General features: G+C 39.8%; 1 pseudogene; it reads right to left on the bottom strand.

Moving 5' to 3' along the window:
- Window positions 1-24,981: 24,981 nt before the first annotated feature.
- LOC105075401 (small ribosomal subunit protein uS2-like) lies at window positions 24,982-25,862 on the bottom strand (annotated as a pseudogene).
- Between the last annotated feature and the right edge of the window lie 46,227 nt (window positions 25,863-72,089).

Genomic DNA, 72,089 nt, shown 5'->3' with positions numbered 1-72,089 from the left:
AAATGCAAGTCGAGGATTCCCCAACTATTAAACACAATTTTCATAAAGCCAAACAGAATGGAAATTGGTAGGTCTCAGCTTTGAAAGCCATTGGATTTCGATCACCTGAATTGAATATTGTGTCTGGATTATTTTTTTCTTTTCTCTGGAACTCATTCTCAGAGCTTGACTTCACTGCACTTGAGGAAAGCGTATTATGTCCTCCTCAGGTACAATCTGCCACTTTTCGTGCTCACTCGGCGTGTCGTGTTGGGCTGTGCTGGGCACTGTGGAATGCTCAGGTGCACCTTTGTGTTCTGAACGCTAAATGCTGACAGCACCCTCCTCCTAGTTGTGGCATTTCTTATAATTTGGGGCCAAGGGATTTTCTTAATTTTCCTTTACCTAAAAAATGTATTTATTACATACTCACTGTTACAGAATTCTGTATTTTTCTCTTATTAATTTGAAGGTGTGTTTTCACTGTCTTCTGAACTCTAGTTTTTGATGAGAAAATAGGGTAATTCAAATCCTTATACCTCTGAATGCTGTGTTTTGTTTTTTTCTTGTTGCCTTTAAGATTTTCTCTTTCTCTCTCTCTCTTTTTTTTTTCTTACTTCAGCATGTTAACTGATGTTCTTAAGGGTCTGTGTGTGTGTGTGTGTGTGTGTGTGTGTGTTTGTGTGTTTGTGTGTTTGTGTGTGTGTTGTGTTTTAAACCTGCTTGGAATTCAGTGAGTTTTTTAATTTGTAAATTTGTGATGTCATGTTTTGGTAAATCCACAGATGTAGGCTGGAGTCTCTCCAGCCAAAAACAAAAAAAAATCATTGGTACAAAATGTCAAACCTGATAACACCAAACACACACACTGAGAGAACATGTAAAGATTTATTACTCACACAATGAAGATTTATGGGGAAAGCACTTCCCAAGTGGATCCAAAATAGATTGAAAGAGCAGGGAAATGAGATTGGCTTAGGGTTTTTAGGGTGGTTGGGTATTAAGACCAGGATGAGTGTTCCTGCATATAAGTCAGAGCTGCATGGTGTTAACTTCCTACTGGTTCAAACGGAGGATACACCTGGGCTTTCTTATCTACTTGCCCAGATGTGAGGCAGAAAGAAAAGAGGAGAGGTGGTGCTTAAAAGCCATCAGCAATCAAACATCAAAAATGGAGTCAGACTCTTTATTAAATATGACCAAAACTGGAAAACATTTCAGAAATTAGATCTTCGTTTGTTTTCCCACTCCGGTCTCTCCCCCACCCTCTCCTTCTTTCTCTCTCTCTTCTCTAATTTGAGTTTGATATCAACAAATTAATTTTTACCATTTTCTATTTAATTATTTCTTCCTATTGGCTTTCATTTAAAATGATGCTTTTGAGAGATAGTCATGTGGCAAGTCATTCATCCATTCCTTTTTATTTTATGGATATGCGACAGTATGTCTACTCAACTACCATTTGAATGGAAATTTGAGTTATTTCCAGATTTGGGTTCTTTTTGATAAACTTTGCATGCAAACCTTCGTGTAGACATACGTTTTCATTTATTTTGGATAAATATAGGGGAGTAGGATTCCTGAGTCTACTATCACAGGTACATACTGAACTTTGTAAGAAATTATCAACTTGCATTCCCACTAGCAGCATAAGAGAATGCCAGTTACTCTAGACCATTGCCAACACTTGGTAATGGGAATCTTTTTAAGTGCAGCATTTCTAGTGACCGTATAGTAGCAGTTATTCATCATGGTCATCATTTGAATTTCCTTAATATTTAATGATATTGTTAATCACTTCTTACTTATTTACTATTCATATATCCTCTTTGGTAAAATTGCTATTAAAATCTTTTGCCTGATTTTTAAAATTCCTCTTTTCATCTTTGATTATTTTATTTTGATTTAGATGTTCTTTGTATATTCTGGATAAAAATATGTGTTACTAATATTTTCTCCTAATTTATGTAACTAGTAGTGGCTTGGAAGGCAAAGGAAATCCAGGTCACAAAATTTTCTCCTCTATTTTCTTCTAGATGGTTTTAGGTATAAGTTTACGTTTAGATCTCAGTGACCTAGATTAGGCAACAATTTCTTAGATAAGACACAAAAACACGAACCTTAAAAGAAAGAACAAAATACAATAGACTTCTCTTTATAAATAATATAAGGCAAAGACAGTGGAGAAATATCTTTAAAGTACTGAAAGAAAAAAACTTGTCATCCCGGAATTCTGTGCCCAATAAGATATTCTGCAACGATGAAGGTGAAATAAAGATTTTTTTCAGGCATAAAGAAGCTGAAAGAATTTATGAGCAGCAGACCTACACTACAAGGAATATTAAAGGAAGTCCTTCTGACAGAAGGGAAAAATTACTTGAGATGGAAATTTGACCTACCTAAAATAATGAGTATCATTGGAAATGATCAAACATGTGGATAAATATTAAACAGTTTTCTTGTTTTATAAATATCTCTTTGTAAGATAATTGACTATTCAAGCAAATCAAATGTGTTACGTAGTTTATAACACGTAGAAGTAAACTGTATGATGACATTGGCAGAAAGGCCAGGAGAGGGAAAACGGAAGTGTTCTGTGATAAGGTTCCTACACAATGTATGAAGAGCTACAATGTTACTTGCAGACAGATTGTGCTGTTAAAGACGCATACTGTAAACCCAAGAGCAACCACTAAAACCACAAAATAAATATGTACAGCTAATAAGCCAATTAAAGAAATGAAATAAAATCAAAATCTATTATGTCTGAACATTGGCACACACAAACAAAACTCAGAATTGGAGTTTTTATGTGTTTAGAAATTTTCCAAATATAGAATTTCACTGGATGTAGAGCACTTGTGTTAAAATATCAAAATGAAATATCTTCTCACTCATGTGTAGGAACTGCTGATTGACTTCAGGAATTGTGGAAATACACAAGTGCAATTTCTGCAGAAACCAACCCCTAATTGGAATGAAAAATGATACTGTGATTAATTACGCATAGCAAATGATGACTTTTTCATTTAGATTCATGAATCTTTGTGAGCCTTCTTTTTCAGATACTATAGGCATTAAACCAAGAATCAAAAGAAACTAAACTTAGAACTAGACTTTTGAATTTCTAAATCACCAAGAGTGAAACAAATATTATTCAGAAATAATGATACATATCCAAATACATTATCATTATTAAAATTTTATTATCAATGAGAATATTTACTGTGTGAAAAGATTTTATGTATATTTAATGTGTAAAATAACTTTTAAAATGTAAACATTGGTTATTTCATCTTTATCTCATTGTTTTAATTTTATAATTTTTATACCATCTATAATATATATTTAATATCTATTTATAAAGTTCACAATTGCAACTTATTCTGTTATATATTATTTATTATAATAATTATGTTTACATAGTGATATATATATAGTATAAAAATACACATGAAACATAACCTGTACCTATTACTAACTGTAGGAATTATGATTATGTAATGTTAATTATTTGGAGAGTAAACCAAATGCGTATAGTGAGGTTTTAATGAATGAGAGGCTCAGTTCTAAAAGCTTGCACCCTTCTGTTCCGAATGACAATGCAACTGGATGGCCAAGCATGAAATTTCAGAGAGAACTGCATGCATTGAGATCCAGTTTTAGCACTTTCTAGCTATGAGAAAAATGCCTTTTCATGTCTTTAATTCAGAAAGTATGTTTAATCCATGACTTCTAGCCTCATTTTACCTTTTTTTTTATAAAAAGGAGCATGTGTTAATACCTACCTCAATAAGTTGTTGAAAGGATTAAATAATTTTTGTAAAACAATTAAACATTTATAATTAACATGTAAATTAACTTGAATAGTGATGAGACATACTAGTGCTTACAACTGCTAGCATTAATTATTGCTAATATTTATACACCATTTTTAATAATAAGCTCTAGGCACTATTTTAACATGTCATACACATGTTAACTCACATGATCCTCATTTTAAAAAAACAAAGTGGATATGCATGACATTAGCCCCACTTTAGAAATGAACAAACTGGCCTACAGGGAGTTAAACTGTATTATTACAGAATGCTTGTGTTAAAGCAGCCTTCTATTTGGAGAATAAGTAATTTTGGTCATGGTAGATAAATAAGGTATTAGGTTGGTTAAGATAGGCTTGAAAAAATAGTTTTGCATAGATTGTCATAAGTTAGATTAGAATACAACATTTTTTTTTGCCCTTAATATCATATTTGACAATCAAAGTCACATTTGCTTCATAACAAGTGAGCAAGTTAACTCTAATCTTTTAGATCTATTTTTAAAATGGTTTATGTAGTATAGGAATTATTTGGTCTTCAATATTAAAAAATAAATCCAAAATAAATTAAGGCCAGCTGGTGTGTGTGTGTGTGTGTGTGTGTGTGTGTTAACACACAACTAATTAGGATATGCTCTGAGACACTTTTCTTTGATCTCAAATGGTGATGGAAAAAATACCATCACTCTACATAGAAGCACCATACAGATGAAGACATTCAAGGCACCTTTGGGTATACTATGTGATTGATTATTTTGATTTCTATTAGCTGTTAATAATTAGTGTTTCTCTAGCTAGTGGTTAACTGAAGGCACAGATCCAATGGATCAATGTCTCTGACCTTTATTTTTAGAAATAAAGCAGCAGAAGCCTATGTTCTCTTTTCAATTTGCATTTACTGGGCAGCTACTTTTGTGCCTAGCACTGTTACAAATATTGGGCAGCTAGCAATGGGAAAAATGAAAAGTCTTGTCTCGAGCCACTCACAGTAATGTAAGAGAGCATTGCAGGACGATAATGACAATACACAGTATTGTAGGTGCTATCATGTCTAGAGCTATGGTAATACTGTTACTATATTCAAGAAGGTCTTCATAAAGGAGACTGTATTTCAATTGCATCCTCAAGATGAATTTTTTTCCCTCACGCGAACTTGGCATTCAACGTAGTAGGTGTTAAAAGACACTGGATTGTGAAAGAGAAGAACATACATGGAAAAGTTAGTTCAGAGTAACTGGAGCTAGCTGTAGAAGGTGAAGATGGACAGGCTGGGGTTTATTCATGAATGATGTAGCTTTTATCCTGTAGAATACAGGAGTCCATTTAAGGTAGTCTCCATAATCAGATGTGTTCTCTTTGTCTAAAAGTAAGATAACTTGAAGCCTAGAAAACAGAAATGTTTTCTGCCCTTGGGGTGCTTACAAGGGTACTGAACTGGTGCCCAGGTGCTGTTGTCCGTTGTCCTGACAACAGATGTTGAGGACCACTGAGATATTTTGGAGGTAGACTCAAGAGTATTTAGCAAAGAATTAAATGTTGCAAGTAAAGGAAAAGAAGGAATGGAAAATTTCTGGATGGGAGGTAAATTGGATAGTGACATGACCGAGTCTGACAGGAAAAGAATCAGGGGTGGGGAGGAAGGTGCTAGTTCAGCCTTTGACATGGGTGCGAAATTCTTTACTATGGCTGAACACACATTGAAGCTAATTAAAATAATACTTCTCGTCAATAAGGTGTCAGTTTGACATTTGTGCAGTTCATCTGTCCTGTGCAGCACATGCAAAGCCACAAAGCAGCCTCGCTCAGGGCAGGGGCAGTGAGTTTGGGCACCGAAGTGAACATGGTGGGACCATCCCAGAAATCAGCAAGAAGATGCGGTAGCTCCCGGCTCTCCCCTAGGTACCCTACAGAGACTCACAGGCTGCTTCCTGTCAAGCCGAGTAACTCAAATACAAAAATACACTCAGGAATAAAATCACCAACTATTTAAGAAAAATCTGCACCATGACAGACAGAAACCACACTTAACCAATGCAAAACCTTATATGCAGTAGAGAAAATAAAAGGATATATGGGGTTATTTTTCTTTTTCAATAAGTAATTGAAAGGGTTGGTGGGAGAAGGGTGATAAAGATACGGATTAATGCTAGCAAGATTTTGTTTGACAAATACAACTTTAAGTACATGTATTAACACCTTAGTGCAAACACTTGAAAAATGGAAACAGAATGACTAACTTGCAGGTCATTAGTGGGAGAAAAACAACAAAAAAATCCTTGGAAGAAATGCAATAAAAACATATACAAAAATCCAAAGAGTGGGAGGAAGGGGTAATTAGAATTCAGGATAAATATAAATCGCTAAAATGATAGAGAATGCCCCAATATGTGAGTAATCGTTATCAATATGAATGAATAAAATTCATGTATTAAATACAGATTTTTAAAATGCAAATGAAATAAAGCAAGCAGGATCAAGAAGAATTCAAGATGCAAAGATTTTTAAAACCAAAAAACATTTTTTTTTTCATTTTGATGAAAGGAACAATGCACCATGAAAACATTACAGTCAATAAAATTTATGTATCCAGCAAAATAGCTTGAAATATATAAAAGAAAAATGGTTAGCCATGGAGGACAAATTGACAAAGCTACAAACCTAGTGAAAGAGTTTATTACACCTCTCCCAAAACTGACAGAACAGATAAGTAGACCACAATAAGTGTAAGGACATTGAATAATAAAATGTTTGAACAAACAGAATTTAAATTCAATAGAAACGGCACATTGTTTTGTGAATTTCAATGATAAAATAAATTTATTTGGGCAAATAAATATGTATTACTTTGAATTTCACAAAACAGTACTTTTTAAAAAAAAACACATAGGAAATTTTCAAATATTGATTATGAATTAGGACCCAAAGGAAATCTCAACGAATTACAAAAAGTTGATGTAATGTAATCTATATCCATTAAACAAAACACAATACAATTAAGAATTAACAGCAAAGTAGATGCAAATCATTACACTCACTGAAAAATAAAACATATGCACATATAAAACCCATACAATTGTAGAGAACTATTGAGTTGAACATAAAAATCGAAGTTACTGTCCACAACTAATATCAAAGACAACACCTAGATATTTTAAAAAATAGTAAACATTGAATAATGTATGACCTGAAAATAAGGTATTAGAAAAATAAGAAATTTTAGAAATAAATACATGAACTGAGCTTTTAATTTAAAAACTAGACTAGCCCAATCCAGTAATTAAAAATAAAAGCAGAAATAATAAAATTAATAAACAGTCAAAAATAATGACATAAAAAGGTAAAACACGAAGTGAACCAAAAAACCCAGTTTTAATTATTTATATTAATATTTATAATATTAATAAATAATAATATTTGTAAAATTTATATCAATGTGTTTGAACTGGGAAATCAGTGTGGGTTATTTCTTAGTGTCCTGATGTTCAGAGAAGTGACTGTGTTACATAATCCTTGGCAGAAGTTTTATAGTAGATAATCCCAACCATCAGACCCATCTTACCTCCAGAGAAGACCAGAGAAAGTGAGGCGCTCCACTCACCTGCTGAAAATGCCAAATGATCAGATGCAAGGCTAGACTAGAGGGGGAGCATTGGGCAGAGTGATGAGTTGCCTTTCATATAGCCCAGAATAGTCTGTGCCCATTTACAACTTGCGGGGCCCTGGTCAGCTCCCAGGAGCTCTGCCAGGAAGCAGACACTCTGAAACAGTGACCTTGAATCTTGGCTTGCTGATAATGGACCACAGAGAATTGACACAATCCAACTGCTTCCTGAAAGATACATGGTTTCCTTCAGCAGACAGAGAAAGATGAAATAGATTGACTTAAAAAAAAAAAAATCAAAGAGCTTTAGGCTTATTGATTTTTATAAACAGAATCATTTGAGTGCCCTTTGAGTAAAAGATGCTATGAAAATCTGTCTTCTTGGAACAAAAATAAAGATGTATAAATTAAATATGCTTTACTTCTGTAATATATGCTAAAGTAGAAATAGCTTTAACTACTACTGGACCTTTTCCTTTCACTTTTTTTTTAATCAAAAAGAAGCTTGCTAAGCATTTTTAAAAAATTTCTAATGAAGCAGAGAGCAATGCAGTGAAGCCTTCTTAGATCTTTGATTTACACAGAGATCAAGAGTTGGATTAAAGCTGGAACCTTCACCAGGGGTTCCCCCCTCATCCAGCCTCACGTTTAACCAGAAACCTCATATTCATTCTTTAAGTTTTAATGTAAATGGGCATTTTTTGGTAATTTTCTGGGTGGTTAAAATATTCTCCACTTCTGGGTTCATAAACTTTTTGTTCATTTCTGTTTTATATCATTTCCTAGATTCTATTGTCTCTTTATCAACCCACCAATTCCCAACCCCCACCTTGAGGAAGCAAACCAAAAGTCACTGTGTGCTCCCAAAGGTGAAAAATCAAATCTTGTTTTTGTTTCTAGGACCAGGGAGGAAGAGAACAAAGGAAGGAGGGAGGGGTCATGTTACTAAATTTTAGTGAGTGATGATACTATAAAAGGTATGATCTAGATCATTTAACCTTTCATTGCATTTCATTCACACAGCAACTGGGGTACGCTGACATGGATAACATCAGATGGAACGTATATGAAGTCTACAAAATTTAAGGACTTTGGCAAAGGTCACGAAGCTGGTTAATGTTATGCCCTTCATCTAATTCCGAAGTGCATGCTGTCTTTGCTACCACATAATAATGTCAAATTTAAAAGCAAAATAAGTTGCCTGCAATATTGTCATTCCCTACAAGAGATGAAACCCGAAAACGTACAATAAACCTTTCAATTGCCAATGGCCATGAGAAAATCAGAGCAGGTGTTATGGTACCTTTTGATGATGGTGTTTATTTAAGTAGAAGTAAAACATGCCTGATTCTGAAACATGGTTGCGAAAAGATAGGGAAAGATTTCCCGGGGATGAATGAAGTTCTCAAGGAAAACCGCCAGTTCAACGGGTTGTCACTCAGTAGCATTTGGAATATGAATCAACTTAAGGCATTTCTAGATCTGATTTGATATCCAAAGTTATAGCAACCTCATTCTCTAGGGTATTGATGAATTTCCTAACTCCACAGCCTCCAAATAATGATAAAGCTTTATGCACATGTATTTTTTTCCTGGCTGTCATAAGATTTGGACTACTCAATTTTAATTATACATTTGGTTTCTATCTGTTATTAAATGTAGATGTATTTATATAAATAGCTGTACACATACATATTTATATACATATATCATATATACATACATATATATAAAGATTATTTTGTTTCAAATAACATTAAGCCATTGTAACTAGCTTAAGTACGAATGGAAACTTTTGGAATTATACTCCCCTGTCTCATGGAATCAAGAAAAGCAGTGAATCATATAAATGTGATTCAGCTCACAATCTGATCAGCTCATCATGGATGTGATGCCCAGTTCTGGACCAATCAGAGATGCCTGGTGGTGCAAAGTCACATAATGTGGACATGGTTGATGGGGGTGGGAGAGATTTCCCACTGTTTCAGGAGTAGTTACCAGAGAAGGGAAGACTCACAAACCTGGATGATATATCCCCTCCTAAGACTTTGGATGAAAGCATTCTTTATTTTTACATCCCTGATACATTACACATTCAGAAAAGTTAAGCCTGATTAAGCAATCAGTAAGGATTTTGACCAAACTGGAATTTTGATTCTACTTAGCTGGGCCCACCTGGCTTAAGGATGATTGTAATAATAAGGACACAGTGTATGAAGAAAAGAAAATGATGTGTTCAGAATGACTAAGCCCATAATCTGTAGTAACAACTGCCCATTTTGCATTTCCCAAAGACGACTACATCAATTTATATCCCATCCCACTACTCTTAATGTGAAGTATTGACAGCCTTGCATTAGCTGGTTTAGCCTATGATCCTTTCCACTGAACCTGGGTAGAACTTTGTAACTGCTACAACTGGTGGAATTGCAGGTCGTCAAAGGTAAAACAGTTTCTGCCTAGCCCTCTCTCTCAGGATGCTTGTTCTATGGGAATCCAGTCACCATGCTGTGAGAAAACTCAGACTAGCCCATGTTGAGAAACTACCTGGAGCTAAGATTCCAGCTGACAGCCAGAATCGAATGCCAGACTTAAGAATGAGCAAGCCCGTGGTAGCTCCTAGTCTGCAGACCTTGAGCTGCCCAGCTGAGAGTAGAGATAGGCTTTACTGAGACTGTGCAGATTGCAGATTCATGACCCAATTAAATGTTACTTTTCTAAGTCTCTAAGTTTTGGTTCGGTTTGGTTTGTTATGCAGCACTAGCTAATTGGTATAGATATTGGTACCTGGATATTGTATGCTGCCATAAACAAAACCTAAAACTGTGATAGTAGCTTTGTGACTAAGTGATAGACAGTATTTGGAAGAACCTAGAAGAAACATAATGGCCTTTTTGGAGGCTATTGGTGAGGGCTTAAAAGTAAAGAAAATATTTTTGAAAATTGAAGGAAAGGGGAACCTTTACGTAGTTTCAGGAAGTTTAGCAACACTGTTATATGTTATAATGCAGAAAGTAGAAAATGTACCTGAACTGGATGGTCTTACTAGAGACATTCTCAGGCAAAGGGTTAAAGGTGTTATCTGGCCTCTTTTATCTGCCTATAATAATACGGAAAAGAGACGGGCAAGTTGAAGAAATAACTATTAAATACAAAGGGACCAGGGCTTACTGGGTTTGAAAATACAACTCTTAAAAGGGAAACTTTCTACACTATTGGTGAGAATGTAGTTTGGTGTGGCCATTATAGAAAACAGTATGGCAATTCCTCAAAAACTAAAAATAGACTTACCATATAATCCAGCAATCCCACTCCTGGACATATATCTGGAGGAGCTCTAATTTGAAAAGATACTTGCACCCCAACGTTCATAGCAGCACTATATACAATAGCCAAGACGTGGAAGCAACCTAATGTCCATCAACAGATGACTGAATAAAGAGGTTGTGGTATATTTATACAATGGAATAGTGCTCAGCCATAAAAAAGAATGAAATAATGCCATTTGCAGCAACGTGGACAGACCTGGAGATCTATCATTCTAAGTGAAGTAAGCCAGAAACAGAAAGAAAAATACCGTATGTATTTTCATATCGTGTATCAAATATCATATGTGGAAACCATATATTTTTCTTAGAGTATGGCACTGGCACTCCTCCATCAGGAGAAGAGTTTCACAACTGCCTTAATAGAATGCAGTAAAAGGAACCATATGACTTCACAGGCTAGGTCACAAAGAGCAGCGTGACTTCAAGTCGGTCTCTTTTCTGTTTTCTGCCTCTCTCTCTCTCTTTGTTTCTCTCTGGGCAAGTCAGACACTGTTCTGTGACAAAATCCAAACCAGCCTGTTGAGAGACCCCATGGGGAAGCCATGTGGAGAGGAAACTGAGCTGAAGCCATCGAATATATGAATAAAGGGACTTTCAGATGTTTATAGCCCTCCGCCTTAGGGCCCCTGCAGATCAAGCTTGCAGGAGCCAAATCTTCTCAAGCTCTACTCCGATTGTAGATTTATGGGCAAAATAAACGTTATTGCTTTAAGGGGTATTTGCTATGAGGCACTAAGTAACTGAAACCAAAGCTATGTATGTTGTGGTGTTTACATTCTAAATCTTTGAAATTAATAGGCCCCAATTTTACCAATTATGGCTAAAAACTAGGGTCATATGTTCCTTTATGCCAAAACGTAGTGGATCTAATTCCCCATCTGTTCAAGCATAAGCTCATTCTTCTTCAAACCTGCGTGTTGGTCTTCAGTGTTCTATTGCTTAAAAAGAAGACGTGTGTTCAGGCATGCGCGCGTGCGCACACACACACACACACACACACACACACACACACACACACACACACAAGTTCGCCCCTGTCTGTACAATTCAAAACGCCTTTATCCAAAACACAAGTCCTTCCACTCAGGAAACTTACTCTCCAGAGATGCATGCTTACTTGCATCTTCCTATAGGTACCATCCTCGGGTACCAGCCTCAGCTTCACTACAAAGCAGGCGTTAACTCTTACTCAGAGTAACTAATGAAAAACACTGTTTCATCTGGATTCATCTTCTTCTATGTAATGGAAATCTCCTCTGGGGCCCTGAGTTGGAATTTTTTCATTGGACCGCTCAGCTTTGCTTTAAGTCTTTTCTTTTTTTCAGAAGTGTGAGGTTCTTTATGTGCTTATGTTAAACACTCTTATTGAATTGAAAATTCCTGCTTTACATCAAAGAAATCAAAGATTTTTGTAAGCAACGTGGTTCTCCAAATTTAACAAATCCTTTCTTAAGGGCCAAAGAGCCATGAAATTCTTTCAACAAGAAAATGTTTTATGTTTCTAGATAACCATTCTAGATCAGCATGTAATGAGTATGACATATCTATCGAGGAAATAAACCTTTATGAGTGTTGCCTTACTTTTTTTCACCCTTTTTTTCAAGTCTCTATTCTTCAGTTCTTAATCTTTGTTCAAACTTAGCATTTTTTTTTTCCCAAGCCATGCCCACTATACTTGGTTTTCCTACCACGTGCGTTGCAACGAGCTGGCATCTTGCTCTTCCTGTTAACGGCTGGTTGAAACTGCAACTCTCCTTAAAGCGAGAGCATCCTCTCTCTATGGTCTCTGGCATCGTCGTCATTCTGCTGCAGCCTTGGAATAAAAGGAGTGCTTTACAGTAACATTAGTAGAGAGAGAGGCTGTTATGAAAACAGATTCCCACTGCGTGGAACACTGGTGTCTTTTGCATTCTACCATTAAACAACCAAACAGAAGCCACAGCTCAAGGGCATCGCTGGTTAATTGTTTTATACCCAGGGTCATGGTAGGTTTCATGTGCAAATATCTATGTTATATCAAAGAATTAGTTCTATTTCTCACTCTTTTTCAGTTAAGTTTAGTGTATATCATAGTTCCCATGTGGTTTTTGAAAACGTGATTTTAACAGTTGTATATAGTAGTCAAGTTAGTGGATCAACGGTGACTTACTCAACCATCCCACTGTTACAGACACTGTAGATTGCTTCTCGTCTTTCACTGCAATAAATACTACATGCATGGAAACCTATTTAATGCAATACTTTTTTCCCTCCAAATTGTGGACATTATTTAACCCTGTAAATAACTAAAAATCTATGCTTCCTAACACATACTGTCTGTTTTATTCCTCGATGCTTTCTGTTCTCATTTTCACGGTCACCTTCATTATATAAGAGAAAACATTTTCCTTACTTTTGCTAGTATCAGATACTTACCTTATTCACATTTTACCAGTTTCATAAATTAAAAAAAAAAAAAACTAGTTGCCTTAATGCACATTTCTTTGATTGTTGGCAAAGGTGAACTTTTTTTTCATGTCCTTGCTTATAATATTTACTAGCTTCTGTTTCTCTTATGAATTGTCTGTTTTGGGGGTTTGTTTTTTTTTTTCTCATTTACCTTTGCCAAGTCATAGAACTAGTTCCCTGTAAAGTCTAGATTTGAAGCCAGAATTGTCATGCCCTGGGCAGGACATAGCATCTCTTTTTCATTGACAAACCTCAGAGATATAAAGCATTTTAATAAACCATAAGAACCAAAACCGGAAAGTAGAGGAAATTCAAGAAGTGATTCTTGATAGTAATATCTTTATTTTTGTTGTGGTTGTCACATAAGTAACTGATTATCCAGAGAGTATTAAAGAGCAGTGATGGCAGGAATTGTCCTTATTTGAGTCCTAATATTTATGAAATCACTTTTATTATTTTTCACATTGTTGATTATCATCTTGAATATTGATTCTTGATATATACCACTTGTTAGAAATATGTTTACATTTTAACAAGGTTTTTTGGTTTCTATTATGATGAATTTTATTTTCCTTTTTTTTTCTGATTTGGCCAATTGATTTTGTGTTTTGTTACAATAATAAATGGTATTTAACCAATTTTTGTGTTTAAAGATGAAAACTTACTTGGTCATGGTAGAATTGTTTTAGTGAGCTACTAACTTCCATTAGGAAAGAACTGAGGATTTCCAGTTCTATATTCATTGATCTATGGTCTTCAGTTGTATCATCCTGGTTTCCTTTTTTATATCAGGGACATATTTCCCTTGTAAATCAAATTGTTTTTGCTTTATTTCTTCTGGGTTTTAGATCATTTTCTGTTGTGTAGAAATTTTCTGCTGCTGAATATTTATAAAAATTAGCTTTAATGATCAAAAAGGCCCGAGGCTTCAGCTGGGTCACTTTTTGACAAATTTGTGAGCCACTTTTTATGTTATGTGATTTATTCAGCTTTTCTACTTCATTTTGTAATAACTTTTGTGATTTGAATTGTTAATATTCTATTGAAAATTATCTGCTACAAAAATTTCAAATCAATCAATGTGTTATCTGCTGTATTTTATTATAAATTAAACAACTCTTCGGAAATTCCTGTCACATCTCCTTTTTTTCTTTCTCACTTTAATTTCATATGTTTTTTCTTTTTTATTTGCTTTGTTTTTATTTATTTTCCAAAACACAGAATATAACCTGTTTTGTACTCATTATTTTACCAAAAAATCAGTTATTTTCTTTTCTAAATTTCCAGAACATAACATATTCTTATTTAATTATTATCATTATTATTAAAATTTTACATCTTTAAATCATCTATTTTTGCACAATTTGCTACAGCATAAAACTCTAGATAAGGTGCTTTCATAAATTTCATTCATTGAAGCCATACTTAAATCTAACTCTGTGTGTGCTAAGCAATTACTAGGCATTCATGATATAGTTATGACCATGATCATTTTCTTATTACTTGGAGCTTACGTGGGTAAAAAAGAGATTGGGAAATAAGGATTTATAAAACATCATGGTAAGCATTAAAATAATAACCTCAGGGTCCCATAGAAACACAGAAAAGGAAGCATGTATGAGAAGTACCATAAAATGCTTTACAAAGATTAAATATTGCTTTTATTTTGCTTTTTTGTCCGTGTCATCTTTAAGGCATTACCCAAAATACTTGACTCTTCTCTAGTGTATTCCTTCTGCCACCCCTCTCTCCTCATTTGATAGGATATTACTCTACTGGGATATAGCCAAATAGTGGTTCATTCTTTCTATCTATCTATCTATCTATCTATCTATCTATCTATCTATCTACCTACCTACCTACCTATTATTTATCTGTCTAATCTGTCCATCTGTGCAGTTGCAGGCTTAGAAATCTCCTTTCATGCATAGGCTGGACACCATGAGCTATAAGCCAGACTGAAATGGCAGCATTCCAGTTGGACCCTTATGGTATATATTCTGTTTATTACAGCACGATGTTTCCCATGTTGGCTTCCAAAATGATAGATATTTTATGAAAAAAAAAAAGTTGGGAAATCTCTAAGTCAAAGAATTATATTTTCTCTAAATTTTAGAGACTTTAATATGCTTTGAAATCTCTGAGAAAAAAATACAACATCCAGAACTTGTCATATTAATTTTATCATGAGCTTCTTTGATATGGGACCTTCCCTGTTCTTTGCGACAGACTTCGGGAAGAGCTATTTTATACTACCATGAATATTCTGGGTTTATGATTCTGCCAGCCTCAGAGAAGGAGACATAGAAAAGCCACTGAATTTATCTACATGACTGAGAATCTTAATTGTAGGATAAACAGATCACAATAAAACAAAAGGTACACACACAATGAAATGTATAAAACAGTATGTAAATATATATACTATTTAAAATACAAATACTATAGTGCCTTGTACTATTATAAAACACAATTGTTTTAATGAGACTGAACCCATGTGTGATATATTACATAGAGTGTAACCATCACACAATTTAAGAGAAAAGAAAACTTAGTTTTTTGTGAGACAGTCAGCAAAATGGCATGAACTATGTAAAAACCTGATTGCAAGTCTAACTTTTTATTTTTAAACTCGTGAGACTTATGATTCACATTTGCAGGAAACAAAACCTTATCCAGCTGGGTAAATGGTATAACAAATTGAATCTACTCCTACTTAGATGACACCAAAGAAGGACTCATAGTGAGGAGATTATTTCTATGCTCTTAGGACATAGAAACCACTAGGATTGACTGGAGGTTGGTGATAATTTAAAATAGGACAATGCAATAGGCCATCAACCCAGGGGAATCTTTTTTTTCCAAGGTAGAAACATTATTAAACCCCATATCACTTTTTCTTTAATGTTTTGAAATAATTTCAGACCTAGAGAAGTGTTGCAAAGATAGTTTCTATATACCCTGCACACAGCTTCTCCTAGTGTTAACATCTCACATAACCGTGATTTAATGATCGAAACTAAGAAATTGATGTCAGAACAATATTAATAACTAAACTATAGACTTTATTCAGATTTCCTCAGTTTCTCCACTAATGTCCTTTTTTAAAAAAAATTCTAGGATCCAGTCCTGCTTTGTACATTGCATTTAGTTGTCATGTGCCCTTAATCTAATTGGTAATAATTTGTCAATCATTCCTTGTCTTGGTGACCTTGACAGTTCTGAACTGTGCTGGTCAATTGTTTTAAAAAATGTTCCCTGATTTATATTTGTATATTTTTTCATGATTGGACTGAGGTTATACATTTTTGGAAAGAACATCTGAGGGGTGATGACCCTTTTGTATTGCATCATTATCAGGGGCATGAGATATCAGTGTGATAGGTGATGTTAACCTTGATCACCTGGTTAGAGAGGTTTTTGTAAAGTTAATATATCTCTTTCATTACTTTGTTAGATGTGACTCACGAAATGCAACCCATGTCTAAGGAGAGAGGAATTATGCTTCATGACCTGGAAAAAGTATCAAGGAATTTGTGGGCATGTATTAAAATCACCATAATAGTTAATAAATATTTCAGGACAGAAACTTTGAAGACATGCAAGCATCCTATTTCTGTTTAATATTTCTTCCACAAAACAGTATTTATCAGTGGATTTTGTTTGAGCAGTTTTTACTGTGGCATTCTGGTGGTGATTTTCCATTTCTCTTCTTGTTCTCTGTTTACTAATTGGGATTTTTCTGTAAGAAAAAAATGCCCTTTATACCTCATTTATTTATTTACTCAATTATGCATTTACATATTTATTCTTGGCGTAATAACCCAACTATTATTTTTCCTTTTGTTGCTCAAGTGAGTCCCACACTGGTCACCAGGAGCTCTTTCAGACTGGTTCCTGTGATTTTGACGTGCCCCCATGCTTTTATGTTTCTTCTTTTTCAAGCATTTCTTTAATTCTGGCACCAAAAGGTACTCTAGGCTTATCTTATATTCATCCTGTCCCTGCCCTAGAATGGTCTATTTCTCCACGGAGGCAACAATGGTACTTGGAGATCAAGATATTTTTATTTCTGTATCTATATATTTGTATATTCATTAAAAAAATCTAAGTTTATTCTGATATATTTGACTCCAACGTCATGGTTTCATTTTAGCATTACCTCTTTGCTTATTTGTTACATCTGGCTTTCGCTGTCTAAATACATATGATTTTGTCCAGATGTAGTGTACAAATAAAGCAGTTTCAGAATAACTAACGTGTGCTCCTGTGAGAAACACATTTACCAATCAGAATATAGTGTTTATGTATAGTTCTTTTTGTCTTTAGCCTCATGATGGGAAATCTGGTTGAAGTCATTGCTTTGCAAAGATAATTAGGTCAGATCTTTTATTTCCCACATCCCAGTTTGTGGTTATGTTTTACATTTGTAATACAGTTAGATTCATTTGTCAGTTTGGATTACATTTTGGATTGCTGGGACCTCGTTATTTTCTGCCTGCTTATATTATCAACTGAGAGAGAAGTGTTGAAGTTTCTGATTCTAATCATGGCTCTATCTCTCATTTTAGTTCTACCAATTTTTCCTCACGTATTATGAAGCTCCTTGTTAAGGGCATTGCTTTTGAGATTAATATATCTTTTCAGATAAACTCTCTTATCATTAATTAATGTCCATCTTTGTCTCTGAAAATATCTGTTGTTTTGAAATCTACTTTGTGTGGAATTAATATGGCTACTCCAGTTTATTTTGGTTAGTGTTTACATGATGTATTTTATAATCCTTTTACTTCTCACATCTATTTTTTAATTTAATGTGATTTCTTGTCGATAGCGTTAGTCAGGTCTTGCTTTGTGTTCAATTTGACAGTCTCAATCTTTTAAATACTTTCTTTATGACATTTACTTTCAATGTGCTTATAGATACTATTGGTAGACTATCTACCACCTTGTTAACTGTCTTCTATTTCTTCTGGTTTTCTGTTCTTTTTTTCTAACTTCTGTTGGTGTATTTGAGAATTTTATTTCCTCTATTAACATTATTTACACCATTTAAAACATTTTAGGGGTGTAAAGAATTTACAATATATGTTTTTAATTAATCTGAGTCCACCTTCAAATAGCAGTACACTGCTTCATACCAAGTGTAAGAATTATGTAAGGGTATATATATTCTCAATCTCCCATCCTTTGTGATGATTGTTGCCATATATTTTATTTTTAAACTTGTTGTAAATGGATAACACATTTATATTCAATTTTAGCTTTGGACATCAATTATCTGCTACAGCAAATAAAAAATAAGTAAAAATTATGAAATTTATTTCACCACTATGTATTCCATTTCCACTGATCCTCATTTCTTTTTCTAGATCCAAATTTCTAAACAATATCATGTTCTTTTTGCCTCAAGAATTTCCATTGATATTTCTTGTTGAGTAGGTCTGTTATCAGTGTATTATCTCAGAGTTTGTTTGTGAGTGAACGTATTTATTTCCTTTTCCTTTAAATATTTTTTAGTTATTATATAACAAGACTGACCTTTTCTGGTGTATATTTCAGTGTATAAATTCACAGAACCACTAACATCATAAGGAAACAGGACTGATTTACCCCCAAACAGTCTCTCCTCCCTTTGTGGTGATTCCTTGGGTTTAGATTGTGGGCTGTTTTCCAGAAGTTATTTCTCAATGTCTGCTTCTTTCTTGGCTTTATATCTTCTCTTCACTCTGTGCTCTAGAAGGAGTTAGTCTCATGCAGTTCCACAGACAGGACTCCACTGTTATTTTCTATTCTATACTTATTAGCCTGTTGGAGGGCAACAGGTGTGGGGTGGGGGCGGGTTGTCCTCTGATATTCAGTCTTAGGTAGACATTACATCCCTTCCTAGTCATCTGGTACCCCCTCCAGCTTTGAGGCTGTGCCTAGCACATATTCTGGCCCTTCGCAAAGAGTTAGGTTTTTTTTGTTTGTTTTCATGTTGTTTTTTCCGTCCACTTTACCCAACCGTAATGGATGCCCATCAGTGCCCCTAAGCAACATGTGATCTACTCTCAGGGCAAATATGGCTTTTAATCTTTAGAGGCAATGGGGGAAATGCAAGACCTAGAACTTAAATAACTGAATTTTAAAAACTCACATTACGGTTTATCAGCAAACTGATCACAATGAAAGGAGGATTAGTGAATGAAATATAAATCAGAAGAAAATATTCATGCTGAGGAATGGAAAGGTAAAAGCAAGGAAAATGCAAAAAAAGAAGTAGATTAAAAGGCATATGAAATGTGGTGAAACAATGTAACAGATGTGTAATTCAACTCCCAGGAAGAGAGGAGAAAAAAAAAAATGTGGAAGATCGGTATTTTAACAGATAATGGCTTAGAGTTTTTCAAAAACTGGCAAGAAATATAAAACCACATATTAAAGAAGCTGAATATTAAATAGGAACTTCACTTTGAAAACCATGCATAGACGCGACAATAAAACTACAATCCAAAGACAGGGAGGGATATCTTAAAAGCAACCTGGTGGCAGGGATAGAGAAACATATTAAAGTAGCAACAATCAGACTAGCAGATGATTTCTCAACATGAATAATGGAAGAGGGAAGACAATTATATGTTCAGTGTGCTGGAAAAAAAAACCTGTCAATTTAGAATTCTAAACCCAATAAAATAGCCTTCAGATAAGAGCAAACATAAAGATATCTTCAAACACAAACACACAAAACCTAGAGACTTTAGCAACAGCAAGCCCACACTAAATCTAATGTTAAAGCAGATTTATCAGGAGGAAGGGAAAAATAATCCTAGATAGGCGCTCAAGAGCGCATAAAAGAATAAAAAGCAATATAAATGGTAAAAATGTAGGTAAATGAATGCTAAGTGTATTAAAACAATAATAATGTATTGGGGGATAAAAATACAGAATTCAAACAACTAAAATAAGAGTATATATGGTAGAAGGCGATTAAAAATAGATACTGTGTTATAATGTCTTCACTTCATCTAATAAATGATAAAAGTACTGATTTATATTGGACTTTAATTACTCAAAGATGCATGTTCAATTTTCTAGGATAACAAACTAATAACAAATGGTTGGAGGCAATGATAAGTAGTAGTAATAATAATTCGTAAAAAAAAAATGAAAAAAAAAGGAGAAAGGGGAGATGACTAAGTAGCAAATAAGAAAATGGTAGATTTAAACACAAAAACTGGCACTGGGTGTAAGAAAACTAAATAATTCAATCAAATGACAGATTACTATGGTTTATTTTTAAATTTTATAAGATATATGAGATGAATATACAAAGTTTGAAAATTAAAAGATACAAAAAGATGTACCATGCAAATACTAAAAAGAAAGAAGTAGTAACATTAATATCAAAGTAAACTTTAAGGCATAAAAGCACAGAAAAACAGGAATACATAATCATAATAGAAGTTTCAATTCACCAGGAAATTCTACAAACGTTAAATTTGTATGTATCTAGTCATATACCCTCTCCGTTGATTTCCAAGTGCTGCTGTAACAAAGTGAGTGACTTAGGACAACAGAAGTTTGTTCTCTCACAGTCCTGGAGGCTAGAAGTCTGAAATCAAGGGCTGTGTTGCCTCTGAGACTCTGGGTAGCATCATTCCTTGCCTTTAGGAGCCTAGCATCTAGCGGTGACTGTCAATCTCTGGAATTCCTTGGCTTCCAGCTGCGTCCCTCCAATCTCTGCTACATCATCACACGATGTTGTCTTTGTCTCTTCACAGGGCGTTTTTTTCCCTATGTCTCCACTGTTCTTAAGAGAACAGTCATTTTCAGTTAGAGACTACCCTAACCCAGTGTGACTTCTTCCTAACTTATATCTGCAAAGACCCTGTTTCCAAATAAGTTTACATTCGCAGGTTTCAGGGGTTAGAAATTCAACATATTTTTCTGGGGGACTCCATTCAACCCACAGTAGCCTCAACAACCCACAATAATCTCAAAATATATAGAATGAATATTGAGGGGACTTAAACAAACAAAACACACAAAAAGATGAAACAAACTCAGTGTGAATGATACTAATATACCATTCATCACTGATAAGAATAAGAAGACAAGAAAAAATCAGCAAGAATCTTGATTAAAACCATGCATCCAACAGCAATAAAATATACATTTATTTTTAAAAGCACATGGACCACTAACCAAAATTGACCAATGGCTGGGATAAATAAAAATTCCAAATGTTTGAAATTTTCAAAACTGTGTGGAAAGACAGTCTAGATGCTACCATTCATTGGAATGTCTTTGGAAACAATTATTTAAAAGATGCCGTAGAAAAGAGAATACACATACAAATACAAAAGAGAGAGAGAATATAAAATATAAAATGGAATTTGGAACAAAACCAAAACAATGAACTGAACAATAATAAAATATGATGTATTTAAATTTGTGGTACCTGTCTAGATCTGTGATTCCAGATAAATTTGTAACCTTAAACACGTAGGATATAGGTACGGTCTTTATTTCAAGAAGTTAAAAGCAAGTATCAAATTAAACAGCAAGAAGGTAGGAGGAAGGACACAAAGAAGACTAGAACAAACATACCATAATCAAAAAAAAATTCTTTTTTCAGAGAATAAACAAAGGCACAAAGTTATTTGAAAAGACTAATGTAACTGATAAACTTCTGGAGGCAAGAAACAAGCAAAAAGGGATGAATGGCATAAACTCCACTGTTAAAAATGAAAACCATCCCAAAAGAATCCATAACCACTTTTAAAGGATAAGAAGAGCATGCATGTTTATACTTGTAAAAGGTAATAATATGCACTCATTAATTTTGAAAATGTTGGTTAAGTAAGTTCCTAGAGAACACAATTTAACCAAACCTGATGCCAAAAGGCATAAATAATCTGCCTAGTCTTAGATCTACAAAACATACTAGCACCCTAGGAGGTAAGCTTCCCACCGAACCACAAGAACATCTGCAGGCTGACGGGCTTTGACCAGTGAAAGAAATGACACAGACATTGGTGAACTTGTACAGATAACAGAATAAGAGGGAATCCTCCCCCAATTCATTTTATGAGATCAGCATAACTTGACATCAAAGGCTGACACTGAATTTGCAAAGATGGGCAACCTTTTGCTGGACATAGGTGCAAAATTCCTAAACACTCATTATTCAACCAAGTCCAGAGTTATATAAAAGCAAATGTTACTCTTTTAACTAAGTTGGGTTTTTTTTTCAATTCCAGGAATTAAAATTTGATTAAACATTTGAAAATCAATGACTGTAATTTACCACAGTAATAAAATAAAGATTGGTTAAGGTAGAGAAAATATTTAATCAGTAAATTATAAAACATACACACCCATGAGTATACACACACACACACACATTCCACTCACTAATTCTTTATTTCATATGTGGATTGTCAAAGTCCTAGCAGAAACAAACCTTAGATCCTAAAATTTGTTGGAATGCCTTTGGGAATAATGATTTCAAAGATGCAGTGGAAAAGAGAATTCACTTGCCAGAGCAGAGTAGATGCTAATGGAGAAGGGGATATTTAGCTAAACTTTTGGCTAAACTGCTACTTTGTATAGGATGAAAAAGAAATTTCTGAGTGAATCTATGCCTGTTTCCTCAGATGGAGCCCAGGGAAGTGATCAAAATTCAAGATGGAAATAGCTTCAGGCATGAAAGAGTCTCAGAGTCTTTCTAGCACAGAAGGCTTCCAGGGAAGGAAAACATCCCTCTGCACCAGGAGTAACATGGCCCTGGGAAAGGGGTGGTCTCTCAAGTCCAGGGCGATGTGTCCAGCCCCAGACCAAATGTGAGTCATGCAGTCTGGGCATCCGGAGCGCAGCAAACAATGACCTAAACAAATTGCTTCCCACACCACCCGGAAATCTTGACATACGCAAAACTTTGGAAACCCAGACAGAGCTACGAGCAAGGATGATGGGTCGCCCTGACTGGACCACTATGCTTTCACCTCCAAACTACTGATAGGTCATATCTTATTAGAGAAAAAAAAAATTAAAAAGACAGCTACACATGCTCATGCACCTCAGTTGGTGAACTGCTAAATGAGCATTCTGGGATGGAAGATGCAGCTGTGAAATTTTGGAGCAGCCGGGAATCACCGTGGAACTACAGTCTGCAGCCGTAGTTAGGAACGTAATCTAGGTCAAAGACTAGCCAAGGTGAGGAATATGGATGCAGCTTAGACACAAAGATGGGCTACTCTCTAAGGTGCGGGGACAGGCATCCTGGTGCTAGCAGCACCATGTATGTGGACTGTGAGAACTAGCCCAGTTTCATTCATAGGAAAGAGCTAGAGGCTTTATTTTATTTATTTATTTTTTTTGACTTCTCAAATGCTTTTCTATTAGCCTGACAAATGAGAGTGGCCCAGAGATCTACTGAGACCTAAGTTTGGCCCATACAGAGCACTGCTCCTCTTACCAGGGCTTGGGTCCCCATGTCCCCATCACTAGCCTTCAGAAACATCTGTCCATCAGCCCAGCACCTGCGGGGTGGCCTCCCACCACCCCTGGATCTTGTCAGGTTTCATCTTAAGGGGAGACAATAAGTTGTTAAAAGTTGATCCCAGAAAAATCAGGTTTATCCAGAGAAATAAGTACACTGGCCCAGATTCTCATCTATACTCTGCTTTCAAAGAGGGCAGTGCCAACTGACTTCTTCAAATCTAACCTGCAAAGTGGGCACAGGGTCTCCACTCTACTGATAAGGGGATAGCCTACTGGGACTTTCAAATGTGGTTTAGCTCCGCTTTTTATATTATTAATTACAAAATATGGAAGTCAGTATTTGTCATCCCAAAATAGGAATGGCCCATATGTTGGGATTTAAACATAGAATAAAGTTTGCATGTCTCGCTCCCCCCTTCCCTCCAAATCCATCCCCTCTGCGCTGACAAATTTTTTTGTTTGCTCTGAACTTGGAAATAGAATGTTTGTGGCTCTGAGGCTCCTCTGGTCTCCGTCTTTTATGAGAACAGTGTAACATACACTTCTATTTTGGACAGAGACCTTCTGTTTTGAAAATTTCAAGGAGAGAAAGGCCCGCGGCCCTTCGTCAATACAGCATATGTCAGCATGAAGCAGAATTAATTTTCTGAAAAAGAGAACATGTTCATCTTTAACCTTTTAAGGTGTTGTAGCTGAGGATGGAAAGCGGCTCCGGGAATCTCAGAGAAGCTGGTTCTGAGGATGAGTGAGGAGGGTGTGCGGGGAGAACCCAGGTGGACGTGCCTTTCCAGGGGGTCTGGGTATGAAGTGGGAATTGGCATAGCTTCTAGTGGGTGTTCTGTGGTACCTTCACTAGCGAAGGCAGCCTAGAAAGTGATGGGCTCCCGTGTCCAAGACAGACAGGATGCCACGGCCACAAAGATGGACAGAGGGCTTCCACCACTGAAAATGATGCCACCTCCTTTACTGGCCTGCATTACTTCCAAACAATTTCTCATGAAATGATGATCATGGATCATGTTTTAACTTTTTGGGTTCTGGTTCCTCTGATTATCCTTGGATGGAGGGTGCAGTGGAGAATGCAAGGGCTTCAGAACCAGACTGGGAATTTGGGGGGCATCCTCTACCTTCACTTAGCTTCATTCCCTTCTTCTATGTAACTGGAATGATAATCAGTAATAGTAATTCGTTGTGCAGATTACATACGGGAAACACATAGAATACACTTGGAGAGCAAAAGGTGCAGAATACATGGATTTTATGTTTCTTTTTTTTTTTGGTAAAAACTGCTTATTTTCTGTTGACCTATTTCCTATTTATGGACAAACAGCTAAAGACCACTCAGTGGTTGTTCCTACCCGCTCAGTGGCCTGAGCAGTGGGAGCTGCCGACCAGCCTTCCATTGCGGGCTGAGTGCTCCAGTCTTCAGTAGGGAACTGCTGACAGGCAATCTAGGGCACCTACACGCCTTTGGACCAGTCTGCGACCTCAGGTTGGGTACCCATGAACTCAGGAGCTGGAGCAGTCCATTCACCCTGAAATCCCGCCTTGGTCACAGCCTTTTCAGCTGCAGCCTGCTCTTCCTTTTCAATCTCTTCAGGGGTCAGGCTTGACTTCCTGTGGGTGTTCACAGAAGATGATGACGCGCATGCGTAGAGCCTGCCGGGGGAAGCATCCATGCATCAGACCCACTGAGTGAGCTCCCTTGTTGTGGTACAGGATGGCAATGTCCACATAGTGCAGAGGGGAGTCTGTGTTACACAGAGCGAAGGTAGGCAGGTTAACGTAAGATGCCTCTGTGAGAGGCTGATGGTCAGCCCTGGGATCAGTAACCACCAGGCTCCTGGAAGGCTGCCTGGATCTGGTTAGTGAAGATTCCAGGAGTGAAGTGACGAGCCGTGGGAGTGGCTCCAGTGGCCACAGCAAACTTCAGCACAGTTCACCGGCCAGTATTCCTGGAGGATATGACACTGATGTCAGCTGGGTTTTCAATGGCAGCAATGGCACGAGCTGCCAGCAGAAGCTTCTCCCAACTTCTCCTCTTCAGATTTATGATGTAGATGCCATCACTTTTCCTTTTGTAGATGCGCTGCTCCGTTTAGAAGCCAAGCTTGGTACCACCTAAGTGGGTTCCTGCTGCAAGGAATTTGAGGACACCCTCCTCCTTCATTTGCAGGACATCAAGGGCTCTGGACATTGTGAAAATTTCCCTTTAAGTCATGATGGGAACCCAGAACAATGCCGTATAGACCCCTGTCTGGGTAGCACAGAAAGTGTTGGCTATTTTTATTATGAAAATAAGACAGGCATCCTCTGAGAAAAATTCTGGCCACCCAGCTGTGATCATCATTCCTGACTGTCATTTGCTATCAGTCTAAGCAGGATAACATTTCTCTTCTCCCCATCATTTTTATTAATCAACCAATCGTGAGCCAAAAAATATAAAATCTGTTCTTTCTTCCAATAAAATGTGGTTGGCAAGCTGGATACAGCTGTGCAATGTGAAGTCTTCACAAGTTAGACTTAAGGGTAGATTTCATTTAAGGACGGGGACACACACACACACACACACACACATCTGTAAAACCGGAGGCATTTGTTTAGGCTGTAATTCAACATCTCTCACTTTGGGGATGCGGGCGTTGAGACACGGAGAGTTCAAATACAGAGTCGGAGCTCCTCGGAGTTGCAGATGACCGCAAGAGAAGCAGTTGTCTGACCGAGGATTGTATTTCTCCCCCAACATCCCCGACAAGTCTGCTCCTTTCCTATGTTTATTCGTCTCCAGAAAACTCCCTCACCCGAGGGCTGGAAGCTCGGATGGTCCAGCAGTTTCCTTTCAGTATCAAATGGAAACCTGACCTCCTGAAGCTTTCATGCTCATTCCAGACCTGGGCTCCTTGAAGAACGAGGATGATCCACCCACGTGTCGGTCCCTCAGTGATTTCTCGGCAGCACCACCATACCCTGCTGAATCTTGCCTTTGTCACAGCCTTTTACTGTCACCTTCCCCATCCTGACTGAAGCCCTGAACCAGCCTGGTATGTGGTAAACAGAAGTAGGTAGTGGGATTTGGCATCAGACAGAACCTGTGGGGTCAGATTTCTGATCTGTGAATGGGCATTAGGAGTCACTGCCTCACAGGCATATGATGAGAAGATGTAGCAAACCTGCTCATTTCTTTACCTCTTCCCTTTTCTGAAACCATATGCTTTAACCGGAAATACACAGCTGAACTGTGGGGGAATAACTGGTAAGATTTAGATATCCTTCTTTGGTTAAGGATGAAGCCCCAAATTAAGAAAGTAAGAGTGAGAGCTGTTGTGGTGCGTTCATTTTCCCCCCATACTGTTGCATAATTACATTGCCTCAAAGCATATAATTAGAACTTATCATTCTTATCTCATTATAGTAGCTTGGAGCGTTAACAGATTTTAAATTTAAGCAATACTTGTATGCCCTATCATGTTTCTAAAAGTAAGGGAAAAATAGAAATATGATAAAGCTATAATTTAAGTAATGATTGTTTTGATTGCCCTCCCTTGCCCCACCCCTGTCTACAAGATAAAGTCAAGATCTCATGGCTGGAGACACTCCTCACAGCTTGGCTCTGTGTTTCCTTTCTTTCTTAACAGTCACAAAAAAATAAGGCCTTAGCAAATCATTTGAAATTTAATTTTTTATACAAACTTCCATTGAAGGTCTATTAAGCACTGACTACAATGATGATTGTATTGGATTTTTTTTTTCTTCTTTTCATAAAGTTAATGTGTTTCCGGTGTCTGGAGACAAGAGGGGCTTCTGCAGCTGCTGGCAAGTATAAAGTACACGGGGCAGGGAGACAGGACACACTGCCTCGTCTCTGACCTAAGTCGTGGCCTTGGACAAAGGCTCCTGCCCTAATGGCGTGGTCCAGGGTCAGGGGCATGCTGAGCGCTCTCAGCTGGAGGAGGAGCAGGCTGAGGATGGCGTGTGGTGGGAATCGGGGGAAGATTGTATGCCCCCCTCCCTACCCTAGGATCGCAAGTAGGCAACACCCTCGTTACTCAGGTGGATGGAGCAGCAGAGCCGACTCTACTGGAGGCTGAAATTGTATCTGCTTAAGGTTCAGGGACAGTGAGGCCATAGGGTTTGGAGGCAAAGAAGTTTCTGTTACCTGGTGAAGGTAAGAGTCACAGGCCTTATCAGGAATTCTGAACTGATACACGAGGTGCCAGGGGTTGGATCCCACCACTGGAAACAGGAAAAAGTAGTGCTGAGCAAATGCACATCAAACCAGGACCTGCGCAGAAAGCCCATTAACAGACTGAAGGCACCCAGTGGGGCTCATCGGGTGGCTGACCCTTTGCTCCAGCACAGCACCCGGAAGCTCCCTCCTCTCAGGTCCCCCATGGGCCTCATTCACGGAGCGAAGAGGATTCGAGTGACACAGCCAGGCAGGCTGGAATCCGCAGGCTCTGGTACTTGGCGGTGAACTTCCTGCTGCAGCTGGCAGAGCCCTGAGCCGGGCCGAGATGGATGGATGGTCCCCGAGGTCCCAGGTCCTGATGCCAGGGTATCGCGACATGTGAAGCAGCTTCTGCTTGAATGATAAGGGGCGGCCCCAGCACCTCACCCCGACCTGCCCTCCTCCAGCCTCGTGGTACTTCTCTTGCTCAGATAAGATGCTCACAGAAGAGGGCTGCAGATTAATTATTTAGTGTCAGAGGAGGGTGATATTTCTGATGATGAAGAGCTTCATGTAACTGCTAAGTATTATTATAATTAGGGAGCTAAGCAGATACATTTATCCTGCATCTACTAATTAGGCAAGGAAGTAAATTAATTTTCCCTATCCATGCTCATTTTGCTTGTTGGTTATTTTTACTTCACGTACAAGGAGAAAACCTTATCTCCTTCAGTATGGATTATATATGCTGTGCTCCTCTGTCCAACCAATTTAGATAAAACTGGATCCACCCTAGAGAAATTGCATTTGGGGAAATGGTGGTGGGAGGAGATAAGACCTTCTTGTCTGAGTGAGTTATAAATAGCGGACGAATAAATAGAAAGTCCCAGCTGCTGTTGGGTGAAAAAAAAAATGTGTGTGTGTTTTTTTCTTCTCCTGTTACTGTATAATTAGCATGAGTCACTGTCCTCCCAGCTGGGAGCGTGTGAGGGAGAGGAGGAGGAGGTGTGGACGAAGACAGCCAGGCCTGGGGCTGGGGAAGGTGCTGTTCTTCCTTGAGTTTCCTGGAGACCGGAGCTCCAGGACCAGTGGTGCACAGAAAGCATCGGGTCCTAGCAGGGCAGCCAGGAGAGAAGGATCACCACTGCTCAGCGGGATGCACATCCCAGAGGTGTGACGTCTGCATTCCATTTCTTCTTGGAGGCCTCGTTCCCTGGGAATTGCTTTAATAGATGTCAATTCGTGATCTTCTCATCGCTTTTCCCTGCTGCATGTACCTTGCAGGGGGTGTGCATCTGGTCCTCGGTGGTGGTGTCGATGCTGGTGAACTCTGAGACAAGCACATGCCCCACCTGGCCTGCAGTCCCATCCCCAGCTAGAGGCAAGGCCACTCCAAGACCCGTTCCATCTGCATGAAACCCACTCCTCTCTAGGGTGTTAACTAGAGGGGCTGTTACTCTTGGGATCAGGGGAATTCATTCTACTGCTCTCTGTCTTCCTCTCTGTCTGTTTCTCAACTCCCTGCAACACACACACACACACACACACACACGCACGCACGCACACACACAGAGTCACTTATGTGAACACATCCCAGCTCCGGGAGCCAGCAGGAACTCCACTAGACCATCTCAGGCCTGCTGCCTGGACAACCCCACCTATTTCTACTCTAGCTCTGCTCTGCCTAAGACCAGATCCAGACTAGAGCAAGGTGAACAAGGCACCGAGTGCACAAAATTTAAGGGCACACTCATTTTCAGGAGCTGATCCCTCCCTCGGGATAAACCTGAAAGTGAGGGCCCCTTTAAATCACAGCGGGCCTCATTCGCCTCACCCTCGTCCCTGCTTGGCTCCAGGCTTTACCCATTAAAGGAACTCTGGAGGGCTGAGAGGTGACCCCTACAAGTGTCCAGGTCTTAATCCCTGAAACTTGTATGTTACCATAAATTGCAAAAAGGGCTTGGTAGGTATTGATTGGTTTAAGCATCTTAAGACGCGGGAGATTATCCTGGATTATCCACGTGGGCCCTAACTACGATCACAGTGTCCCTATAAGAGAGAAGTAGAGGGACATTTGGCAGCTGAGACAGAAGAGAGAAGGCAGGGCCGAGACTTTAGCTGAGAGAGGGAGATTTGAAGATGCTACGGGCTTTGAAGATGAAAGAAGATGCCGACCGAGAATGTGGACAGCCCCCAAATCTGGCAGAGGTGGGGGAGCAGCTCGTCTCCTAGAGTCTTCGGAGGGAGCACATTCCCTTTGACTTTGACCCACCAAGAACCGTAAGAGAATAAATGCATGTTGTTTGAAGCCACTGACTTTGTGGTAATTCATTACAGCAGCCACAGGGAAGGAATCAGGAACCCAGCTCCTTCTACCCCTGGCTTCCCCCGAACTACCTGGGGTGCCTCTCATCAAGACCCCAATCAGGGAGTAGGCTAGACGGACACAGATGTCACACCCACACCCACGTGCACCAAAGCAGATCTCCTGCCTTCCCTTCAGACTCTGACTCCTACTAAATATCCTGTTGCCAGAGATGTGGCTTCTGCAACTCCAAAGCCCAGAACTGACCGAGGTGGGGAAGGTGGAGTGCCCAGGTAAGGGGGCCACGGTGAGGGGATCTTGGTAAATATCACAGCGAGCTTTATCTCCGTGAAGATGGTGAGCAAGGCACTTTATACACTAAGATATTTACCTACGAAGGCATCACAGTTCGCCCTCAGTGTGCAAATAAGTAAACAGAGTATGAGAGAGTTCATTTATTTCTTCTAATCTCACAGTCAATAAACAGCCAAACAAGAATTCCTTTTTCTCCTCTTATTGTCTCCTTCAAACCAGGAATTTAGAGCCCCCTCCTGGAGCTTGCAGGATCTGGAATTTAACATCTGCTCCCCATAATGAGCTCTGGACCAGGGGAAAATAGAGCCCTAACAGCCACCAGCGAGGCAGCTGCGCTGGTATAGCCCCACCCCTGTTAGTTACCAGGGGTTAAAGTTCACCCCTTACCACTGCTTAGGAGGCCCTCCGGGAGGTGGCCCTGGCCTCTGGCTCCCCTGGGCATGCTGGGTCTCCCGTGGTCATTGTCCTGCTCCTAGGGCCTCCCCACAGCCTCTGGCACCAGGCTCTGTCACTGGAGAAATCAAGCATTCCCATCTGCCCCGCTTCCACAGACACACTGGCTTTTGCACGTGCCCTCTCCATTTACTCTGCAAGTGCCAAGTCTAAAGGATGCTCTCTGGCTGAATCTCTTCTCATACCCTTTGGGCAGAGTGAGGGCACCGTTCTAGGTGCCCCAGAGTTTCAGAAGCCCCATCTCACTGCTCCGTTATTATCTCTCCTCCTTCCTACCACAGGCAGAATCTGCACCTTACAAATTCTGCATCTTTTCCCTTTAGCAACTTGCTCAGTGCCCAGTACATAAAGGTCACTCAATAAATGTTTGTTCAATGAGTGAGTGAATGAATACATAAAATATAATAAAGGAGAATGTTCTTACTGATAGAAAATTCATTCTGGTATCTCTGAGCAGCACCATCTAAGGCTTGCTCCAGGGTGAGAGAAACCCTAAGAGGATACTTTGGAGGAGAAATTCCAGTCTGATCCTTTGGAAATGGTGGAAATGGGGTGAGGGAGGACTCCAGTGATTTTTTTTTCTTCTTCTTCTTGGTTTTTACATTTCACTTCAGTAACCACATCCTGTCTCACCCGCAGTGGAGCTGAATGTCTTGTAGAGCGCATTGAACAGAATGAGTGTGCCCGGGAGATGATGTGGGAAATTGAAGATGAACGTCAATTTACCTGGGCTTGAAAATAAAAGTTTCATGGTAAGAAAAATCAGTAATGTGAATCTTCCCTTGAACTCAGAGGTAGAGGAATGGATGAGGCTAAGGAGTAATACAATAAAAACATTCCACAGAAACTGCGGGGTTGGAAGAAGCTCGTTTTGAAGAGTTGGGGTGGAGATGGGGCAGGGAAGGATGGTCTGAAGGAGGCAACACCATTGGGGAGACTTCCTTCTTCCTCCCCCTGCTTTACTTCTCAGACTTCAGCATGAGGTTGCCCTAAGGTGTACCTGGCTCCTGAAACTCATATTTTAAGAATATGTTTGGTCCTTTCAGCCTTTCAGCTTAGTGATTACATACCTTAGTCCCAAATTCTGCCATTTCAAAGGCTAGTAATGGCTGAGTTGAGGGAACAGTGACAAGTTGAGAGAGGAATAGTCTTCAATCCTTGACCATAGAAATACAAGCCCCACAAAATATGTCTGCCCTAAGGATGAGTCAAAAAAAAGTCCCCAAGATCAGAAATTTTCTGTTTCCAGGTTGAGTGGGAATAGGAACATGTATGTCAGATAGAGGAGGGGAAACACCGTGGCCCCCTGGGGTCAGAGTGGCCCCAGGCTCATGTCCCAGCTCCTTCGATCCCCTGCTAACAGAGGGACTGGAGGCAAACTAGGTAACATTCTCTCACAGTTAGGAGTAGGTTCATCTCCACCATGAAGAATCGCTGTGGCTCTTGTACTGGAGACCACGGTGTGGTGCTGTACGTACCATCCCTGACACGTGCAAAGGACACTGAGGAATCATGGCAGGTAAGTCCCTCTCTCCCTGTAATCACTTGTCTGCTAATTTAGACGAAGAAATACTACCGTGTAGCATGTTGATGGTTTATGGCATGCTTTATGATGTCAATGTCATGACATCACCCTCCCTGACCCTTTCCTGGGAAACTAGTTATAAATTTCTCTAGGTTAAATTATAGATTTTCTGCAAACATCCTCTGCCTTCTTTTACAATATTTCCCAAGCTGAAGTTACAGATTTGCTTCCCATATTCTTCTCTCTTTAGGTTTTAGGACATTAGAGGATAGTATTGAGTCATGCCTGGAGGTGACCAACATTGTCCTTCAAATCTTTGTTAAGTCTTTCCATCCCCAAACTAGTCAGGAGTGTGTGTGTGTGTGTGTGTGTGTGTGTGTGTGTTGATATATACATATACATGCATATATATGTATTATACAGATATATACACTCACATACATATATATACACACACACAACACATATACGTAAAATACACATATGAGTACGTTAGTTTATATGTAGAGAGAGATCAAAGAAGTAACTCTTAAGTCGATGTGAGCCCCAGAGCAGCAAACCTGTATCCATTCTATTTGGCTTCTCTGGAAGCTCTTGAGAAATTGGCAACAGTTATATACAAAATGCTGTCCCTTTTGGCACTGACATGTGCTTTGCTAAGGGATTTTCTGTTGCAAGGAGCAGAAACACACCCAGGAAAGTTTAAGGAAATAGAAGGTCAATTATAAGAAGAAGGGAATGTGCAGCCAGACCTTATGGGAGTGGAAACCCTTTAGGCTGACAGGATCCTCTATCTCAGGCTCATCCTGCTCCAGGCGCCAAGCAACTTCTTGTCTCAGTGCAAACTGACTTCTGCAAGCTTCTCACTTTCTCCCATCATTGTTTCTGTGTACTCGCTGCCCCCCCACCGCCCCCATGAGTTTGACTTGCATGTGATGTGATTCCAGCCCATCCTGGTACCACCTCTGGTCCCAACTCCACTTACATTTCGGAACAAAGCCTAATGCACTTTGAGTTTCTCAGAACAAAACATAATGCAAAAAAAAAAAAAAAAAAAAAAAAAGGAGAGAGAGAGAGCGAGCTTTTTCTTAGGTTGGCCTAGGTCCCACCTGCTGTGGACAGGGTTAAGTTCAAGGTCAGGGTGGTGACATATATTCTAGAAAAGACTCAAGCCTGAGAGGAATTTATTTACATTTCTAGTAAAGGAGGTAAAAGCAATGTGGTCCAACCTTTTTGAAAAGAAACATTTTGGAAATTTGAGAGGGAAGTTTTAAATTTGCTCTGAGCCTTTGATCCATATATTCTGCTGGTGGGGCTGTAGATTGAGAACATTATACTGAATTTGGAAGCAAATAGTCACAAAAATGTTCAATGAAGCATTAATTAAATTACAGTGCAAAAGATAACTAAATTCTGAATTCTCTGGAAATGATCATAAGGAGATGATCACTGAAATTAGAATCTGCTTTTGATGCATTATTTAACCATCAAAATGCATAAGGATGATGAGTGTCCCTTGAGTTAGTCAAAAAAAAAAGAAGATTCAAAATTGTACATACAGTGAAATCTAAAATATGCTAAGAATATGCATATATAAAATATAAAAATTAATACATCAAAATGTTTGCACCTGGTGGCTTTGGTGTAGAGATCTATATTTTCCTTAATTTTTTTCTCTAAAGTTTCATGCCTTACAAGTTTTTTATTAGGAGTGTGTATAATTTTTTACTATAAATTGACACTAGGTCCTATAACTATTTAAGAGAACCCTTCTGGCTTCCTCTTCCATTTTAGCTCCTGCATTTTTTGAAAACGCAAACCAAGATGTGTGAATCGAGGAGGCAATGACCAGAGTTACACTGATCAGAGGTGTCAGAAGTAAATCTGGTGTCCTCCAATTTGTGGCAAGAAAAATATTCTAAACAGGGCTTTCATTTTGCCAAATTTCAATTAACCTTAGGCCTTTTCAGATATGTTAACACTTTTTTTGTCAGCTAAATGATGATTACTCAGTTTGCATGTCTCTAAATCCTCATTAAGTCTTCTATTGAAGTCCTCACAGCAAATTACAGCATTTCAGAGACACATTCTGCTACACAATCACAAGAAACCTTAGAAAAATGTCATTGATCACTTGTTTCTTCTTGGGGAGGGAAAAAAAACCCTTAATTATAGTCATTGAAGATCCATTAATATAGTCTAAAATAGCAATCATTCTGGCAGAATTTTTAAGCCAGCCTCTGAAAAAAGTTGGTGGTTATTCTGCATGATAATAATGCCTTCCCTCCCCTTCTCTTGTTCCCATACACATGACCCTGGAAAGTCACTCTTCTTCATGAATGAATGCCTCTTACCTGCATACCCTATTTGAAAACTCCACGGCCAATAAAGTAAAGTTTAATACCACTGGGAGGAAAGAAATGTCAACATGGTACTGTTAAAGGGCAAACAGTATTTCCATCTCTTTCTGAAGCACACATAGCACCCATGCCACTGTAATCTGCAAAATGTTATTTCAATTTATACATTCATGTATTTGTTTCTTTACTCAACAAGCATTTATAAAAAAGCTTAAAAGAGGTATGGCTAACATCTAAAAAAAAAAAACTGTTAGAACTATTAGAAGAAAATAAAGAACGTCTTGCACACTGGGCTAGGCAGTCCTCTAGGTGCTGGGAGTATAGTAGTTAACAAGGCAAGATCCTGCCCTCATTGAAGTTACACTTCAGTGGAGAAGATACAGTAAAGAAGTGTACAGTGTATGATATATATACACATATATATATGTATGATTCTTTTATAGATTCATATCACAATATATACATACATAATTGACATAGTATGTACTTCTATTGGACCCCACACCCATGAGACTGTGTGCTGCTAGAATGGGTTTGGAAGTGACGTAGGTTTGACTTTAAACCCTGGCTCGGTTAAGTACTAACTTCATGGACTTCATTGACTTCAGCAAGTGGCTTGACCTCTCTGAAGAATCCAGTTTTAAAATAGGCAAAAGACTTGAACAAGATCTCACCAAAGAAAATGGTAAATAAGCACTTGAAAAGATGTTCAACATTATATGTCATGAGGGAATTGTAAATTAGAATGAGATACCACTACACACGTGTTAAAATGGTCAAAATCCTAAACACTGACAACACTGAATGCTGGTGCGTGGTGGAGCAACAGGAACTCTCATTCATTGCTGGTGGGACTGCAAAATGGTATGGCCCCATTGGAAGATAGTTTTGCAGTATTCTTCGTATAACGTGTGACAATCACGCTCCTATCATGCAATGTGATGGTATTAGGAGGGGGGACTTTGGGGTGTGTATTAGTCAGTGTTCTTCAAAGAAACAGAACCAATAGGATATCAGATGATAGATAGATAGATAGATAGATAATAAACAGGAGGAGATTTATCATGGGAGTTGGCTTATGCAATTATGGAGGCCAAAATATACACTATATGCTGTCTATAATCTGGAAAACTAGGAAAGTAAGTGGTATAATTCGGGCCAAGACTGAAGGCCTGAGAAGTAGGGCAGGGGGAAGTAAGGGGATGCCACTACTGTAAGTTCTAGAGTCCAAAGAACCAAGAACCAAGAGCGTCTATATCTGAGGTCAGGACAAATGGATGTCCCAGCTCAAGAGAAAGAGGGAATTTACCCTTCTTCTACCTTTTTTAACTTCTACCTTTTACCTTTTCCAATCATATTACATTCTGGAAAAGGCATTATCCTGGCCCTCAGTGGCTTAGATGATCCCTGCTCAAGTTGGTGAGGGCAGAGCTTTACTCAGTCTACTGATTCAAATGCTAATCTCTTCCAGAAACATCCTCACAGATATGGGGAGAAGTGCTTTACCAAATAGCTGGGCATCTGTTAGTCCGGGCAAGTTGACATGTAAAATTAAATATCGCAGGTGGTGATTAGATCAGGAAGATGACGTTCTTTTAAATAAAATTTGTGCCCTTATAAAAGGGACCTCGAACCCTCTTGCCTCTTCCTTCATGTGAGAACATAGCAAGAAAATATGGCCGTCTATGACCAGGAAGAGGGCAGACACTAAATATATCAGTGCCTTGATCTTGGACTCGTCAGCCTCCAGAACCGTGAGATATAAATGTTTGTTCTTTAAGCCATCCAGATGGACTAAACACTAAGTATTCTTGTTTCCTTGGGCGCTTCAGGTATTTTTGTTGGAGCCTTTTGTCACAAAGACAATCAAAAGTTTTTCCTCATGTGTGATATCAACTTTCATATTCTTTGGTGCGTTGACTCTCCTTTGTGGTATTTTGATGTAAAGAAATTTACTTTTTGACATTGTGCTCTTGGGAAAGTTAATTTTTTTCCTTATTAAAAAAAATACGATTGCTGGAAATCTTTCCTCCTGTCACATTATTCCCTCAGTAGGAGGGTCTGTGGTCAAAACTGTTAGTTACTGTTAAGTATCCACTTCTCTAAGCATTATTAGTGCACAGGTAAGCTTATCAGTACTTGATATTTCCCATTTATGCTACATTTTTCTTGAAAGTTCTAATATATTAGATTTATGATCCTCATGATTTAAGGGAATGGATAAACTGTGGTATATCCACACAATGGAATATTATTCAGTGCTAAAAACAAAGAAGCTATCAAGCCACAAAAAGTATGGATGAATCTTAAATGCAACTCTCTTGGCTGAAAGAAACCAAGCTGAAAAGGCCAAGTGCTCTATGATTCCAATCATATGACATTCTAGAAAAGGCATGCTATTAGAGATGGTAAAAATAACCGTGTTTGCCAGGGGTTGCAGAGAGGGAAGGATGAGTACTCAAACAAAGGATTTTTAGAGCAGCGAAATTCTTCTAGATGCAACCATAATGACATATATATGTTATACTTCTGTTCAAACCCATACAAATGTACACCAAATGTGAAATCTAATGTGAACTACGGACTTCAGGTGATAATGATGCACCGGTCCACATAGACTCAGTAATTGTAACAAATGTATCACTCTGGTGGGAGATGTTGGCAATGGGGGAGGCTAAGCATGTGTGGGGTAGGAGGTACGTAGAAAATGTGTATACCTTCCTGTCAGGCTTGCGGTGAACCTAAAACTGTTCTAAAAATAGTTTAATGAAATAAACGCTGTATGCTGGTCCTTTGGTATTATATTTGGAGAGAGAATTGCACTCCTTACCGCCCACATTCCTAAGCATGTTTACAGTCAATAGAACCAAACCCTGGTAGAGAGGCAAGCTAAATATAAGCTTTGTCCCCTTAACTCATCCTATTTCTCTCCTTTGGTCATACCTATATCATCCTACCCTCGTTTCTCTGCAGAAAACTCAATTGAAAAAAGAAAATCAATCAATATATCTCAAAGATGATGTATTCGCTCTATAATTCAGTCATTTGACAAACTTATATTGTGTGCATAAAATGTGCCACATTCTTTGCTGTGCTTTTAGGGGGATCCCAAGTAGAATAAACCATCATCCCTCTCTCCAAAGAGGGTAAGGAAAAAAAAAGAGGAATATTAGATGAGGAGAATTTGGAAAACCACAAAAGCAACAGAGATGATTTTAAAAGCCTGACATTTGTTCTTTGAAAAGATTAACAAGATAGACCTCAGGCAAGACTAAACAAGAAAAAATCAGAAAGTACAACTAAATGCCAAATGAAATGGGGAGATAATTTAGACACATTCGAGATTTAAACATATTAAAACAACAATTAGAGAGGAGGAAACCAGATAGCATGCATATGACAAGCTGTTCAAACTCATTAGTAATATGGAAAATGCAAATTAAAACAACAATGGGATATCTTTTTAAACCATGTAGGCTGGAAAATGAGAAAGCTGGGTGATGCCAAGTATTAGCAGGGATTAAGAACCCCGGGCGTAAGAACCCTGATATCCTGTGAGTGGGCATAACTTAGGTCTCCCAACCAGGAGAGTAAGCAGATGGTACCTGATCAAATGAAGGTTACACATGCTTCTAGATTCAGCATTCACGCTCCTGGCTTGACATGCTGCGATAGTTTATCTTACATGTCAACTTGTCTGAGCTATGGGATGCTCAGATATTTGTCCAGCACTCTGGCTATGTTCGTGAGGGTGTTTGGGGTGAAATTAACATTTAAATTCACAGACTGAGTAAAGCAGATTGCCATTCATAATGGGTGTAGGCCTCATCCAATCAGATGAAGGCCTGAGTAGAACAAAAGACTAACCCTTCCCTGAGTAAGGGAGAATTCTTCTTGTCTGACGGCCTTCAGACTGGAAGTGCAACTTTGTCCCTCCTTTGGACTAGAAGTGAAGGTCAGCTCATCCTGGGTCTTGAGACTTTACAGTTGGGAACTGCACCATCAGCTCTCCTGGGTCTCCGGTTTGTGACTCACCCTGCAGATCTTGGGACTTTTCAGCCTTCATAATCATGAGAACTGATTCTGTATAACAAATTTCTTGATATATTAATATGCACACACATTCTATTGAGTCTGTTTTTCAGGGAACCTTGACTAATCCACCTGCCAAACCCTTGAGTGACCTGTCCAGAAGAGGACTTAACCACACGAGTGCTCATTTTATTTGTGGAGGTGGAGAGTGGCTAGATCAGATAGGGTCCAATTCACATCATGGAGGGTTTTACCACAGTTGGGAGCAATGAGCCAAATATAGCCAAACAGATGCATAGTGAAGACCAAGTGCTGACTGAAAAAAGTTAGAAACAGAATGAGATATATTACACAATATCATTAGTGTAAATTGAAAATGCATGCATGTAAAACAGCAGTATACGTTTTGCAAAACAAACGCCTGTTTTGCAAGGATAGACTTTTTCATGTGAATGGAAAGATATATAGTAAATATATGAGAACTTTGACTAATGTGGGTGGGAGAAATGAGAGCAGACTGTGGAAATAAGAAGAAGTGATTAAATAATTGAATTTAATAGACAAATAAGAGGAGAGCTTGGCACTGGCCAGAGGAAATAATATACCAAGAACTAAGTAGTATTTTGCACTCAACTCTGCACTTTAAAAGGAATAAAGAAAATCCCTTGAGGCCACTGGTCCAATGGACCACGAGATGCTCCATATCCTCTTAATCCTCTCTAGGAAGTGTCTGTGCAGCCCGTGACAGGGCACCAGGGTGGGGAGGAGCTCCGGCATCTGCAGCAGAGACACTGTTGTCTTCAGGTAATTGTGACTGCTAGAAACATCTCCTTCAACATGTGTTTGAAAATCTGTCTCCTTAAGATTCCTGGCTGGCTCTAGTCCCCGGTTTCCTTTCTCCTGATTTCCTTTGCCTCGCGATAGTCTCAGCGTAACACCATCGATGTGAAAACTTTTCTTTGCATTTAAATCTTCATTGTCATGATGCTAAGTGTTTCAGGAACGCTTGGATAAAGTGTGTTCCTTCAATCTCCCCATCTTACTGTACAACATGGAGACATATTTCTATAGCTTACAGAAGTCCTGTGAGGCAGAGAACTACCTTTATTTCCTTCTTAATTGGATGGGAAGTATAATTAAGAACCCTGCAGATGAATAGAATTAGGTGTTACCATAGAAATAATTGATAAAATATAAAAGTCCAATCTTAAATTTATAACCATGATCTATTAAATATTTTTTTTATTCTGAAGGGTCATGGTATCTAGTCAAATAGAACTGAGACATCAAACAGAAACGAAACTGGATGAATATTCAGAACTAGATCACCAAATCTAAGGTTTAATCCATCAGGGAGGTCACTGCATTCTCTATCAGTGGTGTCCATTCTTTTAAAAGCAAGGATGACACAGCCTTGCTCCTAAAAAGAGTCCATTTAGACAAAATCTTACTTAGTAACTCAAGAGAAAAATACCAGATAGCTCCAATTCCTTAAAACACAGTTATGCGATGACAGATGGAGTGTTTCAAACTAATTCTTCCACTAACAACAAATAAAAAGGCAGGGAAAATGTAGAAAGATTTGTCTTAATAATGTCAAAGACCAAATAAGATGCTGACGATTACTGGACCAAGTCACTGGCTGAAATATAGGAGCAGAAAGTATAGAACCGAATGCTCTGCTCATGGACATCTTCCTAGGAGCCAGGAGGGAGGCAACCGGGAGGCGGAGCTCTGCGGGCAGACAGGAGGTAGGGTGGTACTGAGCCAGGGCTCTACACAACAGGGATCAGAGAAATTCCACACACACACACACACACACACACACACACACACACACACACACACAGGGATCCAGTCCCCTGTCTGGGCATCCCTGACAAAAGCTGAGAGGTGAGCAGAGCTATGGGTTGACACTTGGGATTGACCAGACGGGAACTCAGATCCATCAAAGGCAAGAAGCCAAGAGTGTTCTTCATTTTTTTTTTCTCCTCATAGACCCCTTTGACAGTGTGATGAAGCTTATACACCCCTTCTCACAGTAACTTTTTAGATGCATGTCGAGAAATACTTTGGATTACAAAGAAACCAATCTTTGGGAAAAAACTGTTATCAAAATGTGTTTCACAGTAAAATGTATTTTTTTAATGTGTAATTCTATGATTTTTGACAAATGCATGGTCTAGTAACCATGGTGACAAGTAAGATATAAAACAGTTCTATCACCTCCAGAAATCCCCCGTGTCTCTTTGTTGTCAACCCCTCCACCAACCCGCAGCCCTGACAAACGCTGGTTTATTTTCTCCCCTTATAATTTTTGCCTTTTCTACAATGCCATATAAATGGAATCCTATAACGTAGTCTTTTGAGTTAGAGTTCCTTCACTCAGTATAATGCATTTGAGATCCATCTAAGCTGTGTACATTAAGAGTTTACTTTTTTTTGTTCCTGTGTAGTAGTCCAGGGTATTTTTTGTACCATAATTTGTTTATCCATTCACCCCTTGAAGGACATTTTGGTTTTTCCAGACTTTTTGTGATTAGGAAAAAAGATGTTCTACACAATTAGTACAGTTTGTGTGCATATGTGTGTGTGTGTGTACATACGTTTTCACTTCTCTTGGATAAACAGACAAGTTGTTTTTTTTTTTTTTTAAATCAAGCGTTCCAGGGTGAAAAAGTCATCCTTGCTGGGTCTATTTGCTTAATTGAAAACTGGAAGTTTTAGAGTATTCTTGAAGAAATGCAGAACTATTTCTTTCAGATCCTTAACAAATGCTGTCTTAAAGGTGAAATTACTTCATTCTGTGGAAGATTTCATGTCTTAGAAGCACTTCAGTCAATGGGAGGAGTGGTTTGTAAATTAGCAAAGTCATTGTTCGCCAATAATAGCTCTTTTCTTAATAATTTCATTAGCACTTTAAATAAAGTTTCTTGATTTTCATTATGAAGGATAATTTCCCTTGTTTACCTGTTGATCCACTTTGTAATCACTTTCCCATTTGAACAGTGTGATTATCTTACTTTGGGTGAGGTCTCACTGTGCTCTTTTTGGTCATCATGCCATGACCAAATTGAAGCTCAAGGTCTTATCCAGGCTAAGGGGCTGACCACTCTGTCTTGAGAGTGCTTCCTTGGAGTGGAGCGGTAGCAAAAGTAAAGGTAGGAGGGAGGGTATAGCTCAGTGGTAGAGTGCGGGCTTAGCATGCACGAGGTCCTGGGTTCAATCCCTAATCCCTCCTCTAAAAATAAATAAATAAATAAACCTAATTACCTCCCTCCCCACTCCAAAAAAAAAAAAAAAAAAGTAAAGGCAACCTAATGTGTTTTGGGGGTGGGGGGTGGGGCAGTGGGAAGATTCCAGTCCTGCATCAGAGAACCTGTATTAGTTCCAGCTCTGCCACCAATTAACTATATGAACTGACCAAGCACTTTGTCTCGGCATCAGTTTCAAGGTTCAAACTAAGGTGGGGTGAGTTAGGTGCTCAGGGCACAAAAATCCAGGAGGCAGTCACTCTCAGGACAGGCCTTGTCTCTATAAGATCCTGTCACCATGACCCAAGTGCCCTTCAATTTTTGCACCCTAGGCGCCTCACTCCCCCAGTCCCAGTCCAGGCTGTTCACATTTTACTCATCTGCACAAGGAGTAAGGCTTTCCAGTCATTCCCAGTGCTAACATTTTCATGTCCCAACCTAGAGCTTAAGCCAACACAGAACCAAAGTAAGACCCACAGAATTATTGAATTGAGTTTGGTCAATAGCCAAGCTCAATAATTCAGACCCCGAGTAACCTCTTTTTCTGTAACAGGAGGGTGGATTTTCTTTGCTGTCCACCTCAGAAAGGCTGTATGAACACAGCTCAACCACCTTATGATTAAATTACATCTGCAGTTCTCAGCCCACTGGCTTCAGCACTTCGTTTTGACATTTTAGCCCAAGACAAGCCTCCTCCTGCCCCGTGATGACGTATTAATTTGTGCAGTCTAAAAACGTTCAATATGTGTGTGGGTATGTGTGTATTCTGGTGGGGGAAAGGGGTCTTAACCAGTCCAAGAGCTGTACCCCTAGAAGTGACATTTATTTTATTTCGAATTTCAAATAACACTAAATAAGGGTGTCAAAACATTTTTAAGATGCTAATTGGTGAAATGATAGTATATTTGCATTTTTTCTTGAGCACTCAGTAACAAGATCAAATGGTGAGTCTTAAAACTATGAAAATTTCAAAGCAGTGATAAGCATAAATGATATTTTACGAAATTTGCCATCTCTAGACTGTGTATCTTGCTGAGTCCAAGCGTAAATGTGCGTATGTAAGTTTCTTACGTATTGCCAATTGCCCTTCCAAAGAGATTGTACACTTACACTTTCTCAGCAATCTATGGGAGTGCCTGTCTCCTCACAGCTTTATGATGCAGTATATTGGCAAACTTTGGGGTTTTTTTGTCATTGTGATGGATGAGAAATAATATCTCATTATAATTTAAATTTACATTTCTCTTACTATATAAGTAAGCTTGTTTCATTCAAGCTTGTTCATGAGTTTGCACGTCATTTTCATTTTTTTCTTTCTTTAGCCTCTTTTTCTAAAACATTTTATAAAAGACTTTTTTTTAAATTGAAGTTTTTTTAGAACCTTTTTTCTTTTCTACTTTTAAACTTCTCTCTATGTTAGGAAAATCCAGAATTTGTTTGTCTCATTAGTACTCATCTTTTTTTCCCCCAGTGTGTAATTTTCTCTTTTGCTTTGCATACAGTATATTTCTATCACAGAAAGTTTTTTAAATGTAATCAAATCATCTATTTTTATTTCTTATTTGCTGCTTCTGGATTTTGAGTAATAGATTAAAAATATTTCCCAACTCACAGATTATAGAAGGATTTACCCCTGTTTTATTCTGGTACTTGTATGGTTTCCTTTAAGTTTTGTGATCCATTTGGAAACCTGGTTTATATTCCAGGAGATTTAATCTTCTTCCAGCAATACCAAAACCACCAATTTAAATGTACATCTCTTCTACTGATCTGAGATTTTTATAGTATCATATAGTAAACTTCTATATGAAATTAGGTGTACTTATAGATTTTTTTTTATTAAGCTCCAGTGGAATATCTGTCAATACCCAGCTGTCAAAGCTGTGGGGGAAAGAAAGCATTCTCACATATCCCTGGTGAGAATGTGGATTAGTGATCACCTGTGTAGGCATAGATGGTCATTTCTAGGAAGATTATATGTTCATTTACCTTTTGACTCAGTAATTCCCCTTCTAGGAATTGATGCCAAAAATGCCCTGGCAAAAACATGAAAAGTCCTATGTTCTCGGCATTCTTTGCAGGAATATTTGAAATATCAATAGACTAAAAACAAATAGGAGACTGGGTGAATAAAGTAGTACTCCACAGTGGAGTACTAAGTAGTTGTGAAAAGTAATAAGAAATATCTCTCTATCTTAATTTGGAGAGATCTCTAGATTGTCTTATTGCCTGAAGATAAAGGGGAGAAAAGTGTATAGTTTGGTATCATGCATCTAAGAAAACAGAGCGTGTGTGTCTGTAGACTTAAATATAGTTGGGGTTGAAACAGGAGTATCACCAGAGGCAAAGAGTTAGCAACTAGACAACTCTGAATGTACTTTGTTTTATGTGATTAATTTTGGAATCAGATACTTGAAAAATTAAAAAGTGATTTGGAAAAAATGAACTTAAATGTTTGTCTGGTGACTGATCATTCAGAGTGGAAGTGTTAGAACTGACTAAAACCTCAGTCATTTAATTCTAATGTCCTAGTGGGATGTACTCTCCCAAAGAAAAACTGCAACAAAAATCTGAAGCTTTTTACAGTAAACACACTGTTGTTGTTACTTATGTGTATTTGTTTGTGAGGCTGTTGGGTAGGTATATTTTGGGATTCAATGAATAAGTAATTATATGATATTCTAATTCAATCACCTCTGTGTTCTGGAGTACTGGGATTCAAACTATAATTTATATAAATTTATATATCTATTATATAAAATAGATAAGATATATAGGTAGAGAGAGATATATACTCGCACATACATGTGTATACAGGAATACCTATATAAATACGTGCATACATATGTATATATGTGTATTTTCTAGCTCTGTTCCCTGAAAATGCCTTGAAAACTCAGCAAACCAGTAGCAAGGAACACTCATAGCTCACAGATTATAGTCTTGAAATGACATTTCATACCAAAAGTCACCAGAGCTCTTTTCAAAATGACTGCTCCTAAGTCTGGGGCAGGAATAGGTGATCGTGGAATATCTTTTTATACCAGATAACAAGAAAGACTAGTAGGGTCGTGTCTAAACATATTTGAAGTCAACCGGAGTAAACTGTTGTTGGCCAAAAGTGGTCCAATCTGAGCATCATTAACACTGATTTCTGCTATGAATTTAAACAGATCAAATATATAAAACTATAAGGTGCAATATGGTGCTGGAAGAAAAAAAATAACCTTGATGACCACTGCAAACTTGAAAATAAAGGGAAAGAATTCAGCATTTTGCCATGTCTTCCCATACTGCTCGGTCACCAACAAGTAGATGAGGCAGTTTCTCTTTATGGAAGTATTCTAGCTAATGAATAAAGAAGACATGAAAAAATTAGAGCACCATTATTGTGTAACACACGGTGAATTTTTGTATCTAAGCACAGGTCATTAACTACTAACCTTACAAAAAGTGGCCAACAAACATTCCATGTATCCTGATGAAATTCACAAGTCTGTGTGTAAACTAGCTTTGTCCTCACCCAGATCCATCCTGAACCTGATCAAGCTGCCAGATTCAATCTAGCAACAATATGAAAGACAGAACAGTATGTTGAATGACAAATATTCTGTTAAATAACAGATGTTAAAGAACAACCATAGGGCTGTAATCAGCAAAATTCAGCTTGTAGGAAGCGCTACAAGACAAACCGTTTCTTCAACAAATACATTGTAAGGGGGAAGGAAGAAGATGGAAAGGAACTTAAAGTAGGGAACTTACTTGAATATTGATTCAAAGGAACTTTTAAAATGGCATTTATGAGACAGTTGGAAATGTGACCATTGCCTCATTCTATGACTTGGGATGATGGTGGCTTGACTCTATACATGTGTCATTTCTCATAGATCTGTACACCAAGTAGAGTGAGCTTTCCTAAATGTAAATTTTAAAGAGTTCTAAACAAGTAGTGGCAAATCAAATCCAGAAATATGTAAAAAGATAGTACATCATGCCCAGATTAAATGTATCCTTTGAATACAAGTTATTTTTTACAAGTTATTTTTAACATTAGGAAAATCAAACAATTTAGACATTAATAACTTCATAGAGGGAAAAAAAAACACATCATCCCAATAATGTTTGATGGAATTTAACACTCATGTTAAAAACTCTTACTAAAATGTGAAAAGGACTTCCTTAATTTGACAAGGAAATCTACCAAACTCATACAACAAACATCCCATTTAGTGATGAAATGTTGAAAGCTTTCTTTTGAGGTCTAGAACAAGACAAAGATACTCACTATCACAGATCAAGTCCTCTTGAGAGCAGACACTGACATAAAAGCATAACCAGCATTACATATAGTCAGGTATGAAATGAATAAAATAGAAGTAATAGGAATTTGGATACTTAACGAGGCTTAAAAAATGTTTCAATGAATCTTTTGTTCAGCTTCTGTGTACGTCTACTGAATTGTGATACAAATCCTATTTCTTGTTGTGGTTCACATCACAAAGGTATGAGGAACACCACAGAGAACAGAGTCCAAACACCTTTGTAAGTTACAGGAGACTCTCCTTAACCCTGACTCTGCCTAACCCCCTGCCACCACGAACCTCCTGTCCCACATCTCTTTTATCTTTCTGTTTTGCAGTATTTAACAACTTGCAGTTTTTAGAATGCACTGTACAATCGCATGTCCTGTGTGTTTGCAAGTGAGCATCCTTCCCTAAGTCACCCACCTAGTGCATTTCTACAGGTTAATTCCCAGCTCTAGTGCATTCCCTGCAAAGCTGATTCACTACCCTCTCTCTGCCTCCTTCAATATATACCTCCACTATAGTGCCTAGTATATTTCAATTATTTGCTACAAGCTTCTTTAGCTCTGCATAGGGTGCCTTTTCATTGAGATGGTAGACATTTTAGGAAAGCCAGGAAGTGAGGAAAGGAGAGAAGAAGGAACAGAGCCCAGAGTAGCGGAAGACTATTGCCAGCCATGTTCATTACTGAGGCTTGATCAGACCGTGTGGGGTTGGAGGGAGCCTTTGAATGGGGAATCCTTCCAACACTTTTTGTCACTCAGTGCCTGCCAAGCCTAGCAGCAAACACGCTGAGCTGTACCTTCCCACACAGACCCCTGTCACCCAGGCCCCCACAGGGCTACTTTCCATAATGAGAAATGGGCCACGGAAGGATTTTGGCAAACAGGCAGCACTGAACTGTCAAATTATTCTCTGCTCTGGGATCGCAGGAGAAGCCTAGCTTCTGTTGTCATGTGCTTCTCATTGCTGTTAGCTTTATTAGCTTCATGATGCTGGGTGGATTCTGATGATGAAAATCTACAGATAGCTGAGCTTGAACACTAGCATTTTCTCCACCAAAGCCCAAAGGTGATCCACTAATGAATTGGAGAAAGAAGTACTTCTTGGGGGATTGCAGAAACCACTCTTTCCCTAACAATTCTGAAAATATTTTCTGAGGAGATATGAGCCCTAAACTGTGCATGTGAGGATACACTGATAAGTGAAACAGATTTCCCATCCTTAAGTTGCTTAACAGTCTGGGGATTCATGCAGACCAGTAAGGAGAAAAATGTAATGGTGTACGTATAAAAAAAAGAGGTCTGCCCTGCGTGCTTCTCACACTTTGATGTGCATTCAAATCACATGGGATACTTGATAATGTACGGGGTCTGAGTCAGTAGGTCTGGGAGGGGTCCTGAGATTCTGCATTTGTGATGAGCCCTGATGAGCTCTCACATGGTGCTGATGCGCTAGTCCAGGCACCATTCTTTGAATAACTAGGAGCTGGAAACATAGGGAAATGAGTGTATCCTCCGATGGTATGTGAATAGAATAGTCTTCCCAAAGGATCCAAGGCTTGAACCAAACCTTGACAGCTATGTCGCTGTTTACATCCTGATCTAGGCGTTACAGGCATTTACGGTGGAAAGACGAGCATGCCCACAGTCCATTACGGTTAGATAATTAACAGTGGTGTCACTGGGATGAAGCAGAACCATGAATAAATCAATGACAGGGGATAACCAAGGAAGGCACAGGCCAGATGTTAAAGGGCATAGTAAGAAGCAGAAATGGTATCTTCTAGACATTGAGGAATCACAGAAAATGAAGATAGTGTATGAAAATATCTGTGCCTTTTATATGCTGGGGAAATCAGTGCTGCTGTATCTATGAAGTAATTTATTTATGAATAAGATTAAAGAAACGATATCAACTCACTGGTTTTATGTATATATCTCAGTGTTTATATATATATACATATAGTCATATACATATATAGTCATATATATGTGATTATATGATGTGTGCAGATGCTTTTCAAAATGTTTTAGCCCAATGCAAGCAGAAATAAATAAATTCAAGATTTAAAGTTAGAGCCTATATGAGTTGGGGAAAAGTATAATGTTTTTCTTTTAAGTCAAGTAAACTTCACCTAATATAATGTCACTATTTTGAAGTGCACAGTTCAGTGACATTTAGTACGTTCACAGTGTTTGTGCAAATATCACCTCTATCTAGTTCCAAAACATTTTCATCATACCAAAGGGAAACCTCATACCCACTGAGCAGTCATTTCTCATTCCTCTCTCCCCCCAGCTCCTGTCAACCACTAATTTGTCCTATGTCTATGGATTTACCTATATGGAATATTTCACATAAATAGAATCATATACTATGTGACATTTTGTGATCAGCTTCTTTCAATTACATAATTCACAGTTCATCCATACTTTAATCTATTCTGTTCATCTCTGTGTTGACCCTAATTCCAGTAAGACACTGTTTGGATTTCCATACAATTATAATAAATTTTGAAACTGGAAAGGAAGAGTTTCAACTTTGCTTTTATTTTTTAAAATTAGGAATTTCCACTCCTGGGGAAAAAAAAAAAAAAAGACATCGAGGTTTTGATAAGAATTGTTTTAAAACCCATAATGAGTTTGGGGTCTACTGTTACCTTAACAAGGTGATACATTATATAATCTCAGTATGTATGAATATACTTTGTATGAGTTCAGTATCTTAAAAATTTATTGAAGCATGTTTCGTGGCCTGGCATATAGTCTGTCCTGAGGAATATTCCATGAGCACTTGAAAGAATGTGTACTCTGTTGTTGTTGTTGTTGTGCTGTATGTTCTAGATATGTCAGTTATGTCTCGTTGATTTATCCTGTTATTAAAAGCTCTTGATACAATTATTGAGTTCCAGTCTAGATGTTCTATCCAATATTGAAAGTGGGATATTTAAGTCAGCAACTGTGAATGTAGAACTGTCTAGTTTTCCCTTTAATTCTGTCACTTTTGTTTGAAATATTTGGGCTTCTGTCTTTAGGCGCACATCTATTTATAACTATTACATCTTCTTGATGCCTTTCTTTGTCTCTTGAAACATTTTTGAAGTCTATTTTGTCTGATACTTGTATAGTTATTCCGGGTTTCTTTTGTTTACTATCAGCATGTGTTATCTCTTCCATCCTTTCACTTTTCCCTAAAACGTGAATTTCTTATAAATATCATATTTTGGTCAATATTTCTTCAAAGAGTCTTTCTGTCTCATTTTCTCTCTCTTCTCCCTCTGAGACTCTCATTATGCATTTGTTCATTTACTTGCTGTTGTCCTACAGGTCTCTTAGGTTCTGTACATGGTTCCTCATTCTTCTTCTCTGTCTGCTCCTCAGACTGGATAATCTCAATTTACCTCTCTTCAAGTTTGCTGATTCTTTCTTCTTCATAGACCAATTGGATGTGAACCACTTTAGTGAATTTTTAATTTCAGTTTTTGTACTTTTCAACTCCAGAATTTCTATTTAGTTTCTTTGTACAATTTCTACCTACTTCTTAATATTCCCTATTGGATGGGACATTGTTTTCCTGATTTCCTTTAGTTCTTATACATGATATTCTTTAGTTCTTTGAATATAGTTAATATAATCTTTGTCTAGTAAGTCCAATGTCTGCTTTCTCAGGGACAGTTCCTATTCATTCATCTTCTCCCGTGTGACTAGGACATACTTCCTTGTCTCCTTGAATGCCTTATCACTTTTTTGTTGAAAATATTCTTCTGAATATTTTACTTTTGAATATTTTACTGCGGCAACTCTAGAAATCATACTCCTCTCTCCCTGGGTTTGTGTTCCTGCTGGATGGGGGCTGTTTGTTAATGACTCTTGTAAACCAGAAGTCTATATTCTCTGTCATGTGTGACCATTGAAATCTCTGTTTTACTAGCTTAGTGGTCAACTAGTGTTTTAACAGAATTTCCTTAAATCCCTGGAGCCAAGAAAAGAAAGGAAAATTCTCCCAGGCTTTGTAGACACAGGCTCTGTGTCGGGGCACTTTTTCAATGCTTAGCCAGGACATTTACAACTTTGCCTTCACCTTCACTTCCTGCTTGTGTAGAGCCTGAAGGTCAGCCAGAGGTGAAAGCTTAAAGCCTTTTCAGGCTTTTACTAAGAATACATCCATCCCTGGGAAGAGGTGTGGCCTTTTTGATTCTCCAGCGCACACAGGAGCTTTTTCAAGCCCTTATTCTCCCCACGTATCTCATTTCCCAGCCTCTTCTTTACCAGGAGTTTTGGTCTGTCTATTGCTTGTCCTGACTGTTTTCCCTTGTCCCAAGATGCTGCAGTCGATACTTTTTGCCTTTGAGTACTTTCACTAAAAGCTGCCCGGGAAGCACCCAGCCCTGGAAATGCTCCAAGCCAGGCAAAAGCAATGCCAGTCCTTGTGCCCATCTTTGAGGGAGCTGCCAGCCAGGTTGACACCTAAAACCACGATTTTTGAGAATAAGGTATTTATTGTTCCCAAAGGTACTTGCAGCATGAACCAGGTGTTCAGTCTGCTCTTCTCATGGCTTCTGGCACAGGGAGTGAGGGATGGTAGGCAGGTGATGTAAAATGCGACAGCACTCTCTTCCTGTGATGAAACCATTTCTTTCTCCATTAAACTTTCCCTTGGTTATTGTAAGTTTTTGACTAGAGTCCAGAGGTCTATAAAAGTTAATTCTGGCAGTTTTTGCCAACTTATTAGTTGCTTTTATAGATGGACAGAGTCTTAGAGTTCCCTAAATCACCATTTTTATTGAATTCACCATGATATTATTTTTATAGCCCATGGTGTGATCCGTGTTTCTGCCCAATTTGAGTAGAGGAGGAAGTAATGTTGAGTGTTAATTACTGGGGGCTGTGTTACTTCCAGAGAAATCTCTTTTACTTCCAGGCAAAAGGAACCTCTGATCTTCCATATACCTTGGTTAGGTCTCATGGTGCTGGCCTCACAGGAACTCAACAGCTCTGATCACAGGAGAAGGAACTCAACTGTTGACTGAGATAAAAATTCCTTGTATATTGGTTTTGACTGCACATACCTCTGTGCCTTACCTCTACCTTTCCCTCCTCCTCTCATACAGGGTTGGTTAAAATGTGACTTTTAACATTCTAATGATCTCTGAGAGACTATTTTGGAGGCAGGTCTGAGACACATATATCATGTTTTATACTTAGTCATTCCTTCAGTGCTTACAATGACTTCACACATACCCTATGCCAGGACAAAGCCAGGAAGAATGTGTGGTCCTACCCTCACATAGCTCACTGGCAGCAGACACTGAATTACAGATCAAAATATTCTATTATTATGTAATTGTGGGGAAAGGATGCACACTAAAAAGAAGTGATAAACTATTAACCCACAACCATGACTTTTGTTAGCAAGACAGGTTTAACAATTTCAGCAACATACATTTCTGTCTTCCCGATAAATTCATGGAACAATATTCTAATGTGTGCCCTTATTTTCTAAGTAAAAGCAGGGAACTCTAAAACCCAAATGGTTATCTGAAAATCAGAGCAGATCTGCCACTGTGTTTGATCAGACCTCTTAACCCAATGTCCACATGAAAAACAATCACTACACAGTAAGCTCCTTCTTTTGTTAAAAGGTTATGAACTATAACGATCTAAGTTCTAGTAACTTTATGAAATCTTATTGGTAATTTGGAAATGGAAGAAAAAGAATTAACAGTTAGTTTTGTTAGTGAAATTATCCATGAAATCCATTTCGGAAAGAGGTGGCTAAAAGGCAAAGAATGTATTTAACTAAGATTGAGTAAATACTGGGTTACCCCCCTTCCATAAACGAGTATAAAATTGAACAAACTATATGAAAGAACTGTTTCATATGAGTAGAACATGATTGTGGAGAGTGAAGAGAAAAAAAATGAGGCCACCGGTCTAATCACCCCAGATTTCTGATCCACTTTCCAGAGACTAGCTGTCTAAGTGGGAGGGAAAGAGAGCCCAAACACACAACTGGGGTCTCATTTCCTTGAGACCAGAGATCAGAGTTCATGGAGGTGAAGGAAGCTGAAATTTACAGGGCAGGTACCATGGAGGAGGAAGTCACAAAAAGAAAAGGCAACAGAAATTTTCGTAAGCTTCCATTTGAATCTTTGTGCATATATAGAGTGATCCCCCACAAGGGCAGACGAAGAATGACCAAGGAGCAATTGTCAGACCTCACACAGGGATAAGAAACTTTCTAGTTCCAACCAACCAGAGTGGAGAGTCCTTGCTGAACATCTGGAGCATTCAGTAAATTATCCAGGAGAGAATCTCACTAGAAGGGCGAAACTATTTAAAAACAAACCTGAAACAAGTTTATACTGTATAGCACAGGGAAATATATACAAGATCTTGTAGTAGCTCACGGTGAAAAAGAATATGAAAATGAATATACGTATATTCATGTATGACTGAAAAATTGTGCTGTACACCAGAAATTGACACAAGATTGTAAATCGACTTAGCTCAATAAAAAAAATTATACTGTAATAAAAATATGTCATAAAAGTTAAAAAAAAATTAAAAATTAAAAATAAGCCTGGAGGGAAAATATTCAACATTTTTAACAGCTTTATTGAAATATAATTCACATACCATATATCTCACCCATTTAGATTGTACAGTTTAACAGTTCCTCAAAATGCTAAGTGTAGGGTGATCATATTGCCAACACTTCCTCCCAAGAGAAAGCAAAACACAGATCCACACAAAAACTTGGACAATAAATTTCATAGCAACATTATTCATAAATACCTAAAAAGTGGAAGCAATTCAAATCATAAGCTGATGAATGAATAAATAAAACCTGTTATATTTACACCATGAAATATTATGTGTCAATAAAATGGAGTGAAGTTCTGACATGTGCTCCAATATGGGTAACCTTTGAAAACATTATGCTAATTGAAAGAAGCCAATTATAAAAGGCAATAAATTGTATGGTTTCTTTTATATGAACGTCCAGAACAGGCAAGTATATAGAGATAGAAACTAGTCTAGGGCTGGGAAGGGGCAGGTAGGGACTGGGGAGTGACTGCTAATTTTTAAAGTAATGATATGCTCCAAAATCAGATTGGTGTGATGGTTGTACAATTCTATGAATATACTAAAAAAAAAAAACTGAACATTCTAAATGGGTGAATGATATGTTATATCAATTAAATCTCAATAAAGCTGGGAATTTTTCCATGAGTTTTAAAGGGCATAAAAACTGAGTATAATACTTGGTTCTGTATTGGATGCTCATAAACAAATAAATGAATTATTAAAGATGGTTAGAGAAATTTGAATATGGAATAGACATTATGGAGACAAAGAATATTGAATATTGACATGGACACATAAAGGTGGGAATGCTTCTTCCCAATGATAAAATAAGCACATTAATAACAGAAACAAAGTAATTAAAATGTATACTTTTATGAAATTTTGGATAAATTAAAAAAATAAGATGAGTGTGCATGTGTGTGTCTACACATATATAAAGATTTGGAAGAACATACAGTACAAGAGCATATACTTAACTGTGGTAAGTTCTGGGTAGTAGGAATATGATGGTTTCATTTTCTCATTTTTCCCCTTTTTAAAAATTCTTTGCACTGCATGCATATTTATTTTACGATTTTATTTAATCTGTATACGTCAAACATATGCAGAGTATAGAGAACAGAATGACAAACTTTCATGTACCCATCATGCTGCCTCAACAATTATCAGCACAGTCTATTCTGTTGTATCTGAACCTCACCCCTATGCTCTTTGTATTCTTTTGAAGCAAATTAAACTGTTATTTTTAATTCAAAGATTTTTGTCAACTTGATACTTAATTAACTTTAAATAAATGCACAGAAGAAGATCTACAAGGTACACATCAATCTGTAATTGAGAAGAGAGTACGAGTGCGATGGAGTGGGTGGCTCTTTTATGATGAAAAAGTATTCATGTAGAATTTTTTAAATCATGCAAAACAGAAAGATAATTTTTAAAAGAGAAGCATCCATCCATATGTACTAGAGGGCATAAGGTTTTCCTCAAATTACTGAAGGTCCACGTAAACAACTGAAGGAGCACTGATCTAGAGATAAAGACATGAGAGTTTTACTTCTGTTTCTGTCACTGTAAATAACCTTTATGAGTCATTGTTTGCAGTTGCTTGTAAGGATCAGGCGTAATAATTGCTTGTAAGATCACTCATCCCAATAATATCTTTGAGACTCTACGTCCTGCATTGTCCTTATTGCTGGAGATATGGTATGAGTTCATTTCCATATTAGTCCAAGACTCATTGGTTGTAAGTAATGGTATCTCCCACTCAAACTAGTTAAATCAAAGAGAAGATGCAGGGGGAGGATATAGCTCAGTGGTAGAGTGCATGCTTAGCATGCGCAAGGTCCTGGGTTCAATCCCCAGTACCTCCATTAAATAAATGAGTAAGTAAGTAAGTAAATAAAAATAAAGCTAATCCCCTCAAACCCCCCCAACCCCGCCCCCCCCCCCAAAAACACAAAGAGAAGATGCAATGGCTTACACAACCACAGAATCCAGGGATGGACCTGACTTCCCATGCATCTGAATTACGGGCTATTAGAGTTTCATCGGGACCTAATCTTCCTATCTCTCCATCCCATCTCCTCTGCTCCACTTGCATGGGCTTCCCTTTCATGCAATCTCTCTCAATATGCCCCCTGGCAGCTCCCTGATTGTAGTCTCACTTCATCAGGACCAATGCTCTGGGAGCTGCCTTTCCCCTCAGCCAATTACGATCCCATCTCAATATTCTCTTGCATAAAATCCAGTGGGCACCAAGCGCAATGTCTGATACTACATAAATGTCATCTCCTTCCGCCTTCTATCTACAAGGCTGCCTCCCTTATGCTTGACAACCAAGTTTATTCCCTTGCTTTTCAATTTTTTATTATTTATTTGAAAAAAGTATTTATTTTTATGTTTTTATTTTTATCTATCATCTATTTTCTGAGGCCACAGTTTGGAAAAGAACCATGGCCCATTGACTCACAATGATATTCTGAGATGATTTTCAGTTAATCATCATTGGATGTTTCGCTACTGAACCATCAGAGATGCTGCATGAGGTTACTCTGCCAGAACAACCCACGTTATTCACACTCAGTGCGGATGGGAGAAACTGGGCTTATGTTTTCACAGTTATTATTTCAGGGGCGAACAATGCCTATGACTGCCACCTCTCTTTTTCAGAATTACTTATAGTTCCCCTATGATCCAGTGTAAAACTGCAGCAATAGCACAGTTCTCTTTTTTCTAGGGACAGTGTCAACATCCTTCCTCTCTACTCTCCTTCTCTCCTTAGAGTCAAGGAGGTGTTCCAGAGAGAGAACCTAAGACAGTGTAAAATCCTTCTCATCATCTGCTGCCTGGGGCTTCCTGGAAAGTCATTCGCCCCTCTGAGCCTCAGTCCTCACAACTACTAAGTGGGGATAGTAACGGACCTACCCAGTGATGCCGTCGGGAGGATTATGGAGAATAAGGTTTATAAAGTTCTAACATAGTGCCTGGGACAGAGTAGCCACACACAAGTCACCGTTCCTCCTCCGATGGCACAACATGCTTAGATTTCTTTCTTTAGGTCTCATTTTACATCTTGTTTGACCATTTCTTTTCTTATCTCTCCAACTCATTCATAAATCCCTTAAGCTTGTGATTCATGCTTTGTTTCTATTTATTGCCCATGGGGCTGCACACAGTGTCTTTTCCATGGAGAAGGGCCCTAACCAATGACTTACAGCTGTGTATGATGTAATAACTTTGACACTCCAATCCTCAAATGATAGGGAGGAATTATTTATGATACAAGCATTTAATAACCCCACTACATGGAAAACCGTGTTACGTGATTTCTACTTACTTTCTCATTTGCTCTAACGCTGTGGACATAGGTACGGCTCCTTTCTTATTTTACAAATGAGGAAACAGGCTTGTCGATGCCGAGAACTCACTGCAGAGTCATTCAGCTGGTGAGTGGCGGGCTTGGTCCTTAAGCACCGGTCTGATGACACTGGACCCCCAGCCCCTCTGACTCGACTGCACTGCTGCACGTGGCCTGTCTTCCAGGTAAGCCAGTGCCTAGGACGTCACCGTCTCAGCCTGGTGCGGTATGAACAGACCCGGCTAAGTGACGCAGAGACTTGAAGACCCGTACTTCATAGTACACGTGTACAGCACTGTGGGAGTGGAGATGGGAGTACTCACAAAGACTGTCAGGGGAGAAACCCAGGCGGCAAGAATTCCTCTTTAGAATAGACTCACGGTCATAGAAAACAAACTGTGGTCATTGGAGGGGAAGGGGAGGAGGGATAGATTAGGAGACTGGGATGAACAGATATACATTACTATGTATAAAACAGATAAACGACAAGGACCTACTGTATAGCACAGGGAAGCATATTCAATTTTTTGTCATGAGCCACAATGGAAAAGAAACTAAAAAAATAGATGTATGTATGTATATGTATAAGTGAATCACTTTGTTGTACACCTGAAACTAACATTGTAAATTGACTACACTTCAATAAAAAGTAAGGGGGAAAAAAAAGACACAACCTAGGGAAAAAGGATTCCTCTCTAACTCCAGAGCCCAGCCAATTATGCACAAATAACCCCTTGTTCCAATGCTTAGGTGAGGCTCCCGTTCCCTGCTCTTGTCCCTTCTCTGAGGATCCTTTCCGTGCTATGGTCCCAGGTCTCTGTGGATGCTTTGTTTTGAGTCTCAGGTCTGTGCTTCACAAGGACACGTGCTCCTCGCCTTCATGCGACACTGAGGGCTTTGATGTCCCAGCTCCCTTCACAATTTCTGCTTGCCAGGTGGCCCAGTCCAGTTAAACTCTAAAGCGTGGTGGGAAGCTGGCCTCTCTACCTCTCTTTTGCAAAGTAGCATTATGCTTCATTCATGAGATTTAAAATTTAAAAGCACCCATATTCCTACAGCAGAAAAACATTTTAGCTCCCTTTCCACTGACTTTTTGCTACTTTAAACCTTGAAGTTTTCTCTTCTCAGCATCAAATGGCTCATTATAAGCCCAGCCCAGGTGCTAGTAGGTAGAGTCCAATCTAGGTTTACAAAACAGGAGTGTGTCCCAAAGTGCAGGGTGGAAGGGGGAGGGTATAGCTCAAATGGTAGAGTGCATGCTTAGCATGCACGAGGTTCTGAGTTCAATCCCCAGCACTTCCTCTAAAAAATAAATAAATAAACCTAATTACCCCCCCCCCAATAAGCTAAACAAAGTGCTAGGTGGAGATGGTGGAGCTGACAGGCATTTGATCCTTTGATCTGGATTCAAAAGGAGGTAAGAAAAATGTACCTGGGGCCATGAAGCAGGAGCCTGAATCCAGATCATGTGCCTGGAGAATCAGGTAAGCACATCCTGACTCTGGGAGGCAGTAATGGAGAAACCCTACAGATGTAGGCAAAAGGAATTAGACCGGAGAAGGTCTAGCCTGCCACGTAATACTAATGAAAATAGTTGCTATCACCTTATAAATGCTCCTTCTTTTCATCTTCCAAACAGATCTTTGGCTATGTATTTGTATACTCATTTTAAAGATGGGAAATTTGAGATTCAAGGAGGTTAGGTAATCTGTCTGATGTTCTAGAGACAATAAATGGCCAAGATTTGCATGTCCATTTGTCTGATTCCAGAGCTCACGCTGATTTTCCAGAGATATTCAGGGGCCTACATTTCAATATTCTCCATGGACATTAGATGATCTGTAAACCTAATGAACCAATGGGGCAGGACGCTCCTGATGTGGTAAGGAGTCAGATGTCTTTGTCATGATGCTACTCGGGTGACTGAGGTCTTTTATGGCCAAAGGAGATATGGCTGGTACCTGCAGGGGCTCACACGTGTGGATAAAGGACTGGCACTAGTGGGCTTGACCTGGGCTGAGACATTCCACTGGGGGCCCTTGGACCTGGCAAATAGCTTCACCCTCCTTATTTCCCCACTCTTTGACATTTGCCTCCCCTTACAGGCTTCCTCTCGCATGCCCCCATAACATGTCTGCAATGATTTGAGAAGGTTCATGTGCTTTCCCGTGTCCCTCCTAGCTTGCAATTCCACAGGGCGTGTTCTAAAAATAAAAAGAAGCTATCCTGAAGTAGGAATATTCATTTGCTCAGAGCTAAGCTTCTGGGGCGCTCCAGGCAGTCAGTGACACATTTACAGAGACCCGTCCCATCTCTTACAGCTCGGCCATCTATTCCCCTAACCTCACAACGTGGCAGCCTGGCTTTGCAGCCCCATAGGACCAGTGCAGATTCTCTCGGCCTCCATTTCATTAGAGACAAAATATACACTGAGTGAGGATCAAAGCATAACATGCTCTGAGCATCCCTGGAACGATGATGGGAGCTTGGGAGCCAGCAGTGAGCGATTCGGAGTGGGGGTGTGCAGGGCAGGGAGGCTGTGTGAAGAAGTTATCGAGAAGTAGACTGTGGTCATATGAGGACATTTTGATAGCCTGAGCTGTCTGAGGAAGAAATGAACCATTTTGGAAGGCAGAGAGTTTCTTGTCACCGAGAACGGGGCTGCAGCAGCATTTAAGGCTGTGGGGGGAAGGGCTCACCTCCCCCACCCCGAAAAACCTGGTTTTCCTTTCCCCTGACATTCCCATGCCAGGCCAGCACAATGTGGACGGGGTTCCAGGAAGCAACAAGTTCATGGGCTTAACCATGAAGGAAGCCGTTAGTCCAATCCCGTCACCTCCAGGGGGCATTCCAATCTGAACCCCGTGGAGCATCATCAAGCTGGGTGGTGGTGTTGATCCAGTTTAGCAGGGAACACAGGGATGCATGAAGCCAAGCATCCTGGCAGCATCTGAAGGAGTAGTGCCAGCTTCGCTTTCTGAGCTAAGCACTAGGTCAAGTCATAGACCCTGCCAAGGGGACGCTGAGGGCCAGGTAGGAATCTGGACCTCTGGGGAAGTTTCCGATTCCTCAGTGGGTCCTGATGGGGCCTGAGAAGCTGCACCTCTAACAAGTTCCCAAGGTGGCTGAGGCTGCTGGTCCAGGGACCACCCTTTGAGTAGCTCTGGTCTAAAATAATTCTAAGTCAAAAGCACCCAGGAAAGTGGTGCCTGCTTTCCTCTGTACTTATTTAACAAATGTAGCACCTTCTTGATTTTAGTTACCGTGCCAAAGACTAGAGATATCCCAATAAATGAGACAGAATCCCTGATGTCGGTGGCTTATTGTCCAGAGATACATAAATGGGGAGCTATGAAGCAGGGTAGGCGCCAAGACAGGAGTAATTACAGGCACCAGTGAGCCTGAGTGCACACAAGTACTGAGACTTACAGTCTTGGGGACACTAGAGAAAGTTTCTGAACCATGTGACCTTGAAACCAGATGCTGATTTCCTGGTCAAAAAACTCTGCATCAACTCCTGGCTTTGCTCCTTGGTAGCTGGTTGATCTTAGGTGAGTAAATTAGGTTCTCTGAGCTTCAGATTCCTTGTCAACCGAACGGTCCTGGGTCACTCAACACCAGGACTGTGGGCATGTTCTAGGCACGAGGCCACAGAGATCAGAGCCTGACGTCCTGTCCCTGTTCCCAGGGAGCTCACTCTCTGCTAGTGGCCGTGAGATTGGCGACACGACACCACCATGTAGATGCAGGAATAAGATAAACTGTGACAAAGCACAGACAGGATGACCAGGACAGGGAGGGATGAAGGAGGTCAGATAATTTTAGGGAAGCTGGTCAGGGAAGGCCTCCCCGAGCAGATAACGTGTGACCTGACGTCTGGATGATAAGAAGGAGGCTGTATTTTTCCATAGAGTGGACATTCGGGTCGATATGTGAGTTACATAAATCTGATGGCCAACTATCAATAAAATATGCGTATTATCATCACCTCTTTCTCTCTACTATCCTTACTGTTGTCATTATTATTACAATAACTCTAATGCCAGGGATGCAAGCATGTGAGAGACGCTCAGAGGGGCGTGGCCTCCCAGGCACAGGTGGACAGGTCATAGGTCAGCTGCACTGATGCACAGAGCGCTCAGGGGCGTGAAGGACAACACCAAGAGCCCGAGAACAGGTCTGTGGACCAGGCTGGACCCTGGACTTTGTCCTTGGGAGCCAGGGGAGGAATCCGGAGAGCAATGGGACATGTTCATAGTTGTGTTTTAGGAAAAGCACCTGTCATCTTGTTGGCTTCCGTGTGCAGCGTGGGGAGTGGGCGGAGGTGAGCAAGACTGTGGGCGAGGGTGAGATGCCAGTGGTCTGCGCCGGGAGGGAGTGGTGGGGCAGGCGGTGACAGAGATAGTTAGGAGCCAAGATGAACTGCTGCTGATTGGATCGGATGACAAAGGGGCTTGGGCAGTGGGGGAGCCCCGCCGTGGGAGCAGGACATGCCCCTCCCCCACCTCCCTTCAAGCTGGAAGGAAGCCACGGGGAAGACAGACCAAGGAGGCAGGACTTTGAGGAACCTGCCGCGGGATGTTGGGCCAGCGACTCTGCCATGCAGGCCTTCTTTCTGTCAAATAAGATATTTTCCCTGCTTCATGGAGAAGGGAACTGTGAGGACTGAGTCAGCGAGCAGGTATGAAAAGCACTTTGGCAATTGTAAAACATTTTTTCAAATGTGAGGTGCTATTTTTACTCCCCTCCGTTTCCTTGTATAGAATGTGACCCACTAACTGGCTGACAGCATCTGGCTGCTCCAGAGGGAGTAACAAAGGTGGGGACGGCAGGCCACCCGCCAGGGCCTCTGGGTAAGGCCTGAGCTAGCCCCCCAACCCCCGCAGGGGACCACCCTTCCCAACAATGCCCGTAATTTGTCTCATTTAGAATGATTTGCTAGTCAAAGCTGTGTACATCACGAGAGGAGAAGCAGCCGCCTTGGATGATTCAGTGGCTGCAAAGAAATAATCCCCATCAACTCTAATGGGAGCTAAGGCGGCAATGACATGATTACCGAGCATCCTCCGTGATTAAGCTGCGCAGGGCAGCTGGCTCGCCAGGCAAACAGGCACTCCCAGCAGGGGTATTCCCTGTGCAAAGCCATCACGAGAACCGAAGATAAATTCCTCTTTCCTGGGCTTTGGAAATGGAAACCTATTGAGGGCTAAGCTGATCGAGACACGCCCTGGAAGTCATCTTGCTCATAGTTGCTCCAGTCCTTCTGTCCTTTCCTCTCTTTCTTCCTCACACTTCTCTTTCCCTTCCTCCCCCTTCCCTCAGGATTTTCCATCTCCTATTGCGACATCAGGAAGTAATCCCCGAGGCGTAGACCCTGATGTGTTTGGAGTGATTTACTGACATGGGTGTCCATGGGAGCGCCAGGCACCAGCCTAAGGTTCTCTGCATGCGGGCAGTCAGGGAGAATGGTGGCAAGCCAGTGGTCACACTCACACTTGCTTCCGTCCCTTGGAAAGTGATGCACAGTTGGACACGTGACTCTCCTGTCCTTGTGCGTGTGCGTGTGTGTGCACTGTGGGCCAGCACGGCCTCCTGTCCTTCACCCCGGCCAAGCATCTTGATGACGTGGTCAGAACACTGTGACTACTTGCACTGTGAGTCCCCAGAGCTTCCAAAGGATTCTGCAAACATTGGCAAACTCATTTGCTGTGAAGGATTTTATATCAAGACTCCTACAAGGGCCACAGCTTGATCTCAAATTGCATCTGTATTCGTGGGTCTCATCAGTCCTCTCTCTTTCCCCTCCCCCAGTGATGAGCAGTCCTGTCTGCCCCTGCCCAGCTCCCTGGAACAATGCTCCCACTTTCTCTCCAATGGAAACCTTGAACCCTAGAGGAGGTCCTCTCGATCTCCTGGGGAACAGATCCTGGACTGGCTCCGCCTTCTCAGAGCTGCTTTGCACCTTCTCCTAGGGCCTTAGCTGCAATAGGTTATCACCTTTTCCCCAGAGATTACTGCCTTTCCAGGGTAAGACCGCATCCATCCAAGGCTTCACGGTTTACTTCAGTAGGGACTACTGTCCTCTTTTGAGCCTCAGAACACAGCTGGCATTTGCATCAGTTCAATAAATGTTTACTGATTAGTGATTAGTGGGGAAACAAATGAAAATAAGACATAGCTCCTGGCTGTAAGAAAACCAAAGTTAAAGGAGAGAGACGTAAACAAGTAAGTTCAGTAGATTATTTCAAGTGTCCTTTATAATTCAGAGATGTTTGCATATATAGACATGTGTTCCTCTCCGGAGAAGCCAGGGTGGAACAGAGCATCTGACTCATAACTCATGTTATTACCGAGACTGACAGTAATATTTTAAGCCCTCCTGTGATCTCCAAGTATCTGTAAGCACTAGTTCCATTATACTGCTGAGGAAACTGAGGCTTAAAGCAGTTAAATGACTCACTAAGACCAGACATCAAGAAAGTGGCAGAGCTATAAACCAAATTCTTACCTATTTTGACTCCCAACGTCTCCCTCTTTCCCTTGCCCCAGCCAGCCTTTCTCTGACACTCTGCTCTTTGGAGGGGGACTTGCTACCAGCCTGCAACACGGTGGAGGGTGACCCTTTTTAGGTCAGCATCATGCAAGACTGTTTCAGCTTCTGAAATCAGGCCAGCTTCAGACATGTGACACGACAAGGGAACATTTCTCCCCATCCGGAGGGTCATTAAAGGAAATGAAAGCCGGCAGATCATTGTTATGCACGAGGAAACAACATAAATGGAAAAACCTATGGACATCATATCTATAAGTCTCTGCGGAATTTGCAGTGGAAACAAAACGGGCCAGAGTGTGAATGAGTAATGCTTCACTGATGGGAACCTGGGAAACGGGGGGCCCAGCTCACAGCAACATGACCCATTCCGCTCAGGATGAAAAGGAATTAATTCTCTGGCAAAATAGAGGAAAGGCAGCTTAACCACCTGCTCCTCGGCTGTAAGATCTTTGGATCTGGATTCTGACTCCTGGAAGATGAAAGAACGCCGAAGTCTATTCCTCTGGGCATATGGGCAGAAGCTTGGGGGGCTCTTTTGCAAGTGAGATAAAGCCCGTTGGCCATGTCCCTGCAGACTTGGCAGTGTCTGGAGATCAGGGCTTGTCCCACACTCCTTGAATTCTTTCTAAAGATGGGAACTGGAAGATAAGGCCACTCCGGGAAGTTGGACATGGAATCCAACACGATGCCTCTTAGAACAAGGACTGTTCAGCAAGCCCTGGTCCTTTCTCACAAAAGGACAGTTCCCAGTGGATCGGGCGGGATGTTTGCTCATTAGGCTAAAATTTCACTCTGTCCCTACTTGGGCATGGTCCGAATTTCCCCCAAATCCCTGTCTACTCGGGAATTTCCTTCTGCTTCTCCTAGGAAAAGTAGCTCCCTCAGGAAGATCTGATTGATCTGTTAGTGCCAAACCAACAGCCCCTCCTCTTAGGGTCCTTCTGTATGCACTGCAAAGTGTAGATTATATGCAAAACACAGAGAAATTTCTTTTTTTCTTGCCCACCATCCTTTCTCACTTCGTATAATAGCCCCAAGATTTTCCAAGAAGAATCTTCAGGATGGATATTAGTTTTTCTTCTTACGATTCAGTAATTTTACAGAAGAGAAGCTGTGGGAAGCTTCTATGAAATAATTAATAATTATTCCATCTCTTCTTAAAAATAAAAATAAGAATTATAATGATGAGTTAACTTTAATTAGGTGTTTAAATGCACATACTGTCCAGCATAGTACTCAACAGTGAAAAACTCAAAAGCTTCCCACTAAAATCTGGGACAAGACAAGGATGCCCACTATCACCACTCCTATTCAACATAGTCTTGGAAGTCCTAGCCACAGCAGTCAGGCAAGAGAAAGAAATAAAAGGGATCCAAATTGGAAAAGAAGAGGTAAAAGTGTCACTATATGCCGATGACATGTTACTATATATAGAAAACCCTAAAAGATCCACACAAAACTACTAGAGCTGATCGAAGAATTCAGCAAGGTAGCAGGTTACAAGATTAACATTCAAAAATCAGTGGCATTTCTTTACACTAACGATAAATCAACAGAAAAAGAAAGTAAAGAAACAATCCCCTTTAAAATAGCACCCAAAGTAATAAAATACCTAGGAATAAATCTAACCAAGGAGGTGAAAGAATTATACACAGAAAACTATAACCATTGATGAAGGAAATTAAAGAAGACTTTAAAAAATGGAAAGATATCCCATGCTCTTGGATTGGAAGAATCAATATTGTTAAAATGGTCACACTGCCCAAGGCAATCTACAGATTTAATGCAATCCCTATCAAATTACCCAGGACATATTTCACAGAACTAGAACAAATCATAATAAAATTCATATGGAACCACAAAAGACCTAGAATTGCCAACACATTACTGAAGAGAAAGAAAGAGGCTGGAGGAATAACTCTCCCAGACTTCAGACAATACTATAGAGCTACAGTCATCAAGACAGCATGGTATTGGTACAAAAACAGACATATAGACCAATGGAACAGAATAGAGAGCCCAGAAATGAACCCACAAACTTTTGGTCAACTAACCTTCGACAAAGGAGGCAAGAACATACAATGGAATAAAGACAGTCTCTTCAGCAAATGGTGTTGGGAAAACTGGACAGCAGCATGTAAAACAATGAAGCTAGAACACTCCCTTACACCATATACAAAAATCAACTCAAAATGGATCAAAGACTTAAACATAAGACAAGATACAATAAACCTCCTAGAAGAAAATATAGGCAAAACATTATCTCACATACATCTCAAAAATGTTCTCCTAGAACAGTCTACTCAAGCAATAGAAATAAAAGCAAGAATAAACAAATGGGACCTAATGAAACTTACAAGCTTCTGCACAGCAAAGGAAACCATAAGTAAAACAAAACGACAACCTACGGAATGGGAGAAAATTTTTGCAAATGAAACCGACAAAGGCTTGATCTCCAGAATATATAAGCAGCTCATATGACTTAATAAGAAACAACCAAACAACCCAATACAAAAACAGGTAAAAGACCTAAACAAGCAATTCTCCAAGGAAGACATGCAAATGATCAATAGGCACATGAAAAAATGCTCAATATCACTAATTATCAGAGAAATGCAAATCAAAACTACAATGAGGTGTCACCTCACACCAGTTAGAATGGCCATCATTCAAAAATCCACAAATGACAAATGCTGGAGAGGCTGTGGAGAAAGGGGAACCCTCCTACACTGCTGGTGGGAATGCAGTTTGGTGCAGCCACTGTGGAAAACAGTATGGAGATTCCTCAAAAGACTAGGAACAGACTTATATGACCCAGGAATCCCACTCCTGGGCATATATCCAGAAGGAACCCTACTTCAGGATGACACCTGCACCCCAATATTCATAGCAGCACTATTTACAATAGCCAGGACATGGAAATAGCCTAAATGTCCATCAATGGATGACTGGATAAAGAAGTGGTGTATTTATACAATGGAATACTACTCAGCCATAAAAACCGACAACATAACGCCATTTGCAGCAACATGAATGCTCCCGGAGAATGTCATTCTAAGTGAAGTAAGCCAGAAAGAGAAAGAAAAATACCATATGAGATCACTTATATGTGGAATCTAAAAATAAAACAAACAAAGCATAAATACAAAACAGAAACAGACTCATAGACATAGAATACAAGCTTGTGGTTGCCAAGGGGGTGGAGGGTGAGAAGGGATAGACGGGATTTCAAAATTGTAGAATAGATAAACAAGATTATACTGTATAGCACAGGGAAATATACACAAGATCTTATGGTAGCCCACAGAGAAAAAAAGTGACAATGAATATATATATGTTCATGTATAACTGAAAAATTGTGCTCCACATTGGAATTTGACACAACATTGTAAAATGATTATAAATCAATAAAAACTGTTTAAAAAAATATTAAGTATGCAAAAAACTTAAGACTCATCAGGTCAATTTTGGGAATTTATCTTAAGGAAATAAAATCAGTTGCAAATAAATAAATAAAAAATAAATGCACGTACTGTAGTAAGCACTTTTCATAAATTATCTCATTTAATCATCACATGTACATTATAGAGAAAACACTTAATCCCATTTTGCAGAAGCAGAGACTGAGAGTCAAGGGGCCGACAGTACAGAATCAGGTATTTGCACCCAGATGTCTCTGATTTCAAAGTCTATATTCTAGCGCACTATGCTGTGTGCCGCCTCAAAACTCCTTCTTTTAGATAGGCAATACAAATTAGAGGATCAAATGCTCTAAGATACACTCAGTAAATAATGCTATTTAATGTTGCCTAATCTTTTTTGGGGAGAGGTAATTAGGTTTATTCATTTATTTAATGGCGGTACTGGGGATTGAACCTAGGACCTCGTGCATGCTAAGCACGCACTTTACCACTGAGCTATACACTGCCCCGCTCCCCCCACCTCCACCAATGCTGCGTAATCTTAAATTACATTAAGAGCTTTGTTAAGCTCTGCCAGGTACATTGCCACAACCAGCAGATATATCCCTTCCTGACCTACCTGTCCAGAACAGGACTGTTGTGTAGAAGCTGGAATAGTGGGATTGGTGGTGGTGGTGGGATGGTGATGATAGGATTTACTCAGAGACAATTACATGCTAAGTGTTTTCCATTATTATCTCTTTTAATTCGTACAATTTTCCTAGAGATTGAGTGTTATTACCTTCCCTATTCATAGCAGATGCACACTCACTTGAATATTGAGAGCTATCTTGCCAAAGGTCACATCAAAAATGGTACAAAAGGCATTTGAACCTAGATCCACCTGAATTTTCAGCCCCCGGCTGATGTCGGCTTTTCCCCTAAGCAATTGCAGGCTGACTGCCCTCGGGGGAGGATCATCCTCCAATCAAGCAAAGCCCCATCCACCCTGATAACTCAAACTCTAAAAGGACCTGGTGCTTTTCTTTCAAGGTCTTAAGGTCACCAGAAACAGCAAGTCCCCCTGTCCATCTGTCCCCCATCTTCTAAAATGCAAAACATCGGAGCCCACGGAAGCTCTGCCGTCAGGCTCGGAGTTCTCCTGCAGGGGGCTGGCACGGGGAGGGGGTCCCCCACAAGCCTCACTGCAGCAGCACAAGCATCGTTCTACGTGGAACCCTATAGACCAGGAGTAGATTAAGGCTCCAAGATACACGAATTTCAAAATTGAAGCAATAAAGCACATTTTTTTCTCCACTTGCAATTGCCCCTTAATTGGACCATGAATAGCAATTACATTATAAAGCCTAACAGGAATTTGTGGGTAATTAAGAGTGTGTCTTGGGTGGTGGGTTTTAATGGTGGAATCCGGCTAATCATTGAGTGACTTTCACCCTCTACCAAGAGATAAAATCATCACGCAACGCCTATCAATCACTCGGAGAAATTGCAAGTGTGATTTTAATTCCTGCTGGAGTAGGACTAAGAAGGCTGGAAAACCACTCTGCCCAGAAGGCTCTGCCTGTGTCCTTGAAGAAGTGGAAAAAGCCGAAGAAAAAGAGCTCCCGTGGTCTGGGAACTTAAGTGTTCTGTCTGTAGCTGCCGGGCACACGTTGCTAACTTCAGTCCTCAGTACAGCTTTGCGGGGAGCATATCTTTATGCCCATTGCACAGATAAAGGCATTGAGACCTGGAATAATTTACCCACTCATAGAGCTGTAACTGACAGATGTAGAATTTAAATCCATGTGTTAGGTCAAGTTCAAAGTTCATGACCGTTTAACTCTGCAATTGCTCAGCATTTATTGAGTCCCTACTCTGGGCAGTGACTTTCCATGCACCATGTGATTTAATATTTTCAACAGCTACATTGGGTAGCTGGATAGGTATTTTTATCATATTTACAAGTAAAAAATTAAAAATCAATAGGAATGCTGTCTTGTACTATCATCCTTCCTACCCTTCTCATCACACATGTACCCGCACACACACCACACACACCATTCCTTCTGTCCCTCTGAGACAGGAGGGAAGAGGGCAGGGCACAGTCATTCAAGGAATGACAGCAATTAACACCATCATGGAAGCTTCAACTCCCAGTAGGCCTTGAGGATTAAGACGGTGAGAAGTTTGACTTCTAGTAGAACTTGAGCTTCATTATACGCTCATTGTAATATATTAGCAATGGTAAGTAACATGCCCACAGGCACCATGACAGTCCCAAGGCTAGCCACAAAACAAGGAGGTGGCACAATTCCTGGGAATCCCAGCCCCTTCCCCAGGGTAGTTAGAATGATCCTCCCACTTGTAGGCCTGTGAAGCTACCAAGCCCATAAAAAACTGGCAACACGGCGCCTTATGGCTGCCCTTTTTGCTCCCTCATCTTCAGAGAGGGCCTGCATTCTGTCTATGGAATGTGTATCTACTTTTACTCTAACCTGAGCACTCAACCCCCACACTTTGTGGCCTTTCTCTCCTCTCTTGAAACAGCCTACACTTTATACAGTATGTATCTCTCTAAATAAATCTACCTTTCCTCAACTGTGGCTCACTCTTGAATTCTTTCCTGTGCAAAGCCAAGGACCCACACCTGGTGGGGCATGTCCCAAGGGACTCAACCGAGACCTGTGACACGGCCCTCCTCACACCCCACATCCATTTTTCCTGTATCACCTCCATCTCTTACTTTCCAGTAGCTGATGCCACATTTTGAGGGTTCCCTCAAAAGCAAGCCATGAGCCAACAACAATACAAGAGCTGATGTAAGAAGCACCACTCGGGGGGGATGGAGAGATGGCACAAGGAAGGGAAAGCAGCCAAGAAAGGATAAGTCAGGAAAGCAGCTACCGACGTCAGAGCCTGGGTTTGGCCTTCCTAGGAAACCAGAAAACAGTGTCGACCACACGCAGCAGCATTCACTCACTGAGCTGCAACAGAGTGGGTATTCATTTACTAACTTCAGTAGTCACAGATGCGGAATCCTGGAGGTGGGAGAATGACTTCTCCCATGCTTTCAACTTAGCGACAAAGATTGCAAAATGGGTTCCAGAGGAAGAAAAGGTCCTCAGCAAAAGAATTCAGGCACTTACGGGTGGTAAGGACCAGTTCAACAGCAATGGAACAAACTGGTCCTCAGTGAATTAGGAAGGAAAGGAGAGGCATCAGAAAGCATAGCTTGGGGACCCGATAGACTTGGCCAGGTGTCACTGCTGTGACGTCTCCTGGCAGTGACTGACCGAGGCTAATGTGTTCGCATCTATCATTCAGCTCAAGTCAACTCACATGTGAGCCAGGGCGACTGATGCCCCCATCCAGACTGGATTGGAAGATTCCAAGGATAAGACCTGCCAGATTGCTACACTTCACTTACCTAGCATACACTTGCTGTTCATAATGTTAAGTCACCTGCACCTTGAAAACTGCCTTAAAACCAAACAATAAAAGGCAGTTTCTGGTCTAGCCAAAATATCAAATCATTCTTCAGATAGGTCCTCTAAAGCAGTAAGGTATAATTTGTAACTTCTCTATCCAAGGGGTCATGGATTCCTTTGAAAATCTATTGAACTCTCCCAGCTCCCATCCCATAAATACACAGAGAAGATATAAAAAGACATTTTGCAGAAAGCAGAAGAGATACTTCCACAATTATCCGGGGGAATCAATGTGTAAGAACAAGTTTTTCCTACATCATCTCCATGCAACTCCAACAATAAAAGAGCTGAGGTAAGAAGCACCACTCGGGGGGGTGGAGAGATGGTAAAAGGAAGGGGAGGCAGCCAAGAAAGGATAAGTTAGGAAAGCAACTACCAACATTGGATCCTGGGTTTGGCCTTACTGGGAAACTAGAAGACAGTGTAGACCACATGTAGCAGCATTAACTCACTAAATTTGCTGATTTTTTTTTGCCTGCTATGAGCATTCCTAAAGCCTTATCCTGGTGGTGAGGTCAGCCCGTGTAGACTCTTGGAAGAAAAACACCCTGAATGGTGTCTATGAATGGCTCAGGGCCATCCAGAACCCTTATTCTGTATCCTGGAGCCCAGCAGCATCAGGACCACATGCTTCAGCAGACAAAATTATTTTGTGAATCATTTGCTCAGTTCCGCTTTGGGCCATTGGTTTCCCTTCATGTCAGTGTCCTTCCAGAAAATGATTTAGGTCAAGCTGAAGGCTAAATGCTGACTGGTTTATTCCAAGCTCTCCGGGATAAGAAAAGGCGTGGTGAAAAATAGAAGCCAAATTTGGAGTTACTTAACCTGGCTAAGAGACATCAATATTTCTTGGGAAATATACCAACCTGCTGACATTTTGGATCTAAATCTTGGCTTGTTCCTTTTGGGAAAGAAAATCTCTACGTGAGGATGATATAATATTCCACTACCTTTTAATAACCAAATTCCTGAACGTGGCTTGCAAAGACTCCTCTTTCCTACCACACAGCGTAAGTCAGACCTGCACAGCACAGGGACCCATAACTTGGTTGACTTTGCCCTGTGTCCTCATTTTCTTCTCCCTTTATTCCCCCCTGCAACATTCCAGGACACAGAGACATGTTCCGAAGCTTCAGAAGAGAATTCCTACTAAATCTACCCTGTGCCAAGGGGCTCTTCCAGGTGAAAATAGACTCCCACTCAGACGCTGAGTGGCTGAAGAGGGACCACTTCACGGCAGGTTTACTGCAGGGCGACCTCCCCCACCCCCTCACTAAGCTCCCTTCCCGTGGAAGAGGAATCTGCTACCATCTGTATGTGACAAGAGCAAGTGGCTAGGGGACCATTTGAGTCACTGAATAAGGATTTATTCCTCCTTCAGAGATTAAAAAAGAGGCACATTTTATGCCTTATTCACATCTTCCCTATTTCTTACTTTCACTTGTCCTCAACAAAGGACATAGTTATCAACAAGCCTCTCAAATGTCATGTGACAAGGATACACACTGGAGGCTCAAGAGAGACAGAAAAATGGCAAGAACTTTCACTCCCTCTTCGCACGCTCCAGTCTCCTGGGGCACCTCCCTAGAGACCAGCACCTGTGGAGCTATGGGCGCACGGCTTGGGAACCACTTAGCTCTGATCAGAGAGCAGAGCCTGAACCTACCAGCTGTGTGATGCTGGACAACTCTGAGTGTCTATTTCCTTAAAGCGGTGACACTCATATCTGTTGGGCTGTTGAGAGGATCACATGAATTAATTGGAAATATGTGAAATATTGGACTTATAAGTGCCCGGTAGATGTGAGGGCTCTTCCCCACTGCTCTGGGTTCCTGGAAGCCCATATCACCTTTTCCGTGCCACATGGTAAAAGTATAACCACGCTACTATGGATATCATAAGACCAGACAAACAGACACATTCTTAAAAGGATGTATAACCATAGGAAACATACCTGGCCTCCTGATACCTTCCTGAGACTTACGATAGGGTTGTCAGGTAAAATACAGGTTATCCAGTCAAATGTTTCTAGTTTAAGTATTTCCAAACCTGCACAGGATATACTTGTACTAAAAAGTTATTTATTGCTCATCTGAATTTTAAATTGAATGGACTGTCCTCTATTTTGATTCACGAATTCTGGCAACCTTCTTGTGCATGTATCTCACGATTCAAAAGTTGCCTTACTGATGGAACAATGTTAAGAGCCTCAAGGGCACTAGTCACATTAGGTTGCCCTAATTTGGATCCCAAGTCATGAAGACTGTCCTGCATAATCTTAATCATGTTTTAGGCAGCATCGGAAAGATATT

The sequence above is a fragment of the Camelus bactrianus genome, chromosome 11 (assembly GCF_048773025.1).
Source record: "Camelus bactrianus isolate YW-2024 breed Bactrian camel chromosome 11, ASM4877302v1, whole genome shotgun sequence".
Lineage (NCBI taxonomy): Eukaryota > Metazoa > Chordata > Mammalia > Artiodactyla > Camelidae > Camelus > Camelus bactrianus.
Note: the sequence above shows the minus strand (reverse complement) of the source record. Positions and strands in the feature narration are given on the sequence as shown.